General features: G+C 32.9%; 1 protein-coding gene and 1 non-coding gene across 2 annotated transcripts; one reads left to right on the forward strand and one right to left on the reverse strand.

Annotated features, from left to right (window-relative positions):
- Positions 1-17,999: 17,999 nt before the first annotated feature.
- Smp_125870 (hypothetical protein) lies at positions 18,000-57,353 on the forward strand (the record flags this gene model as incomplete). Its single annotated transcript, XM_018794572.1, has 16 exons — positions 18,000-18,006; positions 20,154-20,278; positions 20,614-20,991; positions 22,714-22,789; positions 26,161-26,678; positions 28,753-28,950; positions 31,411-31,500; positions 34,221-34,316; positions 36,233-36,328; positions 39,296-39,412; positions 42,137-42,624; positions 45,388-45,682; positions 46,419-46,514; positions 49,784-49,879; positions 52,759-52,837; positions 55,672-57,353. 16 exons carry the CDS (start codon positions 18,000-18,002, stop codon positions 57,351-57,353), a joined length of 4,437 nt encoding a protein of 1,478 aa, XP_018648972.1.
- Smp_tRNA_01951_Asp_GTC.1.1 lies at positions 37,173-37,237 on the reverse strand. Its single transcript has one exon. It is a non-coding gene (tRNA).
- Positions 57,354-72,089: the final 14,736 nt, after the last annotated feature.

Here is a 72,089-nt window from a genome sequence, read left to right on the forward strand (position 1 = left end):
TTGTAAAAAGGATAGTGTATAATTATTAAGATCACCCAAATCAATAGGAGCCAAATTGCAAATTTAGCATAATTTGCGACGAAATGAACAATATTTTTACAAATTGGCTGGAAGTGTCCCATTTTACCACACTTATAGCATTCAGTATGACAAAAGACCAATAAATTACGTACGTGCGATTTTTCCATAGATTAAACATCTATCAAGCATGTTCTCTTCTCTGTGGCCAGCTTCGCATCTCCTCAATGAGTTGTTATCAATGTTTTCACGAGGGCAATGATCATCATTAATTAAACGTTTACGTGCATGTCCTTGAGCACGAATCAGATTACGGTAACTAGGTAGTTAATAGAATTCTTGATGTCCTGGAAGTCAATTTCGTGTACTGCCTTAGAATTAATACACACAGTTCTAGCATCCTTAGAGGAACATTCCAAAGCTCGTATAAGTTCTACAATCGGTCGACCACTCAACTGAACATGAAGTTGATCACAGGAATTACACTTGGAGGCTTGTTTATGGACTTCAATGATGAATCCTCTCAACTTTTGGTTGTCCTGACGAGCCGTTTTATGAAATTTCGCCCTTCCAAAGAACTTAAAACCAGTATACTTCACATGATTTAGTAGTGGACCTTTGATAGTTGTGTAGGAAGGATAAATAAGCTTATCTGGAAAAACCAAATTTTCAGTAAGCTACAGGTATCCCTTCCGATAAATGTGAGAAATGGGTCACAATTTTATCATCCTTAAAATCTTTCCTGATAATACTTTAAATTACTAAATTTTCAATACGACTTTCGAAAGCTTCAGAAATTAAGTGTATATTTAACTGTCCCATCACAGGTGCCATTACGATGCTCAAATGGTTAATGGAGGTATTCTAAATGATGTGCCAACTAAGAATCCCCGAAATACTGCAATTTAAGGCAGGTAGGAGTAGATGAGCAAAAATGAGCGTATTATCCTTGAAATTTATAATCAGCGGGCAATCACATAAAGATAAATCATTAGTTTGTAAAAAAACTACAGCTAATCATCTCTGGCCTAACATTTCGGAACTTTTCGGCGAAATCATCGATAAGGTAAATTGAATACCGTTTCATCATTAAAACGAATTACTCAGAAGAGCGAAAACATGCTTTTATACCACTAAGTTATATATGCACATCATAAAAAAGATATGGAGGTTTTAAGGACTTTCACTTTCTTGGTATTAGTACTTTGTTCAGATAGTCTGCATAGCCACTGGAAATACACCGTAAAAAACTAATCTAGTGGACTCGAACCAAGGAATAATGACTGAATCAGAAGTTCCAAATTTAAATGGGGGACGAAAAACCATCCAGGTTATACTCGTGCCACACACTGTATTTTGATTGCCTCCTGTTTAGGCGGGACCTGTTGTCTTTGGTAAATGCTTATGTACTCACAATGTCAGTTTGTCATTCATAATTTCAGCATCTCAACTCAGTAAAAATGGGATATTTGTTTGGTGGAAACACTGTATATTGCATTGGTACATATCTAAACAACAGCTAGACGCACGAACACTCTACAGCCTCTCGCGGATGTCCAGTCGTTTGGTGCAGAAAATTGTCTAGATCTAAGCTTTTCTTCATTCGAGGCCGTAAATCACCTGGATTTCGGCCTCATGTCTCGAACAGAAAACGGTTCTTCAAATCTGCGTAACAAAGTTTGAAGTATTTTGGAGTTTTTAGTTATTTAGCCTATGGCGGACCAAGAATGTATCAATTACAAAAATAGTGATAAGGTTATTACGTTGTATGATTGTAATCTAGTTCGTTACTAGTACTGCCATAATAATAGACCTAATCTCAAATTTGTAGATCTGTCATGATATGAAAACCTAATTTATAAGATCACACACGGAAGTCACATCATTGTTTTTTCTGACTCATCGTATCATAAGAATCAGCCATGTAATGTCTGGCGTTTCTAAAGAACACACTTAGGCTGGAGATAGAACAATACACTTAATGTGAATATAAGAGATAAGTTAAATTAGAATGACTACTCCTGCAAGGATGAGCCATGCCATGTGACTTTAATGAATTAATTGTTCCCACCTTTTCCCTTGTTGATATCCTCTCCGGGTTAAATGTTGAATAACTATTTTTCTATTTATCTCGCAATCAGCTCTGAGGATTGTGGTTAGGACCAATATCACTACAACGTCCAAAACTTAATGTGGTAACATATCAAATATAGTTTATACGTAGAAAAATGTGCAGGAGGTGACCTTAATCGTCAGGAATCGGTGTGTTCGAGTTTCTTTTGGTAATCCACAATTATAAGTATCTGATGATTCCATTCACAGTTGTTATAGTTCGAGATCTATATCCAGATAAAGCATATGATGAGAATATCCCTGTGACCCGTAAACGTAGATAGATAATATATCAGAGTTTCGTTATCGTAACAGCAGATAATCGAGAACAAGAGGTATGTGTACGCAGTAATGTATTTGTGATCGAGAATCCTTGTGTCATGCTATGGGGGATTTTAAACGAAGACGGAAAATCCAAGATCGTTTTTCGAAACGACTATTTTACAGTTAATCATAGTAACTGTACTGAAGATGCCGCAGGTATTCAGAGGTTGACAACGCTTTAACCAGTAACACCTATTATGAAACGTACCCACCAAGCCAAATCAAAAGACAGGAACGAGGAGGTTGGAATATATATTTGATAGGTTATCAGTATATCGTGGATCGACTGATCTAATCTGGCTAGCGATTGAAAGGGATGTTGAGCACGACGTTCCCACTTGTGATTTGGTGTGGATGCATGACCTAGCGCCTTCAGCTAAGTGAGTCTAGCAAAACTAATGTGGTCAGCATCCAACGTCGAATACGTACAGAATTATTCATTTTGGGGATTTATTTACCACTACAGTACCAAATATGAGAATTAATGCGAGAAATGCAATTATTGGCAAAAACTAATTACAAAACAAGCCCGTTCTAACTATGTCTATAAGCTACCTCTAATTTTCAGACACCATGACGTTTCAGAAAGTAACACTAGTTATGAATAAATTGAAGGCATGGCATCTAGCTGGATGAGGGATTTTAATTTTTCCTGAAGTCTTCAAACGATCACAAACACATTGTAGCTTCTGTCAATGCACGCCGTAAATTACGAATCGAAACTACTGTTTACAATTTAATTGAATTTATTTAAGTTAAAGTGACATTGCATTTGTGTGCTTTGATCTTACTTTTGTGTATTTACTGCATCAACGCATTCTTGGTCTATTTTTGATCAAGGTTTAGGACTTGTCTTACACATCCATTTTGTCTACCATTTTAGTTAATTTTTAGGATGGTCGGCTCTGCTCACAAATATGGACAGCCATATTGCTTATTTTCTATAGAAGAAATAATGCAATATGATGAGTATAAGAAGTGGTCCCATGAAATGTGCACCCTCTTAAGTCCCACTGCCTATAAAAGGTGCCCAAAGCCTTATTTTCATTGGCTCTATATACTTTATTCTTTGAGCAAAGCAATACTCATTCAAGAAGCAATTAGCTTTCTGGCATTAACTAACAACAAGGTTGACGAGGACTTTACCGGTAGCATGGGTACTGATAACGGAGAACGCGTCAGTGTTTTTAGTGCTGTGTCGTCAAGTGCCAGACACCCAACTGTGTAGAGCTTTCTACCTCCAAATAATTAATGCAAGATAAACCATTAGATATTGGTGGCCAAGTTGCTACAGCAGCGACTGATGAGCTGGGTAGAACCATTATCGTCCCGAGTAGTTCAAAACTGGATGCTGCGACTGGTGGGAAATGGATGACGCGGAAACGTAGAAGAGAGGGGAAGATAGCCAAAGAAAGCTCCCGTTTAGTTGAAAAGTCCTTGTTGAACTCACATTCCGAGTGTCAGATTACTCCGCTAAATTCCGAAAGTCAGACAATATCTAACCCTATAGTAGATGGGAAAAGTTTGGCACCATCAAACATTGTTGTGAGTCATTCGCTCGACTCACACGACACTGTTAAAAGGATAGCTAACGGTAAGATATCAGCAGTTAACAGGCAGGATCTGACATCATAGAAGAAAGCCGTGAATACGACTTTCAAAGAAGTTAAACACGTTCCCAGTTTAATTATTTGGAATCTAGAGGAGTTGAAAGACAATGCCCTGCTAAAAGACACACACACGATCTGCAGTTAGTGGGATCTGTCATTAGAAATGTACTACCCGAAGAAGTTTCAGGGGTACATATCACGAAAGTAATAAGACTAGGTAAATGGGTTGGAGGCGTGACCCGACAAGGAAGGATCTTGAAGTTAGTGCTCGGGGATTTTGAGGAAGCAGACGTAATATTGAGTAACGCACACTAAACTCGTGATTCAGATATTCGTATTCGAACAGATTGGCCACTTGAGGATATGATCGAGTGGAAGAATGTTCTTACACAGTTAAGAAATGGAAAGCCAAATGTCAAAACGAACCTTACTATTAAGGGTTTTCGGGCAATCAGGTCTTGGAACTCAATACTTCAAAGACCTGTTTGGGTATAACGTATGATTCCCAAAACACCTTAAATGTGTGCTACACGAGTGCCCGTAATCTTTGAAATAAAATGTCCGAGCTAATTTTTATGGTGGACGAATTAAATTCCGATATAATTGTTATCACAGAAACTCGGCTCACTGTAGATATAGACTGTTCTCCCATCATGGCAGGCTACATCTGTATCAGAAGTGATAGAGTTATAAGTCTCAAAGGAGGAGGCATAATGTTACATGTTAGGGATAACTTTCGTATACAATCAATCATATTGGAGGCGCATGTTAATGGTACATGTGAGGTAGCGCCTTGTACAATTAAGTTTAGAAACGTGTTAGTAACTATAGGAGGAATATATCGTTGTCCGTGTTTTCTTTCTGATGACTTTATCTTAAGACACATCTGTTCTTGGGGAAAGGCAGAATTTTGTCTCTTCATTGGAGACTTCAACGCACCACATGTCAATTGGATGAAGCTCACAACTTTAAGTGGGGGTTTTGATAGCGACCTTCTATCAACAATTATTCAGTGTGCACTTGTACAATGTATCGTAAAACCGACACTTATTGACTTTGATCATGATCCGTCGTCGCTGAACCTTGTCCTCACACACAACTGTAAAGATGTCGTCGACATTCAACACCTTCCCCCACTAGTGAATCGTGGTCACTTTGTACTTTCCTTTAAGTTCCGAACAGATGGCATAGAATTTGAATATTATCCACCCCGTCCTAATATCCGGAGAGCTAATATTCCGACAATCAGAGACTGTTCTACCTCGATTGACTGGTCGGTCGATGCTGATGGATCGATCGAAGGCGAATGGAATAAGTTTAAGACTACATTCCAGTCCGTAACACAACCGTTTATCACATGGTCAACACGTAAGTTATCACATTGCCCTCCATGGATTAATAAGGAAACCCGGAAGTTGTTGAGGTATAGGAAACACTTCTGGGACTTATTCTTGTCAACAGGACAGGTATCACTTGAGCGCAAATAAAAAAATCCGGAATATATGTGAAGAGACCATGGCTACTCTATATGTAGTGTTACAAATACTTGTCCCAATCACTCCGAGATACCAGTCATAGGATCTGTACATGTGACTGAGGAAATTGTTCTTCCATTGACAACTAACCTCAAACCTTGTAAGATATCGGGTCCCGATGGGTTTCATCCACGCTTGCCGTCATCGCTTGAGGACATTATTTCAAGACCGCTCGCGACGCTCTTCAACGTATCACTTTCTTTCGCACAACTCCCTAGAGATTGTAAAGACACTATAGCCAGTCCTATATATTTAAGGATGGTAAGAGACGAATCGTATCTAACTACCGGTCTGTCAACCTAACCAGCATAGTCGTTAAGTTACTTGAAGAGATAATTCGGGTTAACTTACTAAGTCATATAGATTCGTACAATCTGTTAACTCCCGAGCGTTCATGCTTGACTAACTTACTTATTGCGAGAGGGGATTGGACAGGAGCCCTATATAACGGCCTGTCTATCGGTGTGATATTCATGGATTTTAACGAAGCGTTTGACAAGGTTTCACACTTAGGTCTTATGCAGAAGCTCTCGAGCTCTGGAATAACAGGTGCTATACAGGAATGGATAGGAAGCTTCTTATGTGACCGCAGACAGAGAGTGAGGGTCAATGGAACGCTATCCGAATAGAAACCGGTCAAAAGTGGTGTACCCCAAGGCACCATCTTAGGCCCTTTACTTTTCCTTCTGTATCTTAATGAACTACCTTTATTACTTAAGTCGTCGACATTATTGTTTGCGGATGATGTTAAAATCTGGAGAACAATAAGAAGTGAGACTGGTCGTTGTCATCTGCAAGCTGATTTAGACTTATTAGTTAGATGGGCTCATGATTGGGGCTTGGAAGTTAATTCCAGGAAGAGCGTGTTCATGCACATCGGACACGATATTAGTTACTATTATGCCAATAATGGTACACCTCTTCCACGCGTTCAAGAACATAAAGACTTAGGAGTAACTATAAGTCACGACTTTAAAACTACTACACACTGCAATGCGGCTGCTTTCAAAGGTTATCGTGCGCTATGGTCACTTCGCCGAGCATTTAAATGCTTTGACGAGATGTTTCGAATTTTATATCCCACCTATGTAAGACCACGCTTAGAGTACTGTGTCTAAGCAGCTAGCCCATGTATGATAAAGGATACTAACTCACTTGAGCGTGTCCAGCCTTTGGGAACAAAATTAATGAGGAGTCTTTCTTAGCTCCCTTACGATGAGCGTTTAAAACGCTTACACGTTTTCCCCTTGTCGTATCATAGGACACGAGTTGACATTATACTGGCATTTCGTATCTTCAGTTGTGGTTAGGGTGTTAAAATGTCATATCTTTTTGCTCTCCCCAGCATTAAGAATTTCCGAGGTCATAACAGAAAGGTTCACGAACCGAGATCTAATAAACTTAAGGTGGGGTCTCGCTTTTCTCATCGAGTGGTCAACGACTGTAACACCTCATCAATAAACACTTTCAAGGAGAAGCTGGACCTTCAGTGAAAGGAAGTCTGCCAGGATTAATACAGGTTCAATAATCTACTATCCTTATTACTGAAAACTGATTGTACTTCGTACATTTGACCTTATTGGGCGCTTTTTCGGTCTTCTGGCCTAATGGTAGTTCGTCATACTGGACTATTTTCGGTTAACATTAGGAAATATGTTTTTCGTAAATAACTTACAAGTTCTTCTTTATTAGAATAAATACGTTCCGAAATACTGGAATTTTGACTCATTGTAGTTCGGCGTTTGTGAGGATGTAATCACACGTAATAGCTGGTGTATTCAAGTTATAACTTGTATATTCTCTTTCTGTATTCGAATGACATTTACTATTTCAGTGACTTAACCATGCTTTTGAAAATTCTTGCAAACTTTGTTATTCCGCAAATGAAGTTTACGGGGTTTTACATATAGAACACCATAATAGTGTAAACTTGTATTCACTCCTCCGAAATCAGTGGAATTAATCAAACCAAAAAAAACATTCACATAGGACTGGCTGAAAAATGCTAAAAACTTCCCGCGATAACCTCCATATCTCCACGAAGTCCTAAGTTCTGCCTTCAGGCTTCCGGATTTTCCCACTGAAAACAACCGTGTTTGTACTATATTGTATGCCATTTTTAGCCGATGGTAAGACGTTAATTTGTAGCGAGAAACTATGCATGTGAACAATACAGTGAATTCACTTTGGAATCTTGATTAAAGTGTTACAAATTTTACAAAACAGGGCGTTTCCGGGTATTTCGGTGGTGGTATCTGAAACATAGAATATTTCTCAGTTATTCTTCTGTACTCAGAATTCTTTAAAAGTTAGAATAAACGAGCAACAATATTTTGACTATGATATAAACCCTGGATGACAGGTTCTTTATAATATCAAGTCAATGCAATATCATCCTTTGACTGCATTAGTTCATTTCTGAACAAATTTCGGTGTTTACGTTTCGTATTTGAAACGACAATATATCACTCGCATTTTATTTTCGAATAGAGTTCAGTGTAAATCCGGCTCACATTACGCTATTCTCAAAACTTACTAGGAGTCGATAGGACTACTAGGAGTTCAACAGGCAGTACCCTTCATTTCACTTCTGTCCAAAATAGCGCCTGCGTGATGCTGTTTCAGTCATGTTTATCAACAGTATCCCAGCTGTAAAACATCGTCTTAGATAAAAACATTCTCATCGTAGCTATTATCCAGCAATTATCAGGGTGAGTTCTCCGTCACTTTAAAACCCATCCAACCTATCAAGTTCTGGATGGTAAGGCTTTGTCACTAGCTATCACTTAATAAGTGTGAATCATCTAAATAAACAAACATGCATTCTGTAAGCTAGCCTACCGAATCGTCGAATCAGGTCTGTAACTTGAGTCTTTTACCATAACTCCAGGCTATGACTATAAAAACGTGAGTTAACAGAAAAAGTTTTGGTTGTTAGTTGATCTAACTACTACAAAATGACCTAGTCTCGTTTTCACACGAATCACTCTTCACTAGTTTCAGATGTAAGTTCTGGATAACAACACTGCAAAACAAACTGTTATATAAAAATTAAATCAATTAACGCTCACTTATTCAATCACGGTCAATTTGTGCTAAACGTTTTCAGGCAGAATTGGTTATCTGGCGCACCACATTTTCTTGGTCAGGTGGCTATTAATTTTTCTGTTTCAGGAAAAGTCAATAAATTATAGAGCGAACTATCAAGTTTTAATCGTCATAGTAACGTATTCACACTGTCAGTGATGTTTCATTCATTGAAAATCCAACCCGTGTAAATTACTGATTTCCGTATTTTCGTCAATAGTTTCGAAACTACCTCTGCCCTCAAAAGGACCGGTTCTATCCTGAATAAACCCTTACAGTATTTAACTGACCTTCCGGAAAACAGCTAGTATTTACATTGTGATTTATTAATATTCATTCGTCTCTGGATGTATCCAATAACTAAAGTATCAATATTTATTCATTTAGGGTTTTCTTCGACTACGGAAAAAGTTTTGTTAAACTGCGTCAAAAATCCCGACCTAGGTCTTACATTTTTTCCCTTATTATCTCACTCCCGTTCCTAGTATTCTTAGTGTTACATAAATATATGGAAGATGGTTTTCAATACGTAAAGGGTATATTTCCTCTTCTAAATGTTAGTAAAGTCACTTAACTAATTATTTTGACCAGTTAGTCATATTTACTTTAACTCTAAAACTTATTTGGTTATATGTATTTATCGGTCTTTCGGAAATCCTAAACGTCAGTGTTTATTTAACACTTGTCAGGCTGACACAGCTCCCGTCCTAATGTTTTATAGGATTATTGCCACTTATCATCACGAAAAAATCTAAGTTGTTGTCACTAGTACTGCGAAAATTATCTTGTAGGAGGTATACGCATAAAATTTTGCTTCCAATTTAATTTATATAAGGTGAAAAATGAATAATAACCACATGTTTATGTACTCGACCGCAAGCCTCGCCCACCGTGTATGAGCCAATGCTATGACAGTATACACTAAGGTCCACTTGTTTTGCGTTTAAAAAACCTGGTATTAGTTGCTGACAGTTGACCATGCATATGGTCATCCTCTCAGAAGTAACACGAAACCTAAGTAAAAGACTCAGTCCCAGTATGGTGAAATTTCCTGGTGGAACTTTTATTAGTAAAAAGGAACCCATATTGGTAAAGCCTCCATGATTGCAGTCTATAGGTCTATTATTTATCTAAATTTACCCGAACCGATCTGTTAAAATATTGTTTATAACTAAATACATCCAATTTAGCTCAACATATGTGGGTATGAATGTTGGCTGTAATTGAGATTCTCAATAGCAATCACCATCCGGACCCATTCGTCACACCGGGAAGTATTCTTGGGGCTTGCAAAATACTGAGGCTCCGGGTTGAGCATATTGATTAAATGCTTATTTACGCCTGTCACCCCTCATGGAGTAGCATAGGCCACCCACCAGCATTCTCTATCGAACTCTTCCTGAGCAACCCTTTCCAGTTGTTATTCATACTTTTGATGTCTGCTTCCAATTCTCAACGCAGCGTTTTCTTTGACCTTTCTCTTTTCCACTTCCCCTCAGGATTCCAAGTCAAGGCTTGCTTCGTGATGTAATTCGGTAATTTTTGCAATGTATGTTCTATCCACCTCCAGCGTACTTTCCTAATTTCCTCTTCAGCTGGAGGCTGGTTTGTTCTCTCCCACAGTATCATTAACAAGTTTTGATTTGATAATTTCGAATAAATTGAGCATTGGGTAGATTCTTATAAATAAATAATATATTTGTTTATATATATTTATTTATTTGTTTGTTAAATGTCTTTCTCTTAGTCATACATTACGCTTGCGAATTAATAAAGTTCGATACCTTTGCGTCGTAAGTGTATTTACTGAACTTATCTAATGAGTAAATATGTATGGATTTCGCAACACTATGTTATTTTCTAGTTATTACTTATGTTTTTGAGAGCCATATTCAAGTTTAGTTTCTTGTAATGACATGGTCAAGAATAATTGTATTTCCGATTGCTTTTAGATGCCATCTATTGATTCTAACATCACTCAGAATCTCTCCAATTTTGAGCAACCTACAGACCGAACAAACAGTTCAGGTGTTTCAAGTTTGTGGCAGGAAGTGGTTGCTCGTCTTGAAGCTTCAGTCGAGCAAGATATTTGCTCAGATAATCCATTACTCGTATTAAAATCCATTCGGTAAGTTTTCGGCATTAAAGATTGCGTGATATCCAATATTATCTTCTTTAATAGTTTATGTTCTTTGTGTATCAGAGATTTTAATATTTCCGAATAATTTGCATACTATTTATTCACTTGGTCGGCATAGAAAACCCAGTAAAAATTTGTTTACAAATTCACTGTCAAAAACAATTTTCTTGGTGGCACTTTCAAATTAGTACTTTGATGAAGTCAACTAGATATTTATGTCAACACTCGTTGAATTTCCTCTTATTATATAAAAGGCGTAACGCTAGTTTACAGTTAGCTTCTTTATATTTAAATATCTACTACGACTGACTATGAGTACAAAAACGTATGCAAAATTTCACAGCCTACTTAAGGACTTTGAAATGTGGTGTTCTAAACCTTTTACTAGCATAGAAAAAACAGCTGCATCTTATGAGTGTTGTCCCAAATTATTCAATCCACTAATGGCTAGAAACTCGGTACCTATAGTGTAATGTGTAAGGTGAATGGCTCGCTAAATAACGATTATCAAAGATATTGAGCGGACCACGATAAGTGACAGTTTACCTAACCCACGGGTATAATAGGTCTGATGAGTTCGTCCCGTACTCAATAATTCTCTATGAACGCCAAAAAACTGGAAAGTATTGTTGATACTTGAAGCTATAATATCCTGGGGATACACTTCCCGTTTCTCTTTCGTATGGTGGAAGCAACAGTTTGGTTAGAAAACTGAACACATCTTTCGAAAATGTGTGACAAACTGAATGTAGATCCGTTACCTTAGGGATTCATTCTCAATGTTTAGTATGTTGATGAGATCGTTTTTCTATGCAGTGACATATATGCTACCAAAATCTCACTTCATCATTTGGAGCACGGTATGTGCTTCTTACTTTTCCGTGTCCCTTGTCATCGTTACATCCGTGGGATTATGTACATTCGATATCAAAATCATGTAAGTAATACTCATGTTCGGCAAAATTCGGATGTATTAAAAATGATGAATTATGTTGGTGATATCACTTTAAAACACTAACTTTGTCAACGCTCACATATATTATCCATAATATCTCACTAACCTCACTGATAATTACTTCTTGACACTTCAGTTGAATAGATAAAGCACATATATAGTCACCTTGTAACATGATGCTTCAAAATAAAAGGCAGTTGTTTTGGGTCACCATATTTCACTTGACAATTGTCAGGTGAAATGACTACTAACTATATAACTTAGAGCCTTCTGTAGTTGACTGACTGTAAGGACGGCCCGTCGGTAGACTCTAGGAAGCCTTAAGAAGCCCAGGAAGAGCCACAGACATTCCATCCAATCACTGCTAGGGGAATGTTCTAGAATGTCGACGTGTAGCTTCCCCATTGGATGGATTAGCATGACCCCTATGTGCCTATTGGTTGACCTAAATGAGGATTTACATTCAGCCAAAAAACTATAAATACACGAGATTTCTGTGCTATATTTTGACACTGATTTGGGGAATAAACTTCCTACTTACCAGTCTTTGTCTTCTCTCTTTTGCGACGTTGCGGGTTCTATCGTTCAAGTAGTCGAGTAGTTCGCGGCATATTAAGAATCAAGGCTCTAGATATAACACTGACATAGTTCAGAAAAGAAGATACCAGTGATGTTGTTGTGGTCCTGTACTGTGTTCTTCATAAACTGCGACAGGTATCTATAAATCAGACAAAATTTGTATTCATATACGAACTGTATCCTCTATTACTGATATTCCTCTTGGTATTATTTGGCGAAATTTTCTCTTTGTTTCTTAAAAAAATTATCATCTTATTTCGTATTTCACATCTCTTGATGTTTCTGTTGTACCAAATTTCAATTTCTTATAAATAGATCAAATTATTATAGCTAGAATTTTTAAAGGTTTCCGACTCACCTGGAAATCCATAAAATAATAATACTACTAATAATAATAAAAGTACGAAAACTGCTATTTTATCCTTCTCATTGTCGTCATAGAGTTTTCTAGTACTTTTTAAATATGTAATACCAATTATAATTATTAATTTGTAGTAAGAAATTATTATCATAATTCCTCTTTGACATTTTTATTATTTATTAAATATATGTCCTTAATTCGTATCCATTATTCAAGTGAAATTCTTTGATTAGTTTCCTTAAAACATTTTATATCTATCTGCATAACAATACTTTTTAAAACAGTTTATCCCTTTTATTCTTCACAATCAATCGAAAGAAAATACCCAAAAAAAGTGATTTAGTTTTCACTTTATAGTGCATCTATTGATTAAAAGAATTTGCTTTTTTTATGTATATATATTGTCTGCTTGTTTACATGATTTATCGAAAGAAGTTATTCACGTGGTATATAGATATATATTTGTATCTTATGCATGCATAAACACGTGCTAAATCCTATTGTATACCTATTGATTTCAACCGCTATCATATTATTTCAGTTATATTTACTTGAAGTTAACAGGTCTAGTTGATTTTTGCAATAACTTGGTAGAAAACACTTATCTCTAAAATTTAATGCTCTCTCAGTCCTTCTGTGGAATACAATTAAGCTTTGTAGGTTTTATTTATGCAGGAGCTGTGAATATACTGGTAGTGATAAGTCTTGGCTATTGATGCTATACTCGGATCCTAAGCTAGTTTTGTAACCCCCAAGCTAAATCTACACAGCGACTTGAACACGAGAGAAAAGACGCAAAATATACGAGAAGCACTTTACTCCAAAGTTCATTTATGTACAGAAAATATAGGGTTTTTATGGTATTTTAGAAGTTCTTGGATTTTCCTGAAAATTCTAGAATGCTACTAAACATAGTGGCAGTGTAGTAATCAGCCAATCAGAACCTCTACATGTGACTTTTTATTTTCATGATGTTTCTAGCAAAACTTCTAGTCAAACGCTGATTGGATAAAATGCTTCTTAATGTTTCCTGAGCTTGTTATGTCTATTGCGAGAAATTTTCAGGATCGCCCCAACAGTTAGGATATTCTTTAACAATCGCTTTTAGAATGCCTTTTTCTTGCAGAATGTTACGTTTTTTTCTACAATGAAATATGTTTTACGGCTTACTCCGTTAAGTAGTAATATTACCTCATTCTTTTCATTTAACCCGACCCCAACATCCCCTCTCTTTATAGTAATAAACACCATTTAATTGTCTACCTAGTAAAAAATACTGTCTGTTCCCTGTCTGCAAATCGGTTTTGAACAGGGGTTATTAAAAATAATAAAACTTATAACCCAACTTATTAGCCAAATAAAAATTTTCCTGCTCTATTCGATGCCATATTTTTTACAGGAGGACCACTGTATTGTTCTTATCAAGATAGTTGGAATGGGATTCAAAACTTCAAACCAATGGCTGAAGGTTGAGTGCATTCTCAGATCAGTCCATTGAATTTATGTGAAGAACACTTTGAATACCAGCTCGACTCAGATTAGATCGGGTTTCACCTGCCTAGCACCTGGTCACAGCCTGAAGTGTAAATGAAAATGTTATTTAACCGCAAGTAACACCGAAAATGGTATGGCAGACTAAGGTTTGAGAAAATGTCAGCTTCCAGTAGGTTTCTTCCTTAAGGTTAAAGATACCATTCTTTATGGGATAAACTCACTAAAGTTTCAGTTGAATGTGCGAAGATCAGTTGCGATTTGTTGACGGAAAATATGGTCCCGTCGTGTTTACTGCCAAAGAAATTAACTTTATTCACATGATTCTTGAAATCCAAAGATTCTAATTCCAGTAGAGGACACACCAGATCTTCATATTCTGAAACATATTTGTATTCACTAGAGTTCTATTTCAACCATATTTTTTAACCCTACATTGGTATTACCTAGTTGATCTTTAAATCACTAATGGTAGTTTTGAACAGAACTGTCACTTTTTCTATAAGTCTCTAATTAAATTAGATTGTGAGAGCCTTCATCTAAGCTGTCCGTGACGCATGGTTCACATTCAACTTCTGGCCTTTTAGCTACAGTTTTTATTCGAAAACCATAATCAACTTGGGGGTCATAGATAATATATTCACTAGCCACAGTCTCTAAGGACGTCGAAGTTTCATTTCAGTATGGATGAATACTTAAGATGATTTCAAGCCTGTCAAATCTAGAGTAATATTTAGACTGGTTTGACTGTCGTAATTTAACACTAAGAAGTGAAATGTTTTCGTGTCTACCATTTCATCTAACTAATGCTATAAACTTCATTGGCATGTTCACTATGTTACTAAAGGAATCCTACTATATATAAAGGATCTTTAAACTCATCAATATACTCATTTCCATTATGATGCTACGAGATATAACTGCTGATAGTTACCGAAAATATTGCATTTCGAAGGACAAATTACCGATCCCGCTTTCTAGGAGTCAGAATTTGACTTTATTTGACACCATCTCGTACTGTTTTTCGATTTTGTTGCTCTTAACACTCGAATTTCTAACCAACGCACTTTGACTTCTGTGTCCAGTTTGACATGTTTCAAAAAAAATTTACATAATTCCTCATGTAAAGTGGCTAGATTTCTACATCGTATTCTTTTTTTAACGGACTTCTTATTCAGTGAGATATCTTTCACCCAACTTTTTGAGGAAGGTTGAAAAAAGGAGTTTATCGAAGACTCATTATCCTCAATGCAAGGTAGCCCTGAGAATGTGACTAGAATAATTTCGTTTTGAAACATGTGTTACTTGTGAGTAGTCAATCTGTAAAATCGAAATTTGATTGCACGAACCCATCAGCTAAATATACTATCCCGAACTATATAAGGTTGTGTAAAAACCATAAAAAACCAAAAAAGACAGTGAATTAATCATATTCCGCAAAAATTGCAATTCTCACCAAGTTTCGTTTGGTAACGTATTGATTCCATGAAATTTCTAGGTTACCTAATAGATATCGTTTTTACTAGAATTTCTGCATGACTAGTAACGTTTTTCTACATAAAAGTAACCCATTACTTTTACGATTATTTATCATAGGTATTAACATAATTTTAATTATTTTGCGTTATTTGTTGACTGTAATAGGATTCTTCGTCAGTTCGTTGTGGCTAGTGTAATGAACAAGCTGGTTGTGGAAACAGCTCTGTTCTTCGTCCTCGGTGAGTTTGAATATTTATTGGTATATAATGATATCTGTGCTTACTTTACAATTAAAAGTTTACTATCCAGTGGCAAGAAAATAGTAGTTTCCACTAGTATTAATCACTATCTTCAGAGCTATTATCCCATATGCTTCATAGCCAATAAGTAAGCAACTTCTTTTTCAAGTTTAAGGATATTGAGTTTCAAAAAGTAAAGGCAGTAGATCTTGTTGACAAAATTATGGGATCGCAAACGAAACAATAATATTGGCAAAAAATAGCCAGGCATAAATTTATTTATTAAGTTTACAGACATACATGGTGTATTGATAATCTAAAATTTTGGAACTAAACTATGCTGATGGTTTTGAGGCAAAAAAGCAACTAACAGTCGGAATGAATATCTCAATTTTATAACTAAAACGCGATTTCTGAAGTACAAATGTAGATAGCCTGATATAAGAAAATATGTTTTTGACTAGATTTCGTAATTTAACTAATTTTGTTGATGATATGATCGTCAGTCACTTCCAGAACCTCGGACTATTGGGAAATAGCATCTTATGTATTTCTATGGACAATAAATGATATTCAGGGATGATATGGGATCCAAAGAGGGAGCTCGCTTCAAGATGCGCCACATCATAGGGAAGCAAGTTTACTAGAAATGGCACTTTTTTGGGAGACCGAAACTAAAAGTGCAACGAATGATGTTTTTGATAATTGAATAGATTAAATGAACACCGGTGACCACTGTTTCAGGTATGGTAGTCGTTTAAACAGCCTTCATTCTGATTGTTAAGATTAAGACGTCAGGTCTTAGGATATTATGATTAACCGCAAGACCATTCTTGAAATTGCTCAAGGCCGTTGGTATGGTTTGTTTTTCCGAAGACAATTCTTATTAGCTTAAACTATCAATGAAACTCAATATGACTTTATAACAGGTCAAAGTCTGAATGCATAAAACATTCGATACACAACTTTAAGAGCACGAAACCTGATTTCGTACCAGATTTCTTAATTGATGTTTATGTAATCGTCAATTGAACATTGATATGATCTAAATTTTTATGCCGATGAAAGATGCATTCAAAATGGACTTCCACTGAATAATTGTATTAATTTTATCTGATCACGAATTATTTTACATGTGATTTAGATTTAAATTCCCTCAAAATTAAATCATGTACTCTTCATTTATGTCAAGAAGTAAAGCAGACTTTTAATTGTTTTCAAAGTTGTACATTATTAACCCATTAATTTTTGCAGAATATTTTTGAAATTAAACTTCTTTTAGTTTGAAGTTTTTGTTTCATTTCAGGGAACACAATATTAAAAACATATGTCCTTCAAACCTGCAATCAGAAACAATCTAGTGTAAAACTGATGATCACAAACCTTCATGATTATATTTTACACTGTATGTAACATAACACTAATGTAGCTCAGTAGTCGAATGTATATCGATGTACTCATCTTTCAACAGAATGTATTACTTAACTACTGGTTGTCGATCTCTTTGAATTGACGTAGCTTCAACCTAATTTGATCATGCTTTACTTGACCTGAAATTCAATTTTTTAGTCCATGAAGTCATAATTTTATTCATACATCAGAATTGTGTGATCACAAAATATAATTAATTGAAGAGATCTTAAGAATTACATATTAAGGACATTTATGTTACAATAATGAATGGTAATAAAACATAAAACAATGAATTACTGATACATCGAATATAGCTTGTAGTCAGTAAACAAAAATATTATCGTAACCTATTTATAGTATGTCAAGTCGAATAAATTATAATTAGAGAAATTCTACATTTTTCCTTTCCCTAGCTTCACTCAACTTTTATTTGTGCTTTTATTGCTCCTTCCCTTTTACTTTTTCAACTCTATACTTGTTCATTTTTCATTATCATACATTTCAGGTTGCTCAATTCACTTAGTCGTTTAAATCAATGGTCTACCACACATATCAATGTGTGCATTGACTTATTCGGCTTAGTCAACAGTCTAGTTCGAGATTGTTCTTCATTATCAGATGATATTCTTAATCATCCGGAACTTTTGACTAATTTCATGAATTGTAAGCTATTATTATTATTATTTTTACTATTATTATTATTATTATTATTATTACTATTATTCGTTGCAAGAGCTTCCTAGCTTCAACCATATTTCAATCTAATTAATGTCATTTCGTTTAGAAAAACTGTCTACATGCTGATGCGATTGCTCTAAATTATCAGCATTTATTCTACATTATTGGCTTGTCTTAGAAAGGTAGGAACTAAATGATATTTGTTTCATGCATCATTTCTCTTCTAACATAAATGTCTCACTAAATACATGGAAGAAAGTTTTGTTGACTAGATATACATGCATTTCACCTAGAGTAAATAAATCACTTTTTATAGTACTAGTCAGTATTCTTTTTGTTTACTCTTTCTTGTCTACACAAATCTACCCATACACTATTGCATATAAGCCCTTAACAGAAAAGCAGTGGAGTATTTACTTGATTATATAGTACTTGTATAAATCTAGTGACTACTCATTTTAGTAGTGTGAAAAATACTGAATCGAAGTGAGAAAATAATTTAGCAATTTATTGTAACAGTGCTAACTACTTACGATAGGAATAGCCCTACCTTTTTTATGATTAGATAATATTTGTAAGACAGATTAATGGAATTATTTCTGTAAAATATTGAATGTATTAATCCGACTTTTTAAAAATCTGTTACTTGAATAATTCAATCGACAAAATCTTACATTTTATGTGCCCTTTTTTGATCTTTTTAAGACAATTTCTATTAAATGTACTATTTTGTAAAAATTACTTAAGTACTGTACCTATAATAAGTATTTGGCATATCTGTTTGAAAAGTTGTATTATTTGTATGTGTAGTATGCTTATATTTTGAAAGATGTAGAAAAAGGTTTACCATGTATGTATGAATTTATACTTATTATTGATACTTTTAATGCATTAGTGTAACTAATGGTTCATGGGTGCCATGAAAAAGTGTAGTAGAGACTTTGGATGACTTAGGTCTACAGATTAAAATGGATTCAGTCATATTTTATTTATATCTGTTATCTATTTGTTCAAATAAATTACCATAAATAAGATTGTACAGCTCAGGTAGATGACATTGTTGAAGAGATTTTCTTCGCTGAATTATCTGTAATTCTTTCTAAAATGATGTTTATTAAATCAAGCGAAAGCTGAGAAAGGGTTTCAGGATGATAGATTGATGTAACATATTGTTTAGAATCAGATTATAGACTAGATAATACTTTATTCAACAGAATTAAAAGCAGTCATCCTCAGTGAGTTCGCAGTAGAAATCAGTGAAAGAAAAGGACATCACATGTTTAATAATCAGCAGGCTAATTACCCGTTTTCTCACGCTCAGTGACCAATCATCTTCCAGTTTTATTATCAAATAGATAATGAAACCTTATACACCTTTGAGTTCGTTTAATCATTTTGATCATAATTAGAATAATGTGGTGTACAGAACAACATGAATTCATTCAATTTCATAGTTTCTCGTAAACTAAAATAGCCATAAATATACAATCAATTAATGAAGTTAAAAAATGTGTATAACCTAAGATAAAATTTTAATGAAAAGAAAAATAGCGGTCATACGATCTTCAATAAAAGAATTTTTCAACCATAAACTATTGTAATATCGATGTCTTGTTTTGCTATCTAAATGTAACAACCTACGGTTTAAAATTCATTATTTTCTATTTATATTATAAGCTCATTATAGTTTCCGAGAAGTAACAGTGCGAAATGAATTTGTTTTACATCAAAATCATGATATATTGTAAACTGATGGATATTCATATATCCTTTAGTCGCTTTCCTGTAACATGTAACTTGTTGTAGACTAAGTCTTGAAAAGGATAACATTCCTTACATCACCGATCTAATTCAGAAACGTTAATATCCTACAAGGATGATCACTTGCATTAAATTAATAAAATTTGTAGCATATATGTATATGTATATCATTGTTTATTGACTACAGTTTAAACTAGTATAAACATTACCTCCTTATTCTTATTCCAAACAGTCACTAAATTTTGATAAAACAATGGGAAGACGGAGTTCTATCAAAATCTATAAAAAAGACTAATTACTTAGTTTAAATAAAATTATGCAGTTTCAATATATTTTATCTTGCCTTATTCCTTTCCTCTTTCTATAAATAGTAATTTTAAGTGAGAAAACAGACCCGATGGTTCGTGAAGCAGATTTATTATTCCTGCGTAGTCTCTTCAGAGCTGGAGACTTGGGTTCGGTAGTTGTACAATCACCTCGAGAAAAAATTGCTATCGTAAGTGAATTTTACACAGCCTTATATTGTTATCGTTCGAATTGTATACTTTGTATTATAATGTTTCTGTTATATCATCATGTTTATTGATTGTTCATATGTCCTCACTGAATTAATACTTATATATATAAACTACTAGTATCGTCAGTCAAAACCTGAAGTAGGAAAGGTTCTTACACCTCATCATTCAGTAGTCCAAAATCTTACTATCTAATTAACCTACTTATTAATATATGACTAACCTTAATTGTGTACAATCTGTTATTACAGTCCTTTGTATTCTGTTATGTATACAGAATTCAAGTTATTGATCTTTTTTATTTGTTAATCTGAAGGAACTTTTCACAGAAGCAACATTACAAGTATTGATCAGTTCACTTTTATTCAGTTTTCCTGATACAACTTCGGAGTGCACTACCACCAGCAGTAACAACAACTTGATCTTATCATCCAATCAATCTGCCCTTGTATTAACAGCAAACGCTAGATGCTCACTTATAGAAATTTTATCCGTATTATCTACAAGCTATGAACTAGCTGAACGTCTTCATCGATGCGGTGCATTGAATTTGTGCCATCAAATCATTATGTTCATTTCATGTAGGCATCGTCTCCTGTCAGGTGATCAACCTAAATCAAATTCAATGGATCGAGGAAAAGCTCTATGCAATCGTATTGGTTGTAATCGTACTATTAGTCCAAGTAATCAACTGGTATGTGGTTGATGATTCTCTATATCTCCTTTCTCTTATTGCAGTTTCTTTGTCACACTTCATATTATTATTATTATTATTATTATTATCTATCCCAAATATATTCACTAAAAAAACAAAGACGCATATTAACTATCCTACAATGTATAAAATTGGTTATTATTCAGTCAAACAGTAAAATTTGCTAAAATTTTATATGAAAATATCACACTTGACATTTGTTAATTGTTTCAGTTGTATATCTACTCAACATGGAGTTAATAATAAGTCTATCATCTCTGATATTTCTAGATATAGGGAAACAGACTACTTATATTCGTTAATTGTTCCAAGTATGGTATCTTGCGTTAATATATTTTAATAAAGAAATTGTGGAGATTGGCTATCTTTCTTTTGATGTATCGAAGTATATGCTTCTTTCAAAAGTTAGATAACATGCAAAATTGTATCGGCATTTGACTTTAATCACAGATAATGAGTATAAAATTAGGGAACAGCCGGTATGATTGAAATTATTGATGGAAGTATGGTATAGTACCCCCACTACTAAGTATAGTAAAGTCCTAATGCAAATCATAGTTCCCCTTCACAAATCATATAATAAACCATGTATCATATCCATGTACCATGGGCAAGGAATTTTTTTGTTATTAACTCATCCTAGTTAATTTAACATGCTACTGGCAATATTTATTCCACCATTAAAGTATTCTATGTATATATAAATAATAATGATATGAGTATCATTTCTGAATACTTCAGTATGGTGTGAGGTTATGTATGAGATATACCTTGGTGCAGTTTTGTTTTTTAATAAATTTGTAGTTATCCTGGTAGTTTGGTTCTTATTACGTCGTGCAAATTACAGATTTACTGACACTTTTTTGATACATATTGCTTACTGTATCTTACAACTTTGATATTTTAATAAAGTTTAGTCTGTTAATAGTAGTTACTGGTGTATGATTTACATTTGCTTATTCTCCCAACACTAATGTCATTAAATCATTTAGTGCAAAATAGAATATTTATTCAAGCTTCATCAGTTAATTCAGAATTTTCCTTCGTGAATTATTACACTGATTGCTGATATCTAAATAATATTTTAGAGTGATAGTAACACACAGCTTTGATTGGTCAATATTTGGTACTTTTTCTATTTTGAGTTATGATATTGTAAAAGATAATAATTTACACCCGCCGAAGACAGATCAATCCAAGAGGAAATTATATCATAGTTTAATTATCCGCGTTACTGAGTAACCGTGTGAAGATCTATGTACCCATCTTCAAGAAATGCTTTTAGTGTATCCGTGTGTATGTGTTTGAGAGTTTGGAACACTAATCTCTTACACAAACAGAAGTACATGTAACAAAATTGGTGTCTGCAACCTAATGATATTAAAACCCTGGTACCGTCAAAAAGTTACACTGAATAGATTCAATAATATTGAGGATTTCTTAATTGATAATTCAGTCACACTATATATTGATAGAATATTTTGTATTAAAATGATGGTTTTAATCCTCAAATACATTTATTCAGCTGGTAATTTGTTGTCTTCTGATAACCATTCAATTACAGTTTGTATATTAGTTCTCTGAAGGAACTATCAGCTTGATCAACTCAGTCATTCTAGCAATTTTATCAGTTAATACTTATACCATCCTGATATTGTTACCTTCATCACCAATCATCTCAATTATGTTTCCCTTTTTTAGGCTGCTAGATTTTCACTGAAATTGATGTTACATCTCTTCTTCCATTTACCAAATGCATTAGATTCATTTAAAAAAAGTAAGCTTATTTTAATGAGCATGTCGTTGTTTTTCTTCTGTTTTAAAAATTAAAGAATTTCTTGTTCCATTTAACCAATATTCTTTGTATCTTATTAATAGATTCTGTTATTATCCATTAATAAACAAATCTTTATTTTTATTGTAGTAGTTTTTTCGGCTTAATTCAGTTTAATGAAATCCTCGAGTTTCACTAAAAATTAAATATTTATTCAATATTACTGAAATGTTGACCTATTTTCAATTGTTTCTAATACACCACTAAAAGTTTATTTCGACTGCTTGATTGTCATTTCAGTGCATCTGCAGGACTTGCCTGGTTAACTCCAAAGATATACGGTCACAATGGTTTTGTTTTATAACTTAAGTTTACTGAGATATTGGCTAGTGTTTGGGAGCTTAATGTAATTTCGTCAAACTAGTCATCCTAGCTTGTAAGGAAGAACAAAATGCTCTAACTGTCATTTCAGTTTAATATCTAACTGCATAGTGAAGGTCACTGATTGATACCCAGAGTAGAAAACCAACATTTTTTAAGCTTCAGTCTATATATTTTGGTACACTAATACCAACCACTATATATGGCACAGCTGACTGTAGTGTTTTTTTTTGGAAAAAGGAATTTCAACTAAAAGCTGTTCATTGCAAATCTTCCGAAATAAACTTCAGTATTTACTTTCCTGGATGTTATACAAGATGTATGAGCTTACTTTGCAATGTCTTCGTTGTTATTATTGGGAATACTGCCATCTTTTAATGTCTTGCCTCTACACACTTTATCATTACTTTTCCTCATACCTCTAAACATTACCTACTATTTGGTAATATTTTAAATGTGTTGACTGATTCCAATTTATTAATCTCTATAATAATCCCGTATATATCTTTATTGGTTTATTCATATTTATCACAGGAAGTATAAAATACCTACTAGGTAAAATATCTACTTTTGCTTTTAAATCATACCTCACGATTTATTACCTTATCCTATTTTGAATGCGTTCTTTTAAACTTTTGGAGAGTTAACACAATGGTATGTGGAATTGTCATCAGTTATTCTTTAAATTATAAAAAGAATAATTCAATGATTGGCTTTCATGTGACACTAGCGTGCCTGATATTCATGGTTACTTTTATTATCATTTTTGTAGTTTAAATCGCGGACTGATCTTAGTAAAACGACGACTGAATACCAGAAGGTACTGGAAAATTATTTCTTTCTGGCATGTGACTCTCCAAAAGTGCGCCTCGATTCAATTAGGGATTGGACCCGGAACCTCTAGATCTTTTGGCGAACACTTAAGCTTTAGACCATCAAGATGGCATCCAGTGGTGTACATGTTGAATTTCAGTTGGATCGCTTTACTATCCTATCATCTTTCAAAATAATTAGTATATAATTGCCCCACACCCAAATTGGTTTAATGGCACTAGTCATGGCTTCCGAAAATTCCGGGAACTGTCTCACACAAACAGTCACTAGTGAGCACTTGGTTACTGCTACTTTATACGGTTTTTTTGAGATTGTTGAATTTAAGTTCTCATCACGAACTGATGTTAAGCAATTGCTGAAGGCTAGGAAGTACTAGACAACTGTCCCGTTCTAGTACTGGAGTACTTATCAGTGCACATCTTCGGGCCGTCTAGTATCCTTATCGTAATCCATGGATAACTCTGAGTAGATAAGGTATATTCTTTGTCTCAATCTATCTTCTCTAGAATTAGTTCTTCACACTCAACTGTTATCTAAAGGTGTAAAAATTTAACTCACCACAAACTTTCAACACAATTACTTGTTTCAAATGAATTTTAATTTTGATCATCTATCCTTGATAAATCTTTGTTACGTAATTAAAGTCCTCGTAATTAGCATATACTTTAATTGTAGTAAAGAGAATAACACGCTAATACTTAATTACGCCTATTGATCTGGTAAAAAGATAAATCCCTGAAATGAAAAAATGTTATTGGAATTTCGATTGCCTATATCTCAGTCAGTCATCTACAACTTAGGATCAAACACATATATGCATCGGTCCAAGTTACCATACCTCGTTAGCACAGCAATATTAACATCAAATTCATAGAAGTAGTTACTTCAGTTGTAGTAATATATAAAAAAGGATTGCATATAAGGATATAATCAGCGAAGAAATTAGTTCGTAGAAAAAAAGGTCTATATTAATTTTATCTCACAATTTAAGGGGAGACAAAAAGTGTGTACACCTAATTTATTGTGATCGATTCTGAGCTATGCCACTCAGAGTCTCCAACCATTGGTGACTATAGTCTTCGGACCTTAGTCTTATATCCTGTGGCGATATCTGAATGGTAACTTTGAGAACTATTTATGGACCAATATGATATGTATATTTCTTATTGTATAATTGCTAGGTAACTAAACTATTCATATTCGTGTCCCTCTTATTATAAGCTTTATTTTGATCTATAGACTATTATTATACGATTTACCATTCCTGAGTTATACCCAGTCTATTGATTGCTATTCCCCCTATTCACAGTCACATTTGTCCCAATCTTGTACGAATGTTATTTTCCATTGTATGGTACGATATGATCAGTTTGTTTGGTATATAAACCCAGTATGTTTGAGAATAATGATTCATATTGCAGAGGCTGTTATTGGTGTTCTAGACTTAACTGGCTGGGCTAGGCAGATAGCAAGACTGATAAGTACTCAAGACTGCTCATGCAGCTTTGTGTATTATTGATCCGATCGATAAAACACTGCTCTCCAGATGGCGGTTTTATCACGTTCATGTATATCAACTGGGCACGTACACACTCACGCGATATAACACTTAGGTTTGCTGCTTTTAGTTTTACCGCCTTTCAACCGACCTGCTTGGTATGATAGGACCTTGATGAACGATTGTTCCAGCCACTATAGTACGATTGGTTTATCACGATAGGCAAGTCTGACCACCACGTCAAGGTGAAAGTAACGGTTAGGTCTATCTCAGTCAGTACTAGAATCCCCTTTATTGCTTATTTTTAAAAAGTGACAGATTTTAAAAGTTTGGGTCAAGCTATACACTAAAAATAGATTTTCATAACTATAATTTAATGTGTGTGTGTTTATCTTGATGTTCATCGATAATGAAATGCATTTTCATTGTAAATAATATCACAACCTACTTAGTTACTGTATAACTGCGATGTGAAAAATTCTCTGATTTTTTTCTCTCTTCGATTTCTACTTCTCAAAGCATAACTATTCGCTATTTACATTAGTTGTTTCTAATGTAAATATATTTCATGAAATTTTTTCATGCATAAGCTACATTTTACCAAACTTTTCATGTGTATTTTCATTTCCGATCATGAATTTTATTTTGTCTTAATATTTAGTTTACAATGAAGAAGAACCGATTAAATTAGTTGCCTGTTATAGTCATTTAACAGGAACTATGCCTCCAGTATTACCTAATGTTTGCTATTCAACACCGCGTTATCAACGTACCAAGAGAGTTCTTAGTGGTAATACCACGTTAACTTATTCTACTAGTAATACTCCTACCAACCATAATACTTCATCAGGTGCATCTGTCATTTTTACATCTCCCAATGAATTTAATCCTGAAGTTGCGTCTCAAAAATTTCATCAGAACTCTGTTGATTCAACTGCATCGACTGACAGACAATTAGGATCATGTCCTGTTGATAGTCGTATAACTATTTCAACGTGTTCTTGTGTACCATTAGACCATGGAACTTTTGCTCTCACTGGTCTACTTCGTGGTTTAATTTATTGGCGTTTAGCTAATCAATATGCTAATTCACAGACAGTTGAGGCGATAGATCAATTCGGAACTCATGTAATCACTTCTGCTGGTCTAGGAATTACTGGCGATGATATTGCCTTACTAGTAAGTGTTTTTTTCTAAGGAAATATATTTAAGTTGAAAAATTCACCCAAATACTGGCATTATTCACGAAATTTTCTTTTCAAATCATATGGACATAAAACTCAATTTTCAAATTGAAAACACTGAATACGATGTACAACTTTGTATTTCTTCTCACAAGAAACTGATTGTTTTAAAATCATTTCATGTTTCTTTTGTTTCTGTGATCAAACTGTTGTTGGTAATTAGATAGACGTCATTAGGAAGATTCCAATATTCTTTTCGTATTCCTTCTCGTGTGAATTATTGTGATTGGATAATTAGACCATGTGATATACCATCGCACACGTTTAATAAGGCAACGAAGCCCACACATGTTAGGCTGGACAAGATGTTTAAAAAAAACGATGTTAAATTCAGTCGATGAAGTTATGAACGCGCAACAACAGGAGTGGCTATGGTAATGAAGATAAAATTACATTGAAGAACACCAAGGGTAATCAGACCAATCCATGGTATTATTTGATAAGGTCTTTGATAGTTTGAATAAGAGAGATATAAACGTCAAGATTCAACTTCATATTCCGTTCTAGTTTGATATGTTTATCTATTTGTTTGATAATTCTTAATGGTTTATTCCTGTTCTAAAGTACAGCTAATGACTCCGTTTATTTATACTTTTAGTTTTCAATCAGTTACTTACGCCTGTCACCCCTCAAGGAGGAGCATAGGCCGCCCATCACCACTTTCCATCCAACCCTGTCCCGGGCAATCCTTTCCAGTTCTTTCCGCTTGTTATTCATCCTTTTCATATCTGCTTCTTTTTTTTCGGAGTAATGTGTTCTTTGGTCTTCCTCTTTTCAGCTTCCCTTCAGGGTTCCAAGTTAGGGCTTGCCTCGTGATGCAGTTTGGTGATTTCCTCAATGTATGTCTGATCCACTTCCAACGTCTTTTCCTAATTTCCTCTTCATCTGGAAGCTGGTTTGTCCTCTCCCATAAAACGCTGTTGCTGATAGTATCCGGCCAATGGATGTTGAGTATTTTGCGTAGGCAACTGTTTATAAACACTTGTACCTTCCTGATGATGGTTGTAGTAGTTCTCCACGTTTCAGCTCCGTACAGTAGGACTGTCTTGACGTTCGTATTGAAGATTCTGACTTTGAAGTTAGTTGACAGTTGTTTTGAGTTCCATATGTCCTTCAATTGTAGAAATGCTGCCCTTGCTTTACCAATCCTCGCCTTTACATCTGCATCAGATTCTCCTTGTTTATCAATGATGCCTCCCAGGTACGTGAAACATTCCGCCTCTTCCAGAGTTTCTCCATCAAGTGTGATTGGGTTGGCGTTCTCCGTGTTGTATTTGAGGATCTTGCTTTTTCAATCAGTAACAGATCATATGTACGTGTAGTACCATGTTGTACTTTGCAATGAACCTGGTTCATAAGCTGAGTATACAAACTTCTAGTTAGTATAAGTCAGTCAGTCAGCTACAACGTAGGACCAGGCACATATATGATCGGTCCATACCTCGTCTAGTTAGTATAAAGTCAATCTTGTTCAAATAAATTATTAGTTTCAGATGTTATTACACATAGTTATAAGTCAATGGTAATCTTTGGATATTCATAGCTACTAATTGTCCCATATACATTGTGAGCGTCATTTAAGAATAATCTGGTTATCAGATAACTGAAAAATTCAATTTTTCTGAATATTCTATAGTGCTTAACAGTTAAGTTCCATCCTCACATGAATAGATAACTTTTTAGTTAGTGTATATACGCTCTCAATCATTTGACTACAGATTTCATAACTGAGCTCATAAACCTATGATACATTGGTGAGTTGCATTTCATATTTGTTATACTAGTAAATATTTGTTCCTACTAACATAGTGGTTATTTCATAAAAATTGCATATTTACTTTATTGTAAATTTTCAATTGCTCAGAATACAATATCTTTATCATATTAAAATAATTTTTTACAGTAGGTTGATATTTTCCTTTTTTCTTTATAACCTGTGCCATTATAGAATAAACTGATCATTTTTTTACATAAATGTCTTGTAATTTTCATTTTTGTTTTCTATTCAGATCATTCAACCACTTACAGAAAGTTGTCTTCATTTAGAAGCAACACGTATAATGACATGGGTATGTCATGTTCTAGTTCTTGTTTTGGATAAAAGTCCAGAATTGCATATGTGGACTGTATATACTAATTCGTTTGTACGTGAAGTAGACTATCGTGTTACATCTTTATTAAAAGCTGTTCAAGAAGCATCTGATACTGTATGTTTTACATTTTCATTTAAATAGTTTAATATAATGTATTTAATTAGTTTACGTGTAATAGTTTAATAATTATATCTTTATAAGTAACTAGTAGTTATATAGAGTTCTTTAATCTGTAAATAATTTTCAAAGTGTATTACATTGTCATTCTAGATAACACCATTGTCTGTATCAATTTCAAGTTGACGAAAGGTAGTGGAGTCTTAGAAATTACTGAGGTTAACAACAAATCAAACCGATCAGCTTCTTTTCAGAGCCCACTAGTACCAGGAGAAAGCCTGTTAGAGCTGCAGATTACTCTTTGTAAATACTGTAGTTTTACTACAGTAAAATTATATTAAGATATTTGTGAATGTATAGATCTTATCTGTTTATAGTGTTTGTCCGTTATAATATATTTAAGTGGTAAATCGTCTACTGACTTAATTGTCTTTATTTTGTATAAACTCAACTTTTGATGATTGTACAGATCAATTCGAACATAAAAAAATTATGCAAAAGTTTAATATGAGTGGTAAAGATTTTATCATATCCTCTCAACATTCCAATGTTTAGCGAATGAATTAATTCTGATCTTGTTTGTGATGATTAGATTAGGTGAAAAAAGCTTACATGAAATAGAATCTGTTTCATTTTGTATGCTTTAGGTATTTTGTATAGCCATTAACTTCATTTATGTGTATATCTACAAACTTGTACACTATAATAAACTACATAGTGTTAATCATTCTACGTGGTGATTCAAGCTCTTTTTAAACAATAAGGATTTCATCTGCAACATATACGCTGCTCTCCGCAACCTATTAATCGTATAAGCTTATTCATTCTGGATAATACTTCACCAATATACATAGAGGACAGACTCTATGATTCGTATTTAAACTTTCATTCGTTTATATCAAATCACTGCTGATTAAATATAAGGTCATTTTCTTGCTCAATATATTATGTGGTGGCGAATAAAGTTACGTTCTTGAAGATACTTATGATTAGAAAGTTAAAGAGGTAGATAAATTCGAAAAGAACAGTTACAATTCTATATTACTAAAATAAATCAGTCACATTGTTTAAATTAAATCAGTCAAGGCTACAAGACGTGTTTTAAACAATATCTTATCACTGGTATTAGTATTACGATTTTTCTCGTTATAATACTATTTAACTACTGGCCATATATTAGTTTCAATGAACTGAAATTCTTTATTACATTCAAATATTTGCACACTACATATAATCCGGCTTTTGTAGGGTGACTTATTAATTAAAGCAGTAAGCTTTCATTTATGATGAACGCTGGTTTAGAACTGTGCCAAATATATTTTGACAATAGAATAGTATTATCTCAACCCTCATGCGAAAATCTTGTATTTAAAATCTGGCGGAAGAAGCCTTCTATACTCGGTCGATGAATAGCATCCGAACAACATGAGACTGTCATGAAATGATTTTTAAGGATTATTGATTATACACGGAATTGATTTTTTTACAATACCTGTCATATTTCTATCTGTTAAGACAAACTAACTATGAAGATAACGTACTATAATCAAAGTATTTTAGTAAAAGAAGCTACTTGATGATGTTGCTTTCACAAAAGTGGAAAGGATGTAACTGATTATTGTTTTATCAGTATTTGTTACAGTTGGTGTTGATAGTGTCCATCTTTCAACACATGTTCAATATAAATATATCATTTATTTAAGGAGTATTTCAAATATTACTTGACCGCTGATTACTTACATTATAATTATTGTTCATTGATTTTCCCAATGGATATTACTATTTTAAAGCAAACAGCAAATAACCTTTCATTATGAGATTCACATTTCAGTGAGCACTTATGAGCATATTTGTCGTACTTTGGTGATAATGTTGTTAAATATGAGTTTATTTAATTCGTCTTTTGAGCATAATGTTTTGTGTGAGGGGTAATATTCTTCAGCATCTTAAAAGAAATTAGGCAGATCAGAATTTCTAATCTACATCGTAAAACTTAAACTCTCTTTAATATTGCTATCCTAGACTCATCAATCTAATTCAATGTATTGATGTCTTTAGGATATTCAGTTTTAATTATCATTGCCCATGTATTTTTTTTACTCAAAGCACCATTTATCTGCCTTTTGTAAGGATTGATGTCATTAATATAATAATATTTCAATTTGAAGTCCGTTCAATCTTTTTGTCATGTCGTAAAACAATAATAATAGTGATATAACTATTTTTATACAGGATATTTCTTTGATCATAGTTTTATTTGCATCTTCTCTTTTCTTTGAAATTATGCGAACATAATAGATCTGCTCCATTACTCAAAGAGAGAAAGGCCTACAACAAAATATTCTGGTAAATTATCATTATTATCGTTCCGAATTAGCATGTTTTACAAATATGACATTATAATTCCCTATTTTTTTATTTCTTTTATGTATATGTTTATACTTCACAATGATACAGCAAAGTCATACACAGTTTTTGGAGCATTTAATTCCACTGGTTAAATTATTTTCTTGTCTGGCATCTGGACATGAATCCACTCGAATACTTGTAAGTAGTGATAAATTGAGGAATGATTTTGATGGTTTTTTTTGTTTTTTGTTTCTCGAAAATTAAATTTTACGTTATTGTTAATTTTCAGAGGCTTCTATTATCTTATGGTCAAACCTGGTTCTACAAATAACCATGCTGTGTGTATATGTAATAACCTTAAGAGTAAAGCTTTTTTTCCTTAGTTCCGGCTTTTTATTTTTTGTTCGTATTTCAACTTTTGGAGATATTAGTCGACTAGAAAGCGGTTAGGAAAATTAGTACCATACGTTAAAGTACAAGACGTATCAGTTTGTAATTTTTATGTCATTAAAATATCGTGTTCAATCTAATCAAATCGTCATCTAACTAGATTGTTGTTTGAGCTACTGAACATTCTGTATTAAACTGTTAATTACATATAGCTGATATATAATTCACCTTAAGTAAGGAGGATGGCTATTTTTTCACTATTATGAATAGACAGATGGAATAATGTTTATCTAGCTTGATTGAATGAAACCTGCTGTACCCCCCCCCCGCTGGAAAATTTAATAAAACAAAAAATACATTCACCTTTAGTAAATGTAAATCCTAAATAAAGGGTGATAGATCTTGACTTCACAGTGAATTACTATCAGTTTCACTTCTTTCATTACTAAACATCTACTAAGATAAATATTAAATTCACTTGGTATTGTTTGCTTGAGTCTTTCCATTGATATTCAGGACTGCAATTGATCAGTCTCTTATTGATGTATGTGCATACTGTGCGTATTGCCTCGATATAACCTTAATTCACGAGCATTATAAACAAAAATGGTTAGTGGCTTGCAGTAGAATCCAGGACGCGCGTTTCGTCCTATTTGGGACTCGTCAGCTGGATGTACTTGCATCTCAGAGTTGATGTTCACTTCGAGACTCGAACCCAGTACTGTTCGCTGCAAACACCATCGCGCTATCCACTCAGCTACTGAGCCAATAAGAGACTGATCAATCGCCGTCCTAAACATCAATTGGAAGATTCAAACAAACAATACCAAGTGAATTTAAACTCCACCCTATTACACAAGCAAGTGTCTATCAGGACTCAGTAGCCGAGTGGATAACGCGATGGTATTTGAAGAGGACGGTACTGGGTTCGAGTCCCAGAGTGAACATCAACTCTGAGATGCAGGTAAATCCATCTGACGACTCCCAAATAGGACGAAACGCACGTCCTGGATTCCACTACTAGCCACCATCCATCTTTGCTTATAAGATAAATATTGTTTTATAGACCAAAGAATACTGAACTAAACAAAAAAACTGTTCCTCACAATTACACTTACAATACTCTTAAAAGTGACCAACTACTGGGAGAAAAAAACTCCTTCACCTCCCTAGGTGAGGGAAAGATTACTCAAGTTTAACAGAAATTCAAATCTGTAAAAATTTACCAAGTGATATAATCGCGATATTTCCAAATTATCTCGTAGTAATCTCGTTGTAAAGTTTGGCCAACCTTTTTTTAAAAGTCATATGATAATTTTCTGAGAATAATTCCTATTTACCTAGATACTTTTGAAAAATTGAATATGTATTGTTAACGTTCAAGAGCATTATTGTTATATACGGCTCATGTGTTGTTCTCTTTAATATAATCATGTTTGACTAAAGAAAATAAATATACATATAGAGTATAATTTTACAATTTACATACATTGAATCATATTTGACGATTAATGTTTGATACATCTGTAATGCCCTAGAGCTACATTCATTCAATCAATGTTATTGTTTTTCTTATGGCGCCAAAAACTGATGTAATCTTTTTGTCTTCTCTAATATGATTTGAACCGACTTCTTGATTTTTGTTTCTACTTTTATATATAAAGCTGATTTAATTGTAATTAAGAATTGTGCTATCTTGTTACAAATATATATATATATATATATATATATATATATATATATATATATGGTCTGAGTGTGCAAGTATTGTGATGTAAAACTAGAAATTGCGTATCACAATAACAATGATTATTAGTTATGATATTTTGGTTTAAAGTATAAGGGTTTATTGTTTTGAGACGATGATTATGGAGTCTGAGTTTTATTCCGAATATCGACAAACTGAAATGTGTGTTGTACTGATGAATTCAGAATAGCAAGAAAACATTCGTCAATTTCATTTCAAAATCTGATTTATTGCATCTTAATGTCCTATCGTCTAATTGTGATCTAGTTTAGTTAGTACTCTGTGATCATGTTTATTTTATGACCTTACGTCATTGCCTTAGGATCGTCGGCCTGATCCTCCACTGGTGGAGTCGTAAATACATGCTACTCAAGAGTCCCATTCTAGGACGAAGCAGCTGTCTTCTGCTTCCTGATTTTCAGTAGACTCTTAACTTAGATCGGTTTGCGGTATTGATAAAAGAATGCACTGAAGAATTCTTCATAATATACTCCACTTGATAAACCGATAGATATCTTGTCTCCTTTGTAAGTGACACAAGTTTTTAAAACAGTTGACCCTTTCTCTTATTGAGATTTTGTCACTCATCATCAACCCACCTGCGCCGACAAACATATTACATGTGAAGTGGCCAGTTCAGTTAATCGGTAAATATATATAAATCCAAATTTATGTAACTATGGTTGATTAGAACGTCTGCTCTTTTGTTTTACGAACTACTGTGTAGTTTTAATTTCTCCTTTCAACTCACATTTCTTTGTTCCATCTTGTGACATTTTAGGTTGGTGAACTAACGATGTGCAAAAAACTTATAGACTTTGCGATACGTTTAAAGTCATTGGGTAATGAAAATGCAAATCTCGTATTGCAATTTCAGGTATGAAATTCGTTTTTTTTTCCATTCAGTGACCTTACTCATTTATATTCAATTCATCTAAACTATGATTACTTTAGCCTTATAGTAATTATGAACGATTTTTCACTAAATGCTAAATAGCGATTAACTGTATCAGTCGATAGATATAATATAAATGTCAGTTATCCGTCACATTTGATTATCACTGTGATGAAACGAATATTATGTGTGGTATTGTATGCATTAACTTTAACTCGTCCGACAAAATACATCCATCATTTTAATATATACTATTCAACATCATTTTTAGGGTCTAATAGAGCGTGTTTATTGTCCTATTGTGGGACTCATGAGCAGTGCACATCCACGACCTCGCCTCGCGAGATTCAAACTCAGGACCTACCAGTCTCGCGCCAGAGCACTTAACCGATAGACCACTGAGCCGGCATGCGATGGTGTTTATGTCTAACTCCAACCAATCCACGAAGTAGGTCCCGGGTTTGAATCTCGCGAAGCGAGGTCGTGGATGCGCTCTGCTCAGGAGTCCCACAATAGGACGAAACGGCCGTCCAGTGCTTCCAGGTTTTCCTTGGTGGTCTAGTTTCAATTGACTCACGCTTGCAACTATGAAAATACTAAATCTCCACAAAACCACTTCTGATATTTAGATTTGAATTTCTTTAAGGAAACAATCAAAATTACCGAATGCATATAAAGTCGGGAGTTATTCTCCACTCAATGATTGCTTAATCATTTTCACGTTTTGTTTATATTTACATCGTGAGTGTTGTTTGATTTAAGATTTCATTCTAGTTATTTTCTTAAAGAAACTGGCATCACCACTGTATAGCGAAACATTAAAACTGTTTAGTTTCGCTTTCTGATATTTCCAACCATGATATTTTATAGATATTAACATTTTATACTTGGTGGACACTTTTAACAACACACTTCATCCAAATTTTGACGAAAGGCCATATAAACTATTTCAGTACATCGATCGCGGCTAAAAACTTCGCGAAGAATAAGAATCGTCTTCTTGGAAAGCTCATGAAAACAATATCAGACAAATCGATTGTGAAGGATGTTTCTTCCGGAATATTTTATGTTAAAGAGTATAGGTTTTTTTCTCAGGTCTACAAAGTACAATCTATTACTTTTTTTCAAGTCAGCGCATAAATCAAATTCTAAGTCTTTCTCTTCACCTGTGTTTTACGAATTAGTTCATTAATGAGTTTAGCCATCCGTAGATCAAATATGTATATTTTTTTAACTAAAGGCCTCAATGCTTTGGTTACCCTATTTGATGCGGTACATATTCTTACTAAATTCGTTCATATGTTTGCTAATTAACATGTTATTAGAACGTATAAATAAAAGGCAGAATACGAATAGTGTTGCTGGTGTACATATTTCATGCATATAATATTAGACACGATGAGAATGAATAAATAAATGTAGCATGACCTTTGACTATTGTGAGTCAAAAGGCGTTTAGTTAAGCATGAATCAGTTTATATTTGAAAATAGACAAATAATAATACAGGTAAATGGAAATAGAAAAGCATGCATACAATGTAACCAGTAACGTTACAATCGCACGTGTGAAGATGAGATAAGTTCACATAATAGTTTGTATCAATTTGCCACATCAGTTCACGACACGAGTGTAAATTTGATTTAGTATTTACAGGTTCCAAGCGTTTATAGGTCATTACATTTGTTATTTAATCGTATTCTAACCATTTTAAAGAAATGAACAAAGATGTGACCAAATATATAGAGTAAATCGTTTTCAGCGGTTTTCATCTGTGCCTTCTTTTAACACAACATCTATATGAATTCAAAAATCATCATTTCTCTCCATCAACTGTTAGTCGATTATATTCTCAATTTTTGTCCCTTTTTTGTTTTCCTTTCCATCCCAATATATTTAGCATTCTATTGTTGTTCTATTACATGTACTGTCTCGATCATTCAGTTTACATCATACACTTTTTAAAAATCAAACAATTGGACGATATTTACTAAAAGTTAGTTTATTATTATCATCATATTACTATTATTATTGTCGACATAGTTTTAATATTTAAATCTTAACTGTAAATTATCCCAAACCAAATAGCATTACATAATTATTTCTGTGTAATAATTTCTTATTATCTCTTTCAATATATCAATATCAATTTCTATTCTATTCATACTTTGAGTTGAATTGGTTAACAACAGGAAGAAATTCTCTCGAAATTTCTAAATTATTTATTTATTTATTTAAACACATACATATTGGTACAAAAGGGCACCAGATACATATGCGCCACACAATAATAATAATAATAGTAATAATAATAATGCAAATTGTCTGGCATATAGTAAGCGCGTAATTAGGATTGTCAGTACAAGTCATCATTTCATTTATTTGTGTGAGGGCTATGATACTACCCGGGTGCCCAAACCGAAGCAGGTGGTTTTCTCAGGGGGCCACACCCCGAGCCTTTGACCTAAAGGTCTAACGCACAAGGCAGTGGAGTATCGTGAGGAGATGTAGTCCTATGGTAGCCGGTGACCAACGATTGATTCATACGCCATTTGTTCCTTCCGGATACTGGAGCCCATGTGCACCATTGGTTTGGAATCAGGGTTTTCCGATTCCTGTAGGTGGACTTTCTGTGTCCACCAACCCGGTTATAGCGCCAGGCATTCGCTTTTCGTCCTGTAAATTTCGTAAACAATACCCCCGCCACGAGAAGGTAGTGAGTAGGACTTCTTCGGCAGAGGCTATATACGCGTGGCCATGTAGGAGCATTTCGAGAGGGAGAGCGGATTCTCCTCACTCTCGGCTGTACCAGGGTATTTGGGGGCAAAAGCCGACTCCTCGACCGGGAATCGAACCCGGGCCTTCCACGTGACAGGCATAGATACTCACCACTATACTATATTTCTACAATCTATATAGTGATAAAATAAATCTCTTATGAAAAAATGATCAGAAATACATCTTTACTTAAATTATTATCTAAAATCTATCATAATAGAAGAATAAATTTATGTGATCAAATTTTGAACTGACCTATTGCATATTTTGATTGTTTTAAGAGGGGAATTTTCTTCAACTCAATGTCAATCGATAGATCTCATTTTAACTTTAAATTTATTGTAATTCATTTGTCAAGTATGTAAGAGTTTTAATTTTTTTAATTTTTAATTTTATTGTTTATATAAAAATAAATTGTTTACCTGGTTGGATAAACTGAATTAAGTGGAGCGAGTTTTGAATTTATACCTGTTGAATTAATATTTTTCATTCAAACAAGTGTTATTTATCACGTGTAGTGTATGTTTACTCCTCGTACCGCTGAAGTTAAGTCAATTAGTAATAATTAAGTGATCTATTGAATTGTACATGTAGACATGTCGAATGAACAACGTTCAATTCCAGTGTTTTACTTATCGAAAGCAGATGGATTAAATGACCATTATGGACTTACAAATTGATTATTTATTAGCTCAGTCATATCGTAAAAAGACTAATGTTAGGAAGTGTGAGAAACAATTTTTTAAATTTATTTTCGGAATGGTAGCGCTTCAATAGTGATTACCAACAGTACTCTGTGTGATGTATTTTTTAGTTGTAAATATTTCCCACTCATTCATTCTTCAAGTAATGTTAATCGATCATGACAACTACCGTTTGAGTGACTGGTCGCATATTTAAAACATTGTACTTTCAGTTGTTCAGCGCTTTATATTGCCTATGATTATTATCGCACGATATGTCTCTTTAATTTTAATACTGTTCACCAACTAGTTAGAAGGTAACTATTTACCATTTTTAAACATGAGGTCATGCATATTCGTATATATTTCATGTGAAGCCTTATACACTTGATTTCTTGATTCTAAAAACTGCAAACAGCGAATTTAAATGAAGAAATCAACAGCAACTGTCGAAGTTATGTTAGGATTAGCTGTAGGTTTGCTCCGAAACATTATTTTTCAGCTTTACGTTCACTAACCAAATAATAAACTCAATAGAATTGAAAGAGTATTCGTATGATTGATTATATAGTGCTAAAGAAGACTTAATTCGTTCAAACCAACTGATGATGACTGAACAGATTTATGGAAATCTGTTTAGCCACTAAGATAACCCCTTTTCTCGACTTAAAAAAATACACGATATACATTATCAAGTTGATATTAAATAAGCGAACAAAACAATCTTGAATCCCCTACTCATCATTGAAGTTTGTTTCATTTATTAGATCAAAATCTTTCTCAATTTCGGATTTCAATGAAATGTTTATTATTCAAATATATTATTTTAATACAGTCGATGAAGACTGTTGCTTCTTCTTTTGTGGTTAAATTTCTCCTAAATTCTTGTAACTCTGTTCAATTACATGTTACTGTTTAGTTTGGATGTATGAAAATAAGTGTGTTTTTATTTACTTTGAAGAAGTGGCTCACATTAAGTCACGTAACGTCAGTAATACAATTTTTCTACTCATCGGGATATAACAAAAAATATATTTATTATTAACTTTCTACCAAATACTCAATTTATCAAGTTCAACCTTAGCATTGATACCTACAACTCAATGTATTTGGTTTCCAGATGGCTGAACTTTCTGTATTGTTATCTTTCCCAGGCTAAAAATCATTAAGAGTTTTCTGCATTATTTTATCTATACAAATAAAATTTCTATAACAATCTATATAAACAAATATTTAGGATATATATAAATCACAGACTGGTCACAATTCGGGGTATCTGTTCTAAATCAATGAGTACTGGACAGTTGTTTGATCCTTAGTATATGATTACTCTGGTCAACTTGATTGTCCAATGCTTCCTGTCTTTCAACAGTGCCCTCAACTTGGATCAATTTCTAACGAATATAATCTACATATTAAATCACTCTTCACGAAAAGCCTTGAATATAAGAAAAGTTATATATATATTGATTATTGTGTTTTTCTATGTGAAATTTTGTTAGATAATTGATGATAATCTGCCGAATACAATTAAAGGTTCTTATTTAAGTGCGAAACTAGTCGAAGCAGCTTCATCCACCTTAATCAACCAAGTACTTCCAATGTGTCCATTGAAAGAAGTAAGTGAATTATTCGTTCTTTTTTTCTTACGAATTTTCACGATATAATTTGCAAGTGTCTTTGCTTTATTCATACGTAACAAATTAATTGATATTTTCAATTACTTACATTTAAAACAAGTTTATTGTGTTGCAGACTCATAGTTTAAGAAAAAAATTATCGTGACTTAACTATCCTTTTTATTATTATTATCATTATAATTACTTACTTACTTACGCCTGTTACTCCCAATGGAGCATAAGCCACCTACCAGAATTCTCCAACCCACTCTGTTCTGGGCCTTCCTTTCTAGTTCTGTCCAGTTTTTAATCATTCTTCTCATATCTGTCTCCATTTCTCGGCGTAATGTGTTCTTTAGTCTTTATCTTTTCCTTTGGCTTTGAGGATTCCAAGGGAGACCTTGCCTTGTGCCGCAGTTGACTACTTTTCTCAATGTGTGTCCTATCCACTTCCAGCACCTCTTCCTGATTTCTTCCTCCGCTGGATGGAATCTGGTTTGTTCTCTCTCATAGTAGGTTGTTGCTGATAGTGTCTGGCCAACGGATCCGAAGTATTTTGCGTAGACAACTGTTAATAAACACCTCTATCTTCTGGATGATGGCCTTCGTAGTTCTCCAAGTTTCCGCCCCATACAGTAGAACTGTCTTGACATTTGTATTGAAAATTCTGACTTTGGTGTTGGTTGACAGACAGTTGTTTTGAGTTCCAGATGTTCTTCAATTGTAAACATACTGCTCTTGTTTTGTCGATCCTCGCCTTCACATCTGAATCAGATCCACCGAGTTCATCGATGATGCTGCCCAGATATGTAAAAGTTTTCACATCCCCCAAAGCTTCTCCTTCAAGCGTGACTCGGTTGGTGCATGTTATATTGTATCGGAAAATCTTGCTTTTCCTTATGTGTATATTGAGACCTACTGCTGCTACACTGGTCGTCTTCTGCATTTGTTGTTGCGTGTGTGATCGAAAGGCCAGATGATCTGCGAAGTCTAGATTGTCCAGCTGCATCCTGCCTGTCCACTGTATCTCGTGCTTCACTGTAGATGTTGACGTCTTTATAATCCCGTCGATCACCAGGAGAAATAGAAAGGGTGAGAGTATGCAAATTTGCCTGACACCGGTCTTTACCTCAAACGAGTCTGTCAACTGTCCTTCATGCATGATTTTGCAGTTTTAATCCATCATAGGAATTCCGTATGATGTTGTCTATTTTCTCAGGCATGCCGGAGTGGCTTTATTCAATATTATGTTTTTAGCACAATACAAAATTCTCAGCACAAAGTATTTCAACGAGTTTTTTCCAAAAAATCTCCCCATACTTATATGCATAAATTCAATAAATAAACAACCTGAAATTCAATGAAATGTTTTTCTTAAAGATTATTTGAATCTGTACAGTTGTTTTAATTAGAAACATATTTAAGAATATAAGTTATTGACTACTAGGTCAGCTCTAACAATTTGATTGTAATACTTACTCAGAAGGAAAATTTTTAAAGTGAACAAAACCATACAATTGTAGTGAAATAGGTAAATTGGAAGTGAATGCATATTTAACACATTACGATGCTACTATTTATCTTAACAAATCGTAAAATTTTGACAATAAGAACTTATCAAAATTACTTCGTTTATCCTTTTGTTTATCTAGTTTCTCGATATTTTGTTAGTTGTTTTCCTTTTTAAAAATAAATAAGTAAATAAACTCAAACTATCATTCCATTATAAACATTCAAACAGACGAAAGTATTTCTTCCTGTATATATCATTCTTTGAACATAAATAATCTCACATTATTGTTTATTTTTCATGATAATGACGGTAAGGTTAGTAACTAAAAATGTACTTTCTAGTTACAAGACAGTGCTTAATTAAAACATCTGTCAGTAATTGTTAGCACATTATAATATTCTTATGCGTATCATAATTACAGAGAAATTAGGGATCATTTTCTGTGATTTTTTTATCACAAGTTGTTATTGATCGGTTCTAACTTTCCGTACAATCATTCCTAATACAACCAATTAATTTCCTATCTGTGCAACTTTAATCTGGTCTTGGATGGACGATATTGTAATATGATGTGAATGTTTATAGAACTGTTACCATTGCCAGATTAACTACCTGGATTTGATGGTAGCATAATGGACACCAGACTTATTCTATATTTTCATAGTCGATCAAATAGTCAGAACAGTATTAGACACTTTACCCAAGTTATATACCTCTTCAAAGATAAAAGCTACATTTTACTGCTAAAACTACATGGATTATTCGCAAACATACCATCTTAAAATGTAACATCATTCTAAAAGATATATACGATAATTATCGGAGTATATACACAATGCTAGTTATTGTCTCTAAGTCTAAATAATCTGACTATACGATTTGTAACGATCAACTTGATTTTCATTAACTTTGTTATCGTATTGGATATACTTAAATATGATTATACACTGAAAACATATCATTTTTACTTCTTTTGTACAGTTCGCTATGAATTTATTTTATAGTTTGTATTTCATACTGTTGTTTTTACACATATCAGATCAGACGTTGATTATGACTAGTTGATCTGTTTTCTTTTCTGATAAATAACGATTATCATTTTTTTTACTTTAAATTATGTACAAACATCTTTTTGGTCAACGAAATTATTTTAAACATGCTCATGTAGATGTCCAGATAGTTACGTACATACATATATATTTCTATTCCAGGCTTTAATTGATGATTTCATCAATGTTTTCATCCGTTTACTGACAATTGGGAATGTAAAATCATCATCTTCATTGTTAATATCTAAAGTTGAATCAACCAGTCAATCAATCAGTACATACGATGCTGATAATTTTAACAATAATAGTAATGACAGTAGTAATAATAATACTAATGATAACTCATCTCGTCCTTCAATAACGAAATCTAACTTAAATAGTCCAGCAACAATAATGACGAATCATTTTCATGATATTATACCAGTATTACATTTGAATGGAATATGGGGATTGAGTAATTTATTACATACTGCTGATTCAAGTGTTTGTATAAATCTTTTTCATGAATTAGTTAATAAAGGTGTATGGTTAGAATTACTACAATTGGCATCATCGATACCAAATAATGACTTTAATTTTTCGTTTCCCATGAAAAATGAATGGGAAGATAATGTGAAAATAACTAATTCCGATATGAATCCAGGAAATAGGTAGGCTGTCTTTTTTTTCCTTTGTGTGTGTATGTAAATTTTACCCATTCATAACGTATTTTTGCATGTGTTTCCTCTACCGTTCTTCGAATAGATTCTATAAACCTTTCAAAACGTTCATTAAAATTGTATAAAATCTGTCTGTGATATATATAATGGGATAACTGGGGCTTGTAATTGGAGACGTTGAGTGACATAGCTCAAAATCAATCATGATTGAATAATGCATTCACACAATCTTCTTCTGTATCTTTAGTTCCAGTATTCTAGTTCACACATACTTTTGCGTTCTGTCTTCTTAGTCACTAGTCTTTCTTGTTCTCGTTATTACTGCAATTATTTTGGTTCGCTTCCCGTTCACGTGCTAATTTTATTTCATTGTATTGATTTGGTATCGCGAACTAGATACACTCGTCGACACACAGATTTTATCAACATTTTATGATTAATTAATGAATATTATTCTTAACTGAAGTAGTAAAAGTACAAAATGATTTTTTTACTGAATTATTACAAAAGAATGTTATATTAAACAGATATCACATGGAATTAGAACTCGGTCTGGCCTTTTTATTCTCTGTCATTTGTTTTTGTATGACTGTAAAGTATTTGGTTTAAAAAATCTTGATCAGATATCACTTAATGTTAAACAATTGTAGGATAACACTATCACACAAACCAAAGAGAAATGTATGATAACGAAAAGAAAGGGTACGCTTTCCTGTTGTATTAGATTGAAAACAGTTTATAATAACAGTTTAGTATTACGTATAAGCAGTAAAACGTTATCAGTTTTCCAGTTATTAAACCGTATATATATATATATCCTAGCGATCACGATGACAGTCTGTTAGGTAATTATATTACGACGGTTTGGGTACATCTCCATTATTTTGTCCATCATATCGACCAGGTCCTCAAGAATGATTGACTGACCTCTTACACTTAGGATCTACCGTACGTTGTACAGAAACTGTTGAGGCTACATTTGCTTTAATACCTTTTCATCTACTTTTTATGATGCCCCTGGTTGTTTTATATATCTTAGCTGTGATGGTTTACCATTTCAAACGATCCACGCAGTTAATAACTATTGTAGTCTTCTCATTGGAGAATAAAGTACGTCAAATTACTTCTGCCTCGAGTTTATCGTACTGGATGTCTTCCGGCACTTGATCACTTAGCTTCCCAACTTTTGCGGCAATTACGATCGGTAACGCACCTCCTACTTGTGCATATCTGGTCGCCTTTGATCGAATTTCTCATGCTTAAAACAGAGCTTCAATTTGAGTAAACCAGAACCTTGAGTCTTTTACTCCATATCCTGGGAATCTGAACTCAGAAACAGTATTAATAGCAGTTAATGTCCGTTCAGGTTTTCGGGGTCAATCAGAATAAACCTTTACAGAGCGATTACCGAAATTTGTATTGCCATTTGGTGAATGCTTTGTATATGAACAGAAAAATTGTTATTTTAAAGATGATGAATATATATATATATATATACCGATACTTACGAGATGAAAAACAAAATCAAATGTTAGTTCACTAATTAATTCTGGTGTTCACAAGGTCAAAAATGACACCACAATGATGGTGAGGTAAACATCACTCCAAAGTTTGAAATATATTCCTAGATACTAACATACGTTTACCAAGGTAACGTTGTAAAGTACAAGCTATAAATGTATGTTACAAGTGCATTAGTAACCTGTAGGTATGGCAACCGATAAAGTTAAAAAGATGAGTAATTCGGGTAACATGTGTATTCTATCAATGCTTATCAGTGTAACATGCTGAAAGTGTTCAGAAAATTCTACAGTTAACCTAAACAACCTAAATGAAGTTATGAAAAATACGAACAATAACACGAATTATGTGTAAATTAGGTGTACATTTACCATCTTCACAAGCCTCGTCAAATAACCATCCTTATTCAAACTATTTATTAGTCAATTATCTATATAAAAATCATAATTTTTCTGGAAATATTCCTTGATAAATTAATATTGGGGAAGAATAATACATTTTGTTATTCATTCTGTTGTTCTTTTTACAAATCATATGGAAAATTATGTCCATTATTTTAAATTGACACTATTCAGTGGATCCGTGTAAAGAGAGACACAGATATATAGAATATACACAACAATCACAGAAGAAAAACAAACTTCTTGTTTAAAAGTGAATATATGTACTTGTTTTTCTCCTAATATAATTCAACTGTGTATATTAATAATTGTCATAAAATGTTGACAGAGGGGACAGGTAATAACCCTTCTTCTGTCAAACATTTGTTACAAAAATGGTAGAAAAAAATATTACTCTGTAATGTTGAATCAAGTAAGCAGTAAACCGACATATTTTTTCGTTTGGTGGTGTATAGAAAAATTTAAAGAGATTGTTTCAATTAAGAGGTCATAGTCTTCACCATGGATCATTGATGTTAGCTGAAGAAGCACCAAAAACGGTGACCGACTGACGAGTGCTTCAGTATTCTAGCTTGGCGTTTTCACACCATAACCTAGCGGTAACTCACTACTTAAGACTTAAAATATTCATGGTTCGATTCTTGATGGAGTTTGTACGTAAACATTACCTGAAAAGTTTGAAGCCAGCATAAAACAGCTGTCCTAAACTCCCTGGTTTCTAATAGTCCTTCAGTTGATATTGTTCGGTGACAAAACAATCTCATAGAAAAGCTAACTGTTAAAGCTATGAACGATTTCCTCATTTTTTAACTATTATTATTGTTTTCTGCAGAGTTCCTGTAATACCAGGAATCATGGTATCACATCAAGGTACTGAAATGAAATATATTGGTGAATGTAATCAAAGCAATGAAAAAACCAATGATGATCATTCGAAACAAAAATATCAAACAAATTTAAATTTATTCAATCGTTTCAATACTTCTCATCATTATAATCAGCGTCAATTATTTTTGTCGAATAATATACAATCTAAATTTAAGTTTTCTAAAAATAGTGCACAAATTCATATTTTAATTGTTTATCAAACATTGAGCTTTTTACGCAATCTACTTCGTGATGAACAAGTAAGTTTCAGAATATCACTTTTGTTTAATCGATTATAATAGTGATCCTATTAATAATGTTTTATTTTCTTAATAAAGTACTAAATACATACTTGGGTTTGATCCACACTGTTTATATATGAAAGCTGATGTTAGTAAAAGGGCGGAGAAACTGTATTAGATAAAGTGGAGTTAAGGATCTGTGATCTATTAAAAGCAGAATGCTTCAACCACTAAATTTTCTATCTAACTAGTCTCCTGTACTTCTCGGAAAATAAAGTCACATTCTGCGTTGATATTGTCAAGTTAGAAACTGCTTGACTTTCATTCTTCATGTAAATAAAGACTTTCATCATAAGATTTTATTCAGGATCACTGACCCATATACAGAAGCACAACAATCACTCCTACAAAACGTCATTGCTCTTCTATTTCACTTTACCCCTTTTTACTTCCTAGTCCCTTCTCAGCGTACTTTGAAGTCGAAGCCTTAGTAATATGTATTATATAAAAGTGTGGTTTTTTGAAATATTTATGTTATACAATCAACTTAGTCGCATCAATACTAAGGTTTTTGGAAGTAAAATGTAAACTGATTTTCTTTCTTAACTACTCTAAAATGTCAACTTCTATGGTGTAGGCAGTCTAGAATTATCAGTTGCCGATAGTCTTAACACCCGAAATACTCCTTTCTTTTATCTTTTCTCGTATATATATATATATCAGCATTTTTATTTTTGCGCAATCTTTCCTCAAGTTCATAGACACTGTAGTGAGTGAGCATTGGTGGAACATCACTCAATTTATAATTGGTGTATTGGAGTCGAACTATCCTCAACCAGTCAAAGAACAGGTTAGCTCAACAATTTATAAAATAATGTTTCTTAGTATGGTGGATTGTAACTTTTAAAGATATGTTATTCAGTTTGTTGTTTTCGTCACAAACTAAAAACTAGGGAATATAAAATAACTTTAATTTGAAACTGGTGCATAACATGTACAGCTGACTCCATCAATGGATCAAACCCCTGACCTACTCCAGGTCTCATGAGGGGCACTGACTCGTGATCTACTGGTGTACGCTTTCAACTACAGTTAGTTTAGGTTTATAATATGGCCACCTTCTATCTTACGTGAGTACCTGTTTCATTCTATAACATGGTTCAGTTCATTAATCAGAATCTTAAAATATACCCCTAAAAACTTATCACCAATGTGAATATGAATATTGTTTAGTTGTTTAGTTTGTAGAAATTCGTCCGATATGGTGATTTGCATTAAATTTTGGAATCACATGGAGAGTCAGTTTTTAATACATTTTGCAAGTTTCAATTTGGAAATATAACCCAGTTAATCAGTCATCACTGGAGCATGAAGTAGTTTATGTTCAGATATCCGAATAATAGAACAGTGCATGTTAGTAAAAAATAATAATAACGTAACAGAAACTCTGACCATTTTGTTTATCCTCTTTATGTAGTATAGTCATCAATTCTTCTTTAAGTAACTTTCTATTACACCACTGTATATCTTGTTGTCATGCACAATAATGTAATTCATTTTTCATTTTATATATTTTTTGAAATCCACAATTTGAAGCTTCTTGATTTGTTTTTTTTCCCAACCAAAAGGTCTTTTTCACCGTCTGATTTAAAATTACTTTGTTGTGTGTATTAAATAAGAGCGATCATATATATATATATATATATATATATATATATAATCTTTATTAATGTGTAGGCAACATTCGACAGACGCTTGATTTTGTGAATATTACTATCAGAACAGTTTTATGATTTTAAGTGAACTAATCAATGTACGGTGTACAACTGATAATAATGAAAAGAAAGGTGAATTCCTAACGTTTTCATGACTCTAAAAATATATATGTTTTACACGTTAAGACAGGTTTAAGTAGTGAAAGAAACAAAGCTTATTGAATAATTAGTAAATATAAACAAGTTTAAACATGTAACTATCAAACCTCTAAATTTTTTATAATGTATAGTGATAGGTATGAGAAAAAGCGATGTTTATTGTACGCCTAAGTCCATTAGTATCATAGTTTTCATTATGTTGGATATGATTTTTTGAATAATTTTCACTTATAAATAGTAAGACTGTATGATTTAGCCCGTTCGAATCCTCAATATTTTATGAAATGTTTCAGCTAATTCGTTTTTCTTAAACTTGAAAAGACCCACTGGGTGTATTCACAACTTTCTGTTGTAGATATATCCATTGTAACTCCTCTCGAGGTACAGGATAAAAAACAATAAGTTTTCGGGTTTCAACGAAAATGCACCCCACTATACACTTAATACTAAGGTAACGGAAACACAACCGGAAATTCTAGTTACGACACACTCAGTAAGCATGAAACTTTGATCATTAACCTCAGTCAAATGGCTTTTTAATGCATTTGAAGATTCTTAATATTTATGCGGTGAATAATCAAAGGTTGTGTGGTTGACTTTTATTAGACGGATTTTATGTTTAAACTTAAGATTCCAAAATACCACTTAACATTTCACGATACTACTCCTTAATTCAGTCTATAGGAAAAGAAAATAAAGAATTCACAGTTTAATTAACAGTGACGTCAAACAAGAATTTCTCATGTGGATGAAGCAGTTGGGTGCGGGATTTCCGTGATTATCGACCACGATGGGCAAGTTGAACGATAAAAAGAACAGTGGCAGTATGTATGAAGTGAAAGTGGGTGAACTCGTATGGACGAGATACAGTAATCATACGGAAAGACGAGATTGTAAAGACGCTTTAGCTACTCAAGAGTTGGAAAACTTTCTATGATATATACTAATGGAATTTCCAGCTGAGAAAATAAAAGCTCAACAGGAACCTAAAACACAACTACGCGACCAGCCAAGAAGATCACAGCCGGTAAAAAAAAGAACAACTCACTAAACCGACATTCGTGGCTGGAACCAACTGTGATCTTTGTTTCTAAAATGGCTTTTACTCTATCACTGGAAAGATCATTTATGACTATTATATTGTCTAATTCACTGCTTGTCACGAGTTCTTGCAGCCATTCACTTAGATATTTATTCATTCCGGAGACATTTTCCATTTCCGTACTCAATTTAGAAATCAGTTCATCAATTTTTCGCTATATCTCCAAAACGAGAATGATTCAGCCGTCTTGTTCGTAATTTTTTCCATAAATCGCAATTGATTTAAAAAAACTACTATTGTTGCTGCAAGTGTTTGGATTCGCCCCGCAGCAGTAAACATTTATTTTTCTGCTTCACTTTTTCTAAATTATCGCCCAACAAATGTGGATTAAAATAATTTGGTATAGTCTTTTTTTTTTCTAAAATCCCATCGCCCTCCCCAATCGTTTTATTCATATTATATCAGATACACTGATCTGTGTTGAAATAAATTTAACTGCGTTTTATACCCGAGCTTAAGCATTTTGGAGTATTTTTTTAGGATCCATTGTAATTCTTCTGTTTCACCTCGATAATAATCTGAAACTACTATGTCAATACCCATCATATATCTTATATAGAAAAAAATTTTATTTCTCGGAGACTTGGGCTGGTGCTTAGTTCACCAGAAAGATTATTGAAGTCCAGGATATTTACAATTTTTTCTTTGATTATTAGTTTTTCATTGTACTTTCTTGTAAGATAAGTTACATTATAATTCTAAATAAATTTTGTCTTTAATTGTTCCGTTTCTACTATATTCTTGATTTTAAACTGCGGTGTAGGATCAAAGTCCTTCATTTATACCTAAATTTAAAAATCTATTCTAAAAAGGTAAATGGCTCTATGATACCGTTTTTGCACAATACTAAAATTCATCAGTTCATAGCATTTCCACAAATATTTTTTAATTTGAATTAAATTATATTTCAGTAATAAATCCCGCATACATAGTGTAATGTAATTACCAGATAAATAAATGTCAAAAGTTTAGGCTACACTATATGTACAATATATATTTTGATAGTTAACTGCGATCCCCCTAGTTGATTAATTCTTTTGTGTATATTTGGACGATTTATTTTGGTTGATTGTTTATTATCATTAAACAAAAATATTTTAAACTGCTTATAATCTAAATACTTATTTTTATTTCACATTCTAGGCTGTACTTGTGATTGCACATATTGCCACTGGTCGAACTGCACGATGCGAAGTTCATCGAAACGGAGATTTAGTTGAAAAACTCACATTATTTATGGTAATTTCTTTCTTTTATTACAGTGTTTTCTTGTCATTTGAAATTCTCTTTTCTTTTTTTTGTTGATATTAAATTTGTGGAGTTATTTATTTTATCCCACAAGTTTAATTGATAAACTCTGTACGTGTTTGTTGTTTTGTCACATTCTAGTTGTAAAGGTTAGTGATACTATCCGGTTGCTCAAAACGAGCTACGTTCAGCGCAGTCCGAACCTAGGACTCACTGGTTGGTAGTCAAACTCCTTAACCTATAGACCACTGCTACAACTTATTAAGTGTATTTATTATTTTTTAATGTGTACAGAATTTAAAAATCGTTGTAAAAATTTTAATTTTCTTCAGAACATTTCAACTAATTGGTACTTCTCTCAATAGGGAACTTTGGAACTAGGTTCCTTATTACTTGGTACTCGTCGTCTAAACGTACTTATAGCCTTAAGGGAACTGATGATTCGAACCTCCTGTAGGGCTGAAATATTTACATCGATTGATCACAATGGCACATGGGACGAAACCTTGGTTCATTGCTTTCTACCGACTCCCAACAATCACTTGACTTTTCAATATCATGCACGCGATGTCAAATCATTTAGATTAGTAGCTACATCGCAACTTGATCGATGAAATTCGATCAACACTAGAGAACTATAAAAACAGGATATTGTTCACCAGTCAGCGATTAATTGGTTGTATCCTTCCTAACCGTGTTAGTCAAATCTTCTGTAAAACTTTGTGCTATGTTCGCATGAATATAAACATTAAATTTTCCTCTAATAAAATTAAACATTCGTTCTTACTGCATTTGATTGCCGATATTCAACACCATAGTATATATATATATATATATATATATATATATATATAGCCTAGTGAATTATTGTTTAAAATTTGTTTATATTTATCCCGACCTTCATCAACTTCTTGACAAAAAAGGAGTGATGTATTTTTCACATCAATTTGTTTTTTTGAATATATTAACGGATATTTTTTAACAATCTCACATCTTATATTCCTGCGAAATCAACTATTTAAGGCAAGGTTTGTTTCTAAACAAATGGAAAAACAAAAATTAAAATGTATATGTTGTTTTTTGACTCCTGTCATTGATGTTTAAGACTGCAATTGATTAGTCTCTTATTAGCTTATGTGCATCCTGTATGAATCGCCTCGATATTGCTTTAAGTTACAAGGATTATAAGCAGAGATGGATGGTAGCCAACAGTAAAGTCCAGGACGCGCGTTTTGTACTATTTCGGAACTCGTCAGCTGGATGTACCTGCATCCCAGAGTTGGGGTTCACTCCGGGACTCGAACCCAGTACCGTTCGCTTCAAACTTCGTCACCTTATCCACATAGCTACTGTGTTCAGATAGCAAATAACTTGTGTAATAGGGTGAAATTTAGTTCATTTTTGTATTGGACGAAATGTGTGTCTTGGATTTCACTGCTAGCCACCATCCATCTCTGCTTATAAAAATTAAAATGATTTGAGGGAACTTTTCACATGGATAGTAATGGTGATGCTTTATTCTGTCTCAAAATTACCGAAACTTGGAAGTAAGTGATCACGTAGTGTTTTTGTTTCTTATTGAAATTGAAGTATTATCTGATGAACAAGTAAAAAATTTCTGAGCTGTACATCATAATACTATTTTCATCTCAGTCAGGCAGTCAGTCAACTATTTGAACGAACTGAACAACATGTAAACATAAAGTTGAAGTATTACCTTCGTTTAGTGGTATAGTTTCGATACTTGAAAATACTTTTTATCAATTTTTAAATGATAAAATTTTGTGTGTTGTTGTGTAGCATCGGTTTTTTGATACACATGTTGTACATTAAGTTTATACTTTTGAAATAAAAATAATCACTCAACTTTGAAATTTTTGAATAACATGACCGAATAATGAAGTTGATTTGAAAAAATTAGATACCTCTTGAATAATCTAATGACAATGGAATACCCAGTATTAAATAAATTCTCACTAAAGTTTAATCTACCATCAATTTGCAATGGCGCATGAGCACCATCTCATGCCGTAGATGGGGTTGATTGTAGAGATGATCAAAGTTCCCTGAATCATAGCTACACACAAGCACTCCAAGAATCACCTTTCGAAATTCGTCATTAGTGAGTATATGATTATTAGTTTGGTGAGACGTTTGGAAATAGTTGAGGAAACAGCTATTCAGTGCTTTCCAGTTTTCTATGTGTGTTTAACTACGGATTGTACTAGACAGCCTAATCTGATTTCTAAGGCTTTCATTGTGATTTTGTCTAGCGCATTTTTAAGAATTAAATCTTCTGTGTATATCCATTCTGCAGATTTTAGATTTATATCGATTGATGAACTGTAATTTTCATTTGGTTGTTGTCATACAATAATCCTGTTACTGTTGACTAGAATAGTATGGCTTTTTTTTAAATGTTAAGTTTAAATCGTTTATTGGTTATTATCAAAATGTCAAGTCCTTAAAAGATATTATCCAACAATACACTCTTTTCTTTTCTTAGTCTCCAGCGATAGTAGATTATGGTAAAAAAAAACGTGTTTGTGTGAATCTGTGTGTTAACCTAAAAATGTAACTCTCTAAATAAGCTATTATTATTTAATAGGAACAGAATCAAAAAAATGAATACATAAAGGAATCAACCTAGTTCTTATATATATTATAAACCGAAATTTTCATTTATCTAAACATTTATCCTGCGTTTTCTTTCTTTCTCGGTTGATAAAACTTATATATGTGGGTTATTACTATTATTTTTGTCTTCCCCTTTATTTCTTCAAAATGTCGTTCCGTTTTTTCTCATTTTCTTTTGCCCCTTATGATTAAGTTTTGCTAATTTCAGTTTTACTACTTTTTTATTTCCATAGCGTTCACAAAATAGTTATACAAAAGCTGCTGCGTTGACCGCAACATATAATCTTTTAGGCTTACAAACTGAATGTCTTGGTAAGTATAAATACATTACAGTATAAATAATATGTCTTGTTTTCTTTATATATATATATATATAACATCAGTTGTTCAGTCATCGTCCTGTTTAGTTGACAATGTAAATTTGAACAAATGTTTAATTATACTTTCTTCAGATTTACATATTAATCTTTATGTTTATATACAATGTTCTTTAATTTTCGAGGGCACCTATGGTCAAATGCTAATAACTTATAAATACCCTATATTCTTAATGGTTATGTTTCTTACCCATAAAGTAGAACGGAACAAACTACTGACCAGTATACTCATCCTTTGGTTAGCAGATGGATATCGCACCCACGCCACTAGCCGTGCAAGCTGGGAAAAGTCGTCTGACCTTTCTGAATCCGTACTGAGTTGTCAGACACCAACACACAAGACCTAACGAGACTTCCAAGACAAAAGAAGTAGTCGATACGCACAGACTTAGACCAGTTTTGAGGCAATATTTTGCATTTTGCGAGAGAATCATGTCCCAAACATGCTTGTATTGTTGTTTAAGGTGGTAAGAAGACTGTGTATTTTGTCAGCGTCTTCACCAAAAGAAAGTGTCTTCTGGGTATTCTAAGTCAACAATTGGATTTTTTGGTGGATCAACTCTTGAAAATTTAAGTGATAAGGGTGTTCTCTCAAAAAATATCTGTGACAAAGTTAACTAAAAGCTGGGGAAGTGGGAAGCTTTTTTCAATACCATTTGGTATTTTCATCGATGATTCTCCACGAGCTCTTGCTCAACCTGTAGTATTTGGTTGGAGTACCTGTACGAGGTTGATGCACTTTCTTTGCTCAATATGATTAGTGCGTCAGATTGTATTCGTATCAAAATGAAATAAGAAGCATCGGATAGTTGTATTGTGCTATATATTTGCGGGGAATTTTCTCGAAAAGTTCTTTGTGGAAATTTAACTATATATATATATTTATATATATATATATATATGCTACACTATGATTTTGTTCCTTTGAGAATACAACAATATCGTCTTAAGCAAACGTTTATCAGTATAGCTAATTACAAAATTTCGGAACTTGGTATTTAGTAAATATAGAGAAGTACATTGAGTATTAAGCAAGTGTATGGAGCTGGGGCTCTTTTGTAAGGCGTCGGACTTTCAGCCGCTAATCCCATGTCCGAACAACCTCCCTACCTACTTCGTTTTGGTAAATTGAACAGTATCATTAATCCTTACACTTTAGATGTGGCTCAAATCAAGATACACTAATTTGTACCTGGTAGATGAGTTTTAAGACTAATCATATCAGAACATCGAGTGGTAATTTACGAACCATTATAAAATTGAAAGTAACCAATTACAACCATAATGAAAAAACCAAGGAGGAATGTGGAAGGAAAATAGTCAAGAGAAAGCAAAGAATAAATAAATTTGTAATACAGCAAATACTATTTGGCAATGTCATCCAGATGTGGTTTTTAGTTTCAAATCACAGTTGTCTTGTAGAAATAACCCAAGAAACTCAGTTCTCTCACGACATAATCTAGGACAAGGCCTACGTGAGATCGCATATGGGTTGAGAATATGAATGAATTCATTATTTACCTCTTCCAAAATTTACTGTTCTTCGTTCACATTCTGACTCCATGATGTTGTTGTTTTTGTTGTTCGCATCTGTATACAAATCTTTCGATATACTGGTGTAGAAATTGTGGTAATTTGAACTACTACACATTTACATGTCCTAAATAGTTTGTCTCTATTTTCTCGCTGAATATTCCTAGAATAACTAAGTTTTGAGATTCTCTAATCAGATTTATTGATCAACGCTTGCTTAAGTCAATATTATTGTATTCTCAGGGAAACAAAAATAATGCTGTTATAATAATTTTAAATAAATTATCAACCAAAATTTCTATGACATCATCGTTTCCGGTAGTTGTGACATACTGTGAATTTTTCTACAGCAATTGTTCAATATTTTCTTTTTTTTTTGTTTTGAATTCTTTCAATCAGATATTTCACTATCGATCGATTCTATCTTGCTTTTCTTTTTTTACAAACTTTTATTATATTCTATTATCAAAAGCGATTAAATTTACTATTCGCCAACTGCTTTTTTAAAAACCGAATTTTTTTTTTCATGTGATTGACAGAAACAACTTTTTTATTTTACAAATTTCCTCATTTACTAAAGTCTATAAAAGCTATGAAATCTCAACTTAAAAAAAAACAGAATTAAAATCCTCGCTATGGAAAGTAGAAAAGTTATAACATGAGAATACATTTTAAATACTGACTTTTCCAAGATTTAGAACAAGATTATAATCATAATAACAAGTTTATTTATTTCATCCATATCGAGTATAGAATATTTCCATAAATACGCATTTGTTATTTTTAATAACTAATATGCTAAGCAGAGATGGATAGTGGCTAGCAGTGGAATCCATCTCTGCTTACCATGCTTGTGAATTAAGGTATATCGAGGCAATACGCACAGCATGCACATATGCCAATTAGAGACTGACCAGTTGCAGTCCGAAACACATCGATGGGAAGATCCAAACAAACAATACCAAGTGAATTTAATATGCTAAGAGTAAATTATAGTATGAGCTTGAAATATCCTCGATGAATCTTCATGTAGTTCTCTTAGTCAATCAGAAGACGGTTTTTGTAAGTGGGATAGCTTATAGAAACAGCACCATACAAATGTATTCACACTGCTCGTCTTACGCTAAATAATATGAAAATCTTTCATTTTCAGATTTATCGTTCGTTTTCCCGACTTAAAATATCTCATGTCTTTTATTTACTCTGATAAATAATGTTGCTTATTTTTAATTCCAGATTCTTGTGGATTATTGAGCGCATTTAAGGTAAAACATAAACCATACATTTTATCGCATAGTAGACGTTTAAGAGTTCAACATCACCGTCATGAAACTCATCATCATCACCATCATCATGGAAAAAAACAAGATCTAGGCAATCAAACAACATCTTTAGTATCTTGTAGTATAAATCGTCGTGAAACATCAACATGTATGGCTCAAAATGCCTTAGAAGAAGAAGTTGAAGAAGAAGAACAACAACAGCAAGAAAATGAAAATCAAGATATTATTGTAGAACACAGTGATTTTATCAGTGAAAATATATCATCTGAACAAACTTCTGTTATGCCTCAAACTTCTGATACTGCTATATCTTTCAGTATTGATGACAATGATGATAATGATAACACTGATCAATCTAGATTACGTACACTTCGAAGACGAAGATATTATCGATCATGGCAAGCAACTTCACCTTCTATGTCAGATAATCACGAATTATTAGAAATAAATGAACAAGAAAGACAACTTAATGAACCATCCACTGAAAATACTCGATCACCATCTTCACATTCAAGATCATTGTCATCATCATCATCATCGTCATCTGGTACTTCTTCGACCTCGTCATGTGTAGGTGAAACCAGTGTTGGTACTGAATTGACAAATTTACATCAATCGGTTATAGTTGATATGTGTGGTATGTCATCGCCTAGTTGTACTGATGAAGATGTGGAAGATATAAATCAACATGCTGTCACAATAAGTTCTCTATCACCTACATTAACAATAAGTGATCGAGCTCCATTAGCTGACGAAGAACATGATGAAGATCGTGGTACTACAGCAGAAATGCAACATTCAGGTATGACAGATTCAGATTTACTTAGTCCATTGTCTTCATCTAGTCAAAAATGTGAAATAGGTTCAAATCCAGATGATGTTTCAAGTACAGAATGTCTTGATCTTAATAGTTCTGAACAAATAAACAACAATACCACACAGAATGTTTTTAATAATAATACGGACAATAACAATAAAAATAACGATGCTAATAATACTAATAATGGGAATATTCCGTCTACTTCTCATCACCTTCCTCACTCTGCCACTTCAACATCAAATTCTAATCGAGATTGGGAAACCGGATTTTGCCAAATTTTATTACCTTTCTTACAAGAATTAGATTCAGATCAGATATTACGTAGTACATGGGATTGGTTAATGTTATGTGCTAATAAAGATGGTAAACCAGTATTTTTGAATAGTTTGTTTCATGCATGGCAACGATTATATACAAATATACCCAATTTGACTTCAATACAAACACTACAACCTGAAATAGCGCAGTCTTCATCTGTCAGTAATGATAACAACAATAATATTACTGCGAGTGAATTTCTAAGTAAGATTAAAGAATCAATGGAAACAGGCACATCACCTAACTCCTTATTGATTAATTTGCCACGATATTGGGAAAATCGACATCGTCACCGATGTCGACGTCAACATCGTCATCACTGTCATCATCGTCATCGTGTACGTCGACAAAATCAACAAAACTCTACTACTACTACTACTACTACTACTACTACTACTACTACTACAGATCATCCGGAATCAATTAATACATTCGATGCAAATATTATCACAAATTCACCAGTGCCTCCATCAACATCAAATGAAAACCTTGAATAGACAGGTTAAAAATGTTGGAAATTTTCTTTTCTTTAAATGAGTTGTTTTTGTTTCACATTGGGATGTTTGTTTTGCTTGACTTTTTTCAGGTGTTTTCTCAATTGTTTATTTTATTTGGTTTCATTTTACGTTTCGCCTCAATAGGTGTGTGTATGTGCGCGTGTGTGTTTAATTATATTCAGATACATTGAGAATAATACGCACAATCATACTCTCATATGTTTGTTGTATGTTTTGCACTATTTCATGACACTGTACACACTTTTGAGTTTTATTGTTTGTTTTTTAAAGAATAAAACAAGTAAACCGGCAACAGAAATAACCATATTTCAATGTTTTCTCGCGTCTTTCTAAATAAACTTACATTATGATCATTATTTGTATTATGATAATGTTTAATGTGTATTGTCCCTTCTTCTAATTATTAATTATCTGATAAACATGAAATTTTGTTTATCACTCTTATCATCTCATGAATATTACCAAATGATCATCATCATTCCCATTAAATTACCTTTGATCAATCGACTTTTTGTTATTGAAAAACATGTAAACAGACAAGTAAAGACAATCAAATGATGAAATCAAATTCTTTTATTCATCATAATGATAACAATAATGATTATTTTTCAAGGTGTATGGAGTATGTACATTTCGGGGGTTTTTTTAAAGAGAATGTTTTTATGTTTTGGAAAAAAATAAGCCTATCATCTTTAATTTTTCTCTTGATTACATAGATACTGTCATTATGTTTTTGCTATCCACTTATACTTATTATTATCATCGTTGCTAAGACCCTAAAATATATTCTATCCGCAACTCTTCCATATTTCCCTTTCATCTCACCCTTCGTTTCCTATTTCATCCGTATGCAAAGCATATACAGACAGGAAAGGTGCATTGTTTATAATTTGACTTAAATCTTTTTTAAAAGAACACAAACATTGAAATGTATTATTAGGTATAGTACATTTCAAAGAAATTTAAATGATTGTTATCAATTTTTGTTATTTGTTGGTGTCATTACGGTGACTAGACGAATCACATACATAATGGAACGATTTTGCAAAGAAAAAAATCAGTGACAAGTCTTCTTTTCTTTCTGTCTTATTACTATTATCTAATGATTGTATTTTGTATATTTAATAATTGGAAATATGGTATATATTATATAGAATAATTTGTTTTGGCCTACTTTTTCCTCTTGTTTTGTTTGCTTTTGTTTGGTCAATTATGAATTCGTTCACTATGAAGTTTAATTCAATAATTATCATTAAGCTATCAAGAAGTAACCAAAAAGAAGAGACCATAATACTAATCCATTATGCAACATAATTGATTTACAAAATTATCAGATTGTAATAATTTTAACTTGATCATTAATTTTAAATTCATACTAATCCATATAAGTTAATTTTTGAAATATACAAGAATCATTCAAATGATTGATAGAAGTTTATGTGATAAAAAATTTCTAATGAAAGAAAAAATAGATGCATTTTATTCCTATTAGTTTCCCTTTTCTTTTGTAGTCAATAAATTTTTTTTGTGTGATCACTTGTTTCGTTCTTTGTTTTTATTAATTACTTATACATGTTAGGTTTTATAGGTTATGTCTATATATATATATATATATATATAACCTATAAGTGTATCCAAATAACATTTAGCTAATTAAAAAACAAAAAAACAATCATCATACTCTGCCTGGATTCTTGTACATAATCGTAATAATCAGTTGAGTTTTTCAACTTGTAAAATGTACGATGTATGTAACCAACCGGGGTTGCATCAATTTTTCACAATGTTTTTTTTAATGAAAATATCTCTGTTCATTGAATAATATGTATTACTGTTGCCGTTATATCAGAGTTATTTTACAGTTTCGTAACAAACGTTGATTGGGACATTATTATTTATGTGAAATAGGATTGTTTGAGCTTGATTGTATAATGTTTCTGATCCACCTCTTCCATGAAGTTTGGTGACTGTATAAAGTATTTTAGTCACCTAGGAAGATGAAATTCTTGCTAGAATAATAGCTGGTATATTTTCCAAGACGTTTCAGGTTATATTCTTTAAGCGAATATTGACGGTGGTTCTGTATTGATTATTGAAGTTGAGAATAGTATGATGAAATTAAAATAATAGCTTGTTTAAAGTCATTGTAGGTTTCATCCATTAGCCTTTAATGTTTGTAGGCTATAAGTTTCGGTGTGAACGGTATTATTTATTGTTTAAAATTTAGGTGTATTCTATTATTCATTAGGAATTTAGGCAAAAATTTTACATTAAACGCTTAGTAATCTATTTTAGTAAACAATACTTTGGAATTTCTATGGTGCATGATCATTCAACACTTAGTAGGTTACGGAAAAGTAGTGCAACTAGTGTGTATCTCAGCTATTTTTAGTCCAAAGATGGTTACTACCTGAATTAGTCCAATAGTTCAATATAACTAAATAAGATATCTCCGTATTTAGTGAAACCTTTCTTCAAATCGATGATTTGGATTTTTATGGGTCATTAACGGATTTTTTCCATTTCTAAGATATTCTACATCATGACCACTGACATTAAATAAATTGTCACTGAAAACTTGAGAACGTTTGGCAACTGCTCTTTTTTATTTTGAAGTCTCGTGCATTTCGTGCTTCTCTGGACAGCATTAGAGCAACTGCCTGAGTGTGTGGAGCATTTCCCCCTTCGTGACCGGAGTACAACAGCATCTCTCCCGTACCTAGCCTTTGCTGTCCAGCTTGTGTCCATTGGGTTCCGCTGATTCCAAGTACTGCAAATTTGTATCTCCTCATTTCCATTGCTATTTGACTGGTCTTCTCGATCTCCCACATTGTCCGGACGTTCCATGTACCTATAAAGAGTGTTGCTCTGGTTGTTAGGAGGTGCATCGGCCTCATGACTTCCGAAAAATTTTGGCTTTCATCATGAATCGTCATAATTCTCCCTTCAACTCCCAGGGCAGAGTTTAAATGGTTTGAATTATTTTTTTCTGGTTAGCGTTTTTTAGCGAGTTAGTTTTTCTACGGGATGGATGTGATAACCCCATACCCATCCCTCCTCCTTTACCCGGGCTTCTGACCAGCAGTAACTCTAGAAGAACTACAGGCGGAGTTTATCTGGACTTGAGAGTATAAATATTGTGATTGTTTTGTATAATCTGATGAATATTCATATGATTTTACGCAAAGCGTGAAATCCAAAATTTCTGCCTTCAATGGCCATTAGATCATAGGTATACATTTATGAGGAGTTCATGTCTAGGAGATATTTACTTTTTTTAATGTGAAGATTATAACACAAAAGTACTCACTAGTGCCTAGTAGAATTCTTCCATTCAGGTTTCAATTTGTCCACTAGTCTGACTGACTTGACATTCCATAGATCATATTGAGATGTTAGGTGTTTGCAAAAAGTTACCCCGAAACTCTGCTTGACCAAGATTTCTGCCCAACCACTTTCGATCACTTAATAAGAAATCGATCAGTTATATTGACTATCTCATCAAGTGTTAGTACATTGTTTACCATATTTACTTTTAGTACTTAAATACACAAAGTAAAAATGAGAAAAAATTTTTTTTTCCTTTTTTTTCTGAAAAAAATTACTCTCTGTTTTCTTTTAAATCTTATTGGCCAACAATAATATATCTGAAGAAAAAATAATTTATATTACTCTGTTTTTTTGGGGGGTGTGGCTGAAAATTAGATTATACAATATAAGTCAACCAGGTGAAAGTGAATCGACTATGGCTTTTCCTAATATTATTTTTATTATTAGTATTATTATTATTATATGGGACTATTTAAATTTACTACAGGAATCAATCTTTTTATTATCATAGATTTATGTATGACGTCATTTAGTTATAATATTATTATGAAATTATTCAATCAACTAATATTATTAATTTCAATAAGTTTACGTAATACTTTATGCTACATAAACAAATGAGTTTCAGTTAAATGATTTTATCTTAATTGTTTAAAATTTATTAGAAGTGGTTTTTGTGTAGATTTAATATTTGCATAGTTGAAAGCATGAGTCAATTGAAGCTAGACCACCATGGAAAACCTGGAAGCACTGGACGGCCGTTTCGTCCTGTTGTGGGACTCCTCAGCAGTGCGCGCCTATGACCTCGTCTCGCGAGATTCGAACCCAGGACCTACCAGCCTCGCGTCAGAGCACTTAACCGACAGACCACTGAGTCCAGTGCTTCCACGTCTTCCATGGTGGTCTAGCTTCAATTGACTTATGATCTCAACTATATATAAAAGTAAAAAAATATTACTTCTTTTCGGATATACGTTTTCCGGAACATAATCAGTAATACATGTTTTTTGAAAAAAAAGTTAATGGAAGAATTTCAAAACAATATTTACTAAAAAGAAAAACAAATTAGTACAATGTAATTTACTTTTGACATGTCACTAGTCATTGAGATTATGTTGGCAATAATTAATTGATACGTGAAAACTCACATAAAACAAAATTAATCAGTCTGTAAATTTTAATTAATATATTTTACAAGTATACATATATAGCTAAACCTTTTCTCTATTATACTAAATTATTGACAAAAGAATAGTCTATTTCTTAAGTACTATACTATTTCATTTTTACAATTTGTAAACATCTATAAGTTGTCTATCGTTTTGGTTGTGTCAATCTATTCTGGTAGTTAATTATGTTAAAGTATTTTTTCCGCTGTTGTACTTATGTATCATGAGTTTATTCACGTATACACACTCTGATTCACTCCCTTATTCAGGTAAATTTACTAAATACGCTGGAACGTTTTCGTTTTTGTTATTCTTTATTCTAAGTCGTTTTTTTATTGAATGACAGTTTGTTTTCTTTTTCACATTAGGAAAATAATGTTAATATATACACCTATCTGTCAAACAGTTGTACATGGTATTGCTTTCATCTATTTCTTGATCTATTTGTCTATTCATCTATCTACCAATACATATATAGATATATATGTATATATCGTCGTAGTTGGGAACTGTCTAAAGTTTGAAAACACAACTCGTTAGCAAGTTAAACCCAAGATCTTAAGTTTTTCATGCGAAATTTGAGTTACTGAAAGTAATTTGATGGTTTAAATGGTCAAACTCAAATACCTTTTAATATACTGCGTTCCTCATCTAATAGCACTTTTGTGGACCACTGACTCGACGTCCGATTTGTCAACTCTTTAGGTTATGGTGGTTTTCTTTTCATTGAGACATAAGGAAACACATCTCCAAAATTAGTTATCACTGAGAGCATAATCATTATTTAATTAATTATCAGAAGGGGTTTTGTGGAGATTTAGTATTTTTCATAGTTGAAGAATTATTTAATTAGTTAATTTTCTGAAGAATTTTTAAAAGTATTAGTGCAATCCTACTACTGATCACATCGAAAAGCCATTAGTACTAAAGTGAAATAACCTTCTAATGCTTTCTGGTTCTCAACTAGGTGTCAGTGAATACCATGAGAATAATCTTCAAAAAACCAAGTATTTATTTTATAAAACAACTTAAATAGATGATAATTTGATTGTTGATGGAAGCTGTTAAGTTCGAAGACCTACGATGTTCAATACGTGAATGGTGCTATGCTTTTGACATGGGCTCATTTGTCCTAGGTTCCATCGTATGCACTGCTCGTCCATTTATTTAGAGGTTTATAAATTCCAATGCCCTCTGTCTCGTAATTATGGTTTCTGGTTGTTTTCATTCTAGTATAAATGATCTGAAAAATCATCACATTGAATAAACTGTGTTAATTATCTCCAAATCATCCAAAACACCATACAAATATTTATATATGTTACGGATTGAGATTAATTATCTTCCTACAACTTCTACTGTTAATACTACTTACAGCGAACTCGAACTTTGCATAAGATTAAGAAAAAAAGCACTTAAATTTTTCAGAACGTTTAGTTCTAGTAGTGAAACGTAATAATAATGATATCAAACCGAAAAAGCTTTAATAAATTAATATTAGTGCACTGTGAATATATATTGTGAAATCAAAGCTCAGTGTGGTATACTTTTAGTAGTAGTGGTAGTAGTAGTAGTGTGGTGTGGTCTACTTATATCCATATAAGTAGTATATGGTGTTGGTCAGACATAGAATGTATTTTGGCAGAAGACCGATGAAGAAAGAACTGAAACGAAGCGCAATCGGTAGGAAAATGCACGAACAATGGAATTAGAGAAGAAACAGTGAAGATCGAGACTATACGTTGTTAATTTGCAAATTGACTGTCCATTGTATGGTTTTCAGAATTTACTGAGATAGTCTATTATTTTTGCTTAAATACATTCGATTGTCCCCAACCAGTGTTTTGTTCACTACAGTAGTACCAGGAAAACCTTCTTTTCTAATATATTCGTCTTTATTTAAACAATTTTTATTAAAACTTTTGAATCAGTCGACAAGTATTTAGTATTTTTTAAAATTATGACTGTATAGGGACAATTACTGAAGTTACAAAAGTATCATTTTAGTCAAAGCTTAATGGCTCAACACCATTACTAATTTGATATGTTTATCCTCTCATTTTTTCATATTCGGAGCCTAACATTAATCGTCTCTTGAAGGAAATATTTATATAAAGAGTACGTATTGAAATTTTTAAAATCGACTTACATTTCAACAGCCTATGATAGTGTAAAATCGGTTTGTCATTAGATAGACTAAAGTATTTGACATAAGTGCAGTTTATGTGTTTGTTTCGTTTTTCTATATCACCACCTCTCCCCCCCCCTAACACATAGATACACACAGAAAATACGTAAAATAAACCTGTTAGGAATGATTGGTTTCAATGTAAAAGAATAGAAAAACAACAATGACAACTGTCACTCATCAATTGTCAAAACAAAATTTTATACATAAAATGACGGTTTTGTACTGAGTTTGCATAAGTAAACGAAATGAAGAAAAGTAGACTATTAGAAAAGAATTAATTAATACTTTTTATTATTCAGTACTTTGTTGAGTTTGTCTTTTTCTCATCCACCTTTTTTTTTCTTTTTACACTATATTTTTGCAAATTGTCTGATACCTAAACTGATATATACATATGTGTCTTTCTTTGTAGCTTAGGAATACACTGATAAATTTAGTCAGCTATCCGTTTAATGAATGCTAAGACTAATAATAACGGGATTACAATATGTTCTTTCAAATGTATAACCCTTTTCCTCTTATATAACAATGTTGTTATACAGTAACAACCATATAGAAATAACAGCATAAGTAACAACAGAAATTACACACCGTTTAAAATATGCCTTATTTAGAGAGAAATTATATTGACTGTTAATTAAGTGAAATAAGCTGAAAATATTTATTTAGTAGTATGTTTCAAGTGTAAATCTAAAGTGGATAACATAATGTGTATAAATTAATCTCTAAGATAAATATTATTTAAACTGTGAGTTTAAATGGTAGTTGAATTTAAACTATTGATCGTCACGAATACGTGATATTTTGTCTACTAAATCATTCACCAATTGAATACCAACTGAGATAAGTCAGTAACAAATATGTCTTACAATTATTATATTGTGAAAAGTAAAATTTAAGAAGTCAAATTTTACAAAGTGATTAATATCTGGTTATTATTCAACTGTGGTTTTCTACTTTTAGAAGTTGAAATGTATGTTTTATGCTTGGCCACTTAGATCACCGATTTAGTAATATATACACCGAATTTACCTCAATATCCCAACCGAACAGTGAAACCATTAGCCGACTGATACATATATAGTACTTACTCAAAATAGTAAAATCGCACAATTACACTGAGTGACTAAATTTAGGAAAGATAATCAGTAGACACCAACTCTAGTGGTCTTAATGTTGAGAACTATCCATGGAACCTAAATGTTTTTGGTTCGATCACCGGTTGGGTTAGGTAAGCACACTTCTAAGTAGTTTCATACGTCAATAAAACAGCTGCCAGATATTTCCTGATTTTCATTGGTTGTAATCAAAGTCGGTCAGTGGTGCGAAATTACAAATTCACCAACAACTAACAATAACAAATGACTGATTAACAATACCAATGAGAAAGAAAATATCAACCAATGATAATTCGTCTCAGTTTTTTGACATTTTGAACAGTGTTTTCATCTTACTTCAGTACTTCATGAAGAGGGTTACATGACATAAAGAAGTAGTAGTCCCAATCAATGATAAAATTGTATACAATCATTTGTGAGGGATTAAATAAAATACAAATTAATTTATATTCCTTACAGTATTTATAATCCTCTTCAGTTTACCTTTTATGTTCGTATATTTAACACCATTCTTTACAAAATTACTCATATTATCTGGTGTCATTACTTATTTCACTTATAAGTTAATATAATAGAATTCAGCTCTCCTCTATGAATTAATATCCGGAATGCTAAATTTCAGGTTGACCAATACCTCCAGGTAACGTAACTTGTAAAGTAGGATTAGATTATTTATTGATTTCTGAATTCCAGGATATGATTAGAAAAATATTATTTCTCAATTACGAAAATATTATGTATTTTTGGTATGAAACAATTTAATTCATCAATACTAAATTTTAATACCTCTGCCTGAAGCCCTTCCAGGGGCTCCTGCTGGTCTCAAGCCTGGATGAAGGAGGAGGGTTGGGATGGGGTTAGCGACCCCATCCCGTATAAAACTAACTCGCTAAAAATGCTAACCAGAAAAGATTATTCAAACCATTTATACTCTGTCCTGGGAGTCACGAGGTCTTCATTTAGAAGAGTTATGACTCCTAATGTGAAAGCCGAGTTCCTTCGGAAGCCACAAGGCTAATGTCCCTCCTGACAATCAGAGCAACCATTAATCTAACTACATGGAATGTCCGTACAATGTGAGAGACCAGGAGAGCCATCCAAATTGCTGCAGAAATGAGGAGATACAACCTGGAGGTGCTTGAATCAGTGAAACACATTGGACGCAGGTTGGACAACAAAAACGAGCTTCAAGGGAGCTTCTGTTAAACTCCGGCCATGAAGAGGAAAATGCCCCCCACACACAAGGAGTTGCATTGATACTGTCCAAACAAGCACAAAATGAACTTATAGGATGGGAATCTCATGGACCAAGGATCATCAAAGGCACCTTCAAAACAAAGAGAGAGGGCATTACAATGAACGTCATCCAATGCCATGCGCCTACCGACGACTACAACGAAGACGTTAGAAATCAATTTACGATAGGCTGCAGTCAATCGTCGAGAAATGCCCAACAAAGTTCCTGACCATTATGATGGGATATTTAAATGCCACGGTTGGAATCGACAACTCCGGATATAAAAACATCATGGGACGACATGGACTGGGAAAAATGAACGAAAATGGTGAGAGATTCGCATACCTATGTACCTTCAATAAACTGGTCATAGGCGGCACTATATTCCCACATAAACGCATACACAAAGCCACACGGACTTCACCGGATCACACTACACAGAAACAAATTGACCATATCTGCATCAATATAAAGTTCAGGAGGACGATGTAGGATGTGAGAACCAGGATAGGAGTTGATATAGCATCAGATCATCACTTGCTGATCGCCAAGATGAAGATGAAACTCAAGAACTACTGTACAACGTGGTGGATATCACAAAAGCTTAATACGGCCTTTCTTCAGGATACAGACAAATTCAACAAATTCAAGATAGTCCTCAACAATAAGTTTCAGGCTTGTCGTGATCTACTCAATGAAGAGGGAACTACAATGGAGAGCAACTTGAAAGGGATAAAAGAGATAATCACTTCGACATGTCAGGAGTTTCTGGGCACAACATATACAAGGTAGAAAGCATCACAATCAAATACAACACGTGGAACACCAAACTCTGGAACAGGTGGAAAGCTTCACATACATGGACAGCATCATCAATGGACCTGGATGATCTGATGCAGACGTAAAGTCGAGGAATGATAAGGTAATGACAACAGTCCTACAATTGAAGAACATACGGGCCTCAAAACAGCTATCTGCAAACCAACATTAGTGTCAGAATCTTCAATACGAGCATCAAGACAGTTCTACTGTATGGAGCTGAAACCTGGAGAACTACCACAACCATCATCAAGAATGTATAGGTATTTATAAACAATTTTATACTTAAGATACTCAATATCCATTGGTCGGATCCTGCCAGCAACAATCTACTTTGAGAGAAAACGAATCAGTTTCCAGTCGAGGGGGAAATTAGGAAATGATATTGGAGGTGGATAGGACATACATTGAGGAAATCATGAGACTGCATCACGAGGCAAGCGCTAACTTGTAATCTTTAATGGAAACGGAAAAGTGGAAGGCTTAAGGAAACACTGCGTTGAGAATTGTATGCAGACATGAAGAGGATAAAAAGCTAATTGAAAGAAATGGAAAGTATTTTTCAAGAGAGTGTTGGATCGAGAATGATGTTGGGTGACCTATTCTCCTCCATGAGGGGTAACAGTAAACAATATATATGTATATAACAACAAGAAATGGAAAGACCGTTAAATGTTCCTTAATAATTTCTATTAACAAGATAAATACAGTCCCAGCCATTCAATCTATCTATTCATGTTCTCACAAGATTTTCTCTTATGGGCTAACTAACTACGTAATTAACTGTCTTGTAATGTGATAATCTAAAATGTGTGCATAAAATATACGGTTTCATAAAAATAGAAAAATCCTAAAGCAAAAAAATAATAATTTCTTAATATTTTAAGTATTTACTTGAATTAAAATGTTGGATATTCATAATTAGTGTTAAACTTTTTTCATTTCATCTTAGAAAAAAACATCGAGTTGAGTTTATTTGAAGAAAATTTGAAGTTAGACATTAACACCGTTGGATGCCGGCTCAGTGGTCTAGAGGTTAAGTGCTCACGCGCGAGACTGGTAGGTCCTGCGTTGGAATCTCGCGAGGCGGGATCGTAGATGCCACTGCTGAGGAGTCCCATAATAGGATGAAACGGCCGTCCAGTGCTTCCAGGTTTTCCATGGTAGTCTAGCTTCCATTGACTCATGATTTCAACTATGGAAAGAAAATTTTTTCAATGAAATCAACTTACAAACCATTTCGATCATTCGAATTTTTTTCCAAAAGATGAAATGTTGACATTGAGATTTTTTCCAATAAGACACATTTTTTATCCTATTTTCTAATTTACTAGGGAACAAAAATTTCTTTTTTTTCATTGAGCTATAAATTTTAACTCATAATCAATACTTATAATTCAGTATTTAAGAAATAAATGAAGCGTTTCTTGGTTTTGATTTATTTAGTTAATTCCCTTTTTATTTGATAGAAATTAAGGAATAGGCTTTTCATGAAATGATTTTAAACAGTTGTCACGAAATACTGAATTTACACACCATACAAGTCGATATTCGTATAGCGTTCCAAGAAAACTGTAGTTTTTCGGGAATAATGAAAACTTTCTATTCAGTGTCACAAATAAAGACGCTGTTGTAAAACTATTCAGATAGCAATTGATGTTCTATATGATGTTATTTTATTTATATTAACTGATCTGACTAATATTCAACTGATCTGACATCAAAACATTATGTAAAGTGATACGTTTTTCACCTAAACACTTCACTTCTACACGAAGTTTGTGCTGGTGATGTCGTTCAGAAGGATGATGAAAGCTCCACGACCAAAACATCCAGCTCAGAGAACAAACCTACATCAAAAAGTATTCTAATCGACAGAATACATTTATTAGTAAGTATTAAACAACAAGAGATTTTTTAATATATATGTTTAATTGTTGTCACATTGTTTTATTTTTGATTTACTGCTGTGCTACAGTTTGTATGAAACTCTGTTAAAAAGATTTTGAAAATAGTGTTGATCAATCTAATAATTCAACATGACTATACAATATTCTCTGATTTCAGTTTCCTGTTTTTATGCAATATAAAACATACTCATAAGTAGTGAGTAAAGTTATACATCAAAAGATAATGAGTTATGTACTTAATAAATAGGTTCAGTCGTCAAAATCCTTCATTCATCCATTAAAAATTAAGGGACATCATGAAAGATATCAAGTCAACAATTCTTATGATTGGATTTTACTTCTTCTTCAAGAGAAAATTAAAAAAAAACAAATAACAAGAATATAAATGAAATGAGAGATGATTTAAATTAATTGAATTTTTATGTTTATTTAGAGAAAAATGAATGGAAACTATTCATTTATTAATTAATCAACTAATTAGTTAATCATTGAATTGATTAATTAATTAATTAACTAATCAGATGATTAATTCATTAGTTAATTGGTTGTCTACACAAATTGTATATAATTAATTAATTTTATGTCATTATTTTTAAAAATACCTTTTTTTCTCTCTAGAAATGAAAGAAAAAACAACTCTTTCAAAATGAATTAGCATTTTACTTATTGTCACCATCATCATTAAACATACATAGATGCATCGATACATACATGCATACATACATACATATGCACATATGTGCGTAACTACGCCTATGTATATAGGTAAAGAGGAGTCAACTGTATACGATGATATTTCTATGTTGAATTTAATTTTTTTTTATAAAAAACTGACTGAGAATAATCAATGGGACCAGAAGATGATGAAACAGAAAGAGTATATTAGGGATCTTAATTAAGAGGATGATAATGACGACAACGATGATGACGACTTCTTTCATAACCTGAATTATGATTATTGTAATATATGTTATATATAAAGAGAGTTTTAACTAATATTGGTAATTTATATTCATTTAGTATTAATTGTTTGAATCTTCCCATCGATGTGTTAGGACTGCAACTGGTCAGTCTCTAATTGGCAAATGTGCATACTGTGCGCATTGCTTCGATATAGCCTTAATTCACAACCATTGTAAGCAAAGATGGATAGTGGCTAGCAGTGGAATCCAGTTTGACGCGCGTTTCGTCCTATTTGGGACTCGTCAGCTGGATGTACCTGCATCTCAGAGTTGATGTTCACCCTGGACCTAGGACTCAGTGACCGAGTGGATAACGCAATGACGTTTGAAGCGAACGGTACTGGGTTCGAGTCCCAGAGTGAACATCAACTCTGAGATGCAGGTACATCCAGCTGACGAGTCCCAAATAGGACGAAACGCGCGTCAAACTGGATTCCACTGCTAGCCACTATCCATCTTTGTTTACAATTGTTAATTTATGTTTATATAATCTATAGGGTATTGGTAGGAAGAACGTTTATCTAATTGTTTCTTGTTTTTGGACAGAAGTTTTATTTTTATATTCAATAAAACATTAGAACGATTTAGGAAATAATGATAATAATCATAAAAATTATATTTATAATGATTTAAAAATGATAAATAAATTAATCATTTTCATTTTGTGTGTCCTAATGTCTATGATATTTAGGATACAAAAAACTGGGGAAAATTTTGAAAAGAATTAAAAATACAAGTAATTACTTAGTGACTAATATTGACGATTCCTAAAACAAAAACTAATAATAATATCTGAAAACCAACATTAGTGTCAGAATCTTCAATATGAGCATCAAGACAGTTCTACTGTATGGAGTTGAAACCTGGAGAACTACCACAACCATCATCAAGAATGTATAGGTATGGATGGACAATTTTCTGCTTAAGATACTTAATATCCGTTGTCCGGATGCTGTCAGCAACAATCTACTGTGGGAGAGAACGAATCAGTTTCCAGTCGATGGGGAAATTAGGAAATGACCAGAAGAATTAAAAACATAAGTAATTATTCAATGACTAATATTGACGATTCCTAAAACAAAAACAATAAATAAAACTTACATGTTTTATAGATATTTTCCAAAAAACTTTAAAATAATAAGTTTTATATTATTAGTCTAAAAAATCACATAAAACAAATGTTGAAAACGGCTGTCTAGTGCTTTCAAGTTTTCCATGGTTGTCTAGCTTTAATTGATTCATGATTTCAACTATACAAATACTGAAATCTCCACAAAATCCCTTCTGATAAAATGTTGGATTATTGTAAAACCGTAACAGGTGATTGTATGTTAATTACGAATCCACTAACTTATTTATAAAATATTAAAATTCCCAGTCTTATAATTCAATTATAATGGTTATGTATGATGTAGAATATATAATTTATAACTATACCTCTAAGGAAGATTAAATTGATCAGTGTTACAGAACCTTTTTTAATCTTAGATTATCAATAGGAAATTGATATGTCTAGTGCTTTATTAATCTCTATTACCTCAGAAATTTTGATATAAACTTCTACGTTGTGGTTACAGACGTTCATAGAGACGGTATGAAGCTATACATACTCCAACAGTATAGTGATAAAACGTCCTGATGAATTGATTCTCCTATGATCCCACTGTTTTTCAGCAGTGAATTATGTGTATGGATTGAATCTTAGATGATGATCAGAATGCAAATATTCAAGTTCTCCAAATAGTTTTATTCCAGATAAGCATAGAGTTTATGAAATGATGGATCCCTAAATAGTGTAGATTATGTAAGCATATCTTTACGAAAGTGTAATTATACAACATTCATTTCAATTTAATGTGATATTTGATTAGTATAATGTTTGTTTTATTTTAGTCTGAGACTTATTTAGTCACAACTGATTGATTACTGGGTGGTCATCAATGTCATGCGTGTGCACGCAGTGCCAAGCCACCTAGACT

The sequence above is a fragment of the Schistosoma mansoni genome, chromosome 1 (genome assembly GCF_000237925.1).
Source record: "Schistosoma mansoni strain Puerto Rico chromosome 1, complete genome".
Classification (NCBI taxonomy): Eukaryota; Metazoa; Platyhelminthes; class Trematoda; order Strigeidida; family Schistosomatidae; genus Schistosoma; species Schistosoma mansoni.